Source organism: Hippopotamus amphibius, chromosome 8, assembly GCF_030028045.1.
Source record: "Hippopotamus amphibius kiboko isolate mHipAmp2 chromosome 8, mHipAmp2.hap2, whole genome shotgun sequence".
Taxonomy (NCBI): Eukaryota; Metazoa; Chordata; class Mammalia; order Artiodactyla; family Hippopotamidae; genus Hippopotamus; species Hippopotamus amphibius.
This window is the reverse complement of record NC_080193.1, coordinates 30774252-30842958: the sequence shown is the minus strand read 5'-3', so window position 1 is coordinate 30842958 and position 68707 is coordinate 30774252.

Below are 68707 nucleotides of genomic sequence, written 5' to 3'. Positions count from 1 at the left end.
AGGAGCTGCTGTCTCTCCAGCCACAAAGGCCTGCAGCCGAATCCATGACAGCCAGCTGCATGGAGGGCTTCTATGGGAGAGTGCCATACATCCCAGGCGGGTGCTCTTTGGCACGCCGCGTTCCATGGGGAAACACTGTGTGTGCCAAGTGTCTCCTGTGTGCAGAGAAGGTCGCCCCGGCGCCCGAGGTGCAGGGAATCCTCTTGGGACCCAGAGCAAAGTGCTAGGCAGGCCTCCCATGCTGGGAGAGCCTCCACTTCCCCAACTGTCCAACTGCCTCAGGAACACATTTCTAGGGAGTGTGGGCCTGACAGGCAGGGCGGCCCGAGTGAGGAACGTGGACTGCAGGGAAAAGCCACTGCACTGAGCATTGCCCCTGGAAGGCCTCGCTTGAAGGCTCTCAGCACCAGGCCCAGCCTGCAATGAGGCTGCAGCCTGGCCTCAAGTCCCAGGCTTGTCCTGGGCACGGCTAGCTCAGAGTCCACCCCAGGCTCAGCCAGGCCTCCCTAAGGCCTGTGCTGGCCTAGGCCACTGCCAGCCAGCAGGACCTCGATGGAGCACAGTTCATTCGAGAAGGCCCCAGGGAGGTACCTGTGTGTCTCTTGCACTGCTCGGAAGCTGCAGGTTCAGAGGCTGTGTGTGCAGGTTGCCTTTGGGGCCTGAGGTCCAAACAGTCATAAGCCAACTTTCAAGCGGGACTCCTGCTGCCTCGTAGCTGCCTGCCACACACCCTGGCTGCCTGTGCTGTCTGCACTGCCGGCAGGCCTCTGGGGGCACAGGCCAGTCGAGGCCAAGGAAACAAGGTGCTTGCTCTCCACTTGCCAGGACCTCCTCCTACAGCACTCTGGACCAGGGCACACACGCCCCTGGACCAGCAGCCTGCAAGGAAGCTGCAGCTTAGCCATCCACAAAGGCCTGCAGCCCTTGGCAGGGAGCCCTCTGCTAAGGACAGCTTTCCCACTCCAAAGCCTTGCAGGAGTTCCTGGAGGCTCAGGCCTGCAGCGTTTTCCATCACAGAGCACTGGGTGCCCAAAGCCTCCGCTGCGGCTTCCGAGCACCCTCCAACCCACAGGCCCTTGGCACCCACTCTGTTGCCAGAGGCAAGTCCTAGGCAGGACTCTCGAGCTTGTAGAGCCAGAGGGCCTCCAGCTTGGAAACCTGCTCAGGAACTCAGTGGCAGCCAGGCTTCTCCTTGCATGCTTGCCGGCCAGCAGATGGAGCCATAGCTCCACCGAAAAACTCTCTGCTTTGCCTTCAGCCAGGGATCGCCTAGCTCAGCTCTCTCTGCCTCAAGCAGAAACTCGAGTGTGCATCTAGCCTGCAGAAAGAAGAGTGCCTTTGCCTGAGCACTGCTATGCTGGGGCAGCTCCCTGAAGGCCTCCTGGGGCCTTCTCTCCCCTCACACAGTCGTGCCATTCTGCCCACCCGGGGAGCAAAGGTGCCCCTCGGCAGGGCTCAGGGGACAGCCTAGGTGTGTTTTCATGGCTGGGAAAGGGCAGATCCAGAAGCTGGGTGTGCACTTGGGAATGGGGCCTGATGGGCATAGCCGGCCTTCCCTGCTTGGGAAGCAGGAGATCTGGGGCCTCCGAGCTGCATGCCAATCCCCCTCCCTGGATGCCCCTCTTGCTTCTTCTCTGCTGCCAAGCCTCTCTCACCACACGTGCGTCTCATCGAAAGGAGCAGGCTGCTTGCCATTCTTTGCAAGGACCTCATCCCACAGGCCTCGTTTCCTTGATCGGGAGTGCAAATTGACCCAGAGCCTCCAGAGGAGCTGCTGTCTCTCCAGCCACAAGGTCCTGCAGCCGAATCCATGACAGCCAGCTGCATGGAGGGCTTCTATGGGAGAGTGCCATACATCCCAGGCGGGTGCTCTTTGGCATGCCGCGTTCCATGGGGAAACACTGTGTGTGCCAAGTGTCTCCTGTGTGCAGAGAAGGTCGCCCCGGCGCCCGAGGTGCAGGGAATCCTCTTGGGACCCAGAGCAAAGTGCTAGGCAGGCCTCCCATGCTGGGAGAGCCTCCACTTCCCCAACTGTCCAACTGCCTCAGGAACACATTTCTAGGGAGTGTGGGCCTGACAGGCAGGGTGGCCCGAGTGAGGAACGTGGACTGCAGGGAAAAGCCACTGCACTGAGCATTGCCCCTGGAAGGCCTCGCTTGAAGGCTCTCAGCACCAGGCCCAGCCTGCAATGAGGCTGCAGCCTGGCCTCAAGTCCCAGGCTTGTCCTGGGCACGGCTAGCTCGGAGCCCACCCCAGGCTCAGCCAGGCCTCCCTAAGGCCTGTGCTGGCCTAGGCCACTGCCAGCCAGCAGGACCTCGATGGAGCACAGTTCATTCGAGAAGGCCCCAGGGAGGTACCTGTGTGTCTCTTGCACTGCTCGGAAGCTGCAGGTTCAGAGGCTGTGTGTGCAGGTTGCCTTTGGGGCCTGAGGTCCAAACAGTCATAAGCCAACTTTCAAGCGGGACTCCTGCTGCCTCGTAGCTGCCTGCCACACACCCTGGCTGCCTGTGCTGTCTGCACTGCCGGCAGGCCTCTGGGGGCACAGGCCAGTCGAGGCCAAGGAAACAAGGTGCTTGCTCTCCACTTGCCAGGACCTCCTCCTACAGCACTCTGGACCAGGGCACACACGCCCCTGGACCAGCAGCCTGCAAGGAAGCTGCAGCTTAGCCATCCACAAAGGCCTGCAGCCCTTGGCAGGGAGCCCTCTGCTAAGGACAGCTTTCCCACTCCAAAGCCTTGCAGGAGTTCCTGGAGGCTCAGGCCTGCAGCGTTTTCCATCACAGAGCACTGGGTGCCCAAAGCCTCCGCTGCGGCTTCCGAGCACCCTCCAACCCACAGGCCCTTGGCACCCACTCTGTTGCCAGAGGCAAGTCCTAGGCAGGACTCTCGAGCTTGTAGAGCCAGAGGGCCTCCAGCTTGGAAACCTGCTCAGGAACTCAGTGGCAGCCAGGCTTCTCCTTGCATGCTTGCCGGCCAGCAGATGGAGCCATAGCTCCACCGAAAAACTCTCTGCTTTGCCTTCAGCCAGGGATCGCCTAGCTCAGCTCTCTCTGCCTCAAGCAGAAACTCGAGTGTGCATCTAGCCTGCAGAAAGAAGAGTGCCTTTGCCTGAGCACTGCTATGCTGGGGCAGCTCCCTGAAGGCCTCCTGGGGCCTTCTCTCCCCTCACACAGTCGTGCCATTCTGCCCACCCGGGGAGCAAAGGTGCCCCTCGGCAGGGCTCAGGGGACAGCCTAGGTGTGTTTTCATGGCTGGGAAAGGGCAGATCCAGAAGCTGGGTGTGCACTTGGGAATGGGGCCTGATGGGCATAGCCGGCCTTCCCTGGTTGGGAAGCAGGAGATCTGGGGCCTCCGAGCTGCATGCAAATCCCCTCCCTGGATGGCCCTCTTGCTTCTTCTCTGCTGCCAAGCCTCTCTCACCACACGTGCGTCTCATCGAAAGGAGCAGGCTGCTTGCCATTCTTTGCAAGGACCTCATCCCACAGGCCTCGTTTCCTCGAACGGGAGTGCACATTGACCCAGAGCCTCCAGAGGAGCTGCTGTCTCTCCAGCCACAAAGGCCTGCAGCCGAATCCATGACAGCCAGCTGCATGGAGGGCTTCTATGGGAGAGTGCCATACATCCCAGGCGGGTGCTCTTTGGCACGCCGCGTTCCATGGGGAAACACTGTGTGTGCCAAGTGTCTCCTGTGTGCAGAGAAGGTCGCCCCGGCGCCCGAGGTGCAGGGAATCCTCTTGGGACCCAGAGCAAAGTGCTAGGCAGGCCTCCCATGCTGGGAGAGCCTCCACTTCCCCAACTGTCCAACTGCCTCAGGAACACATTTCTAGGGAGTGTGGGCCTGACAGGCAGGGCGGCCCGAGTGAGGAACGTGGACTGCAGGGAAAAGCCACTGCACTGAGCATTGCCCCTGGAAGGCCTCGCTTGAAGGCTCTCAGCACCAGGCCCAGCCTGCAATGAGGCTGCAGCCTGGCCTCAAGTCCCAGGCTTGTCCTGGGCACGGCTAGCTCAGAGTCCACCCCAGGCTCAGCCAGGCCTCCCTAAGGCCTGTGCTGGCCTAGGCCACTGCCAGCCAGCAGGACCTCGATGGAGCACAGTTCATTCGAGAAGGCCCCAGGGAGGTACCTGTGTGTCTCTTGCACTGCTCGGAAGCTGCAGGTTCAGAGGCTGTGTGTGCAGGTTGCCTTTGGGGCCTGAGGTCCAAACAGTCATAAGCCAACTTTCAAGCGGGACTCCTGCTGCCTCGTAGCTGCCTGCCACACACCCTGGCTGCCTGTGCTGTCTGCACTGCCGGCAGGCCTCTGGGGGCACAGGCCAGTCGAGGCCAAGGAAACAAGGTGCTTGCTCTCCCCTTGCCAGGACCTCCTCCTACAGCACTCTGGACCAGGGCACACACGCCCCTGGACCAGCAGCCTGCAAGGAAGCTGCAGCTTAGCCATCCACAAAGGCCTGCAGCCCTTGGCAGGGAGCCCTCTGCTAAGGACAGCTTTCCCACTCCAAAGCCTTGCAGGAGTTCCTGGAGGCTCAGGCCTGCAGCGTTTTCCATCACAGAGCACTGGGTGCCCAAAGCCTCCGCTGCGGCTTCCGAGCACCCTCCAACCCACAGGCCCTTGGCACCCACTCTGTTGCCAGAGGCAAGTCCTAGGCAGGACTCTCGAGCTTGTAGAGCCAGAGGGCCTCCAGCTTGGAAACCTGCTCAGGAACTCAGTGGCAGCCAGGCTTCTCCTTGCATGCTTGCCGGCCAGCAGATGGAGCCATAGCTCCACCGAAAAACTCTCTGCTTTGCCTTCAGCCAGGGATCGCCTAGCTCAGCTCTCTCTGCCTCAAGCAGAAACTCGAGTGTGCATCTAGCCTGCAGAAAGAAGAGTGCCTTTGCCTGAGCACTGCTATGCTGGGGCAGCTCCCTGAAGGCCTACTGGGGCCTTCTCTCCCCTCACACAGTCGTGCCATTCTGCCCACCCGGGGAGCAAAGGTGCCCCTCGGCAGGGCTCAGGGGACAGCCTAGGTGTGTTTTCATGGCTGGGAAAGGGCAGATCCAGAAGCTGGGTGTGCACTTGGGAATGGGGCCTGATGGGCATAGCCGGCCTTCCCTGGTTGGGAAGCAGGAGATCTGGGGCCTCCGAGCTGCATGCAAATCCCCTCCCTGGATGGCCCTCTTGCTTCTTCTCTGCTGCCAAGCCTCTCTCACCACACGTGCGTCTCATCGAAAGGAGCAGGCTGCTTGCCATTCTTTGCAAGGACCTCATCCCACAGGCCTCGTTTCCTCGAATGGGAGTGCACATTGACCCAGAGCCTCCAGAGGAGCTGCTGTCTCTCCAGCCACAAAGGCCTGCAGCCGAATCCATGACAGCCAGCTGCATGGAGGGCTTCTATGGGAGAGTGCCATACATCCCAGGCGGGTGCTCTTTGGCACGCCGCGTTCCATGGGGAAACACTGTGTGTGCCAAGTGTCTCCTGTGTGCAGAGAAGGTCGCCCCGGCGCCCGAGGTGCAGGGAATCCTCTTGGGACCCAGAGCAAAGTGCTAGGCAGGCCTCCCATGCTGGGAGAGCCTCCACTTCCCCAACTGTCCAACTGCCTCAGGAACACATTTCTAGGGAGTGTGGGCCTGACAGGCAGGGCGGCCCGAGTGAGGAACGTGGACTGCAGGGAAAAGCCACTGCACTGAGCATTGCCCCTGGAAGGCCTCGCTTGAAGGCTCTCAGCACCAGGCCCAGCCTGCAATGAGGCTGCAGCCTGGCCTCAAGTCCCAGGCTTGTCCTGGGCACGGCTAGCTCAGAGTCCACCCCAGGCTCAGCCAGGCCTCCCTAAGGCCTGTGCTGGCCTAGGCCACTGCCAGCCAGCAGGACCTCGATGGAGCACAGTTCATTCGAGAAGGCCCCAGGGAGGTACCTGTGTGTCTCTTGCACTGCTCGGAAGCTGCAGGTTCAGAGGCTGTGTGTGCAGGTTGCCTTTGGGGCCTGAGGTCCAAACAGTCATAAGCCAACTTTCAAGCGGGACTCCTGCTGCCTCGTAGCTGCCTGCCACACACCCTGGCTGCCTGTGCTGTCTGCACTGCCGGCAGGCCTCTGGGGGCACAGGCCAGTCGAGGCCAAGGAAACAAGGTGCTTGCTCTCCACTTGCCAGGACCTCCTCCTACAGCACTCTGGACCAGGGCACACACGCCCCTGGACCAGCAGCCTGCAAGGAAGCTGCAGCTTAGCCATCCACAAAGGCCTGCAGCCCTTGGCAGGGAGCCCTCTGCTAAGGACAGCTTTCCCACTCCAAAGCCTTGCAGGAGTTCCTGGAGGCTCAGGCCTGCAGCGTTTTCCATCACAGAGCACTGGGTGCCCAAAGCCTCCGCTGCGGCTTCCGAGCACCCTCCAACCCACAGGCCCTTGGCACCCACTCTGTTGCCAGAGGCAAGTCCTAGGCAGGACTCTCGAGCTTGTAGAGCCAGAGGGCCTCCAGCTTGGAAACCTGCTCAGGAACTCAGTGGCAGCCAGGCTTCTCCTTGCATGCTTGCCGGCCAGCAGATGGAGCCATAGCTCCACCGAAAAACTCTCTGCTTTGCCTTCAGCCAGGGATCGCCTAGCTCAGCTCTCTCTGCCTCAAGCAGAAACTCGAGTGTGCATCTAGCCTGCAGAAAGAAGAGTGCCTTTGCCTGAGCACTGCTATGCTGGGGCAGCTCCCTGAAGGCCTCCTGGGGCCTTCTCTCCCCTCACACAGTCGTGCCATTCTGCCCACCCGGGGAGCAAAGGTGCCCCTCGGCAGGGCTCAGGGGACAGCCTAGGTGTGTTTTCATGGCTGGGAAAGGGCAGATCCAGAAGCTGGGTGTGCACTTGGGAATGGGGCCTGATGGGCATAGCCGGCCTTCCCTGCTTGGGAAGCAGGAGATCTGGGGCCTCCGAGCTGCATGCCAATCCCCCTCCCTGGATGCCCCTCTTGCTTCTTCTCTGCTGCCAAGCCTCTCTCACCACACGTGCGTCTCATCGAAAGGAGCAGGCTGCTTGCCATTCTTTGCAAGGACCTCATCCCACAGGCCTCGTTTCCTTGATCGGGAGTGCAAATTGACCCAGAGCCTCCAGAGGAGCTGCTGTCTCTCCAGCCACAAGGTCCTGCAGCCGAATCCATGACAGCCAGCTGCATGGAGGGCTTCTATGGGAGAGTGCCATACATCCCAGGCGGGTGCTCTTTGGCATGCCGCGTTCCATGGGGAAACACTGTGTGTGCCAAGTGTCTCCTGTGTGCAGAGAAGGTCGCCCCGGCGCCCGAGGTGCAGGGAATCCTCTTGGGACCCAGAGCAAAGTGCTAGGCAGGCCTCCCATGCTGGGAGAGCCTCCACTTCCCCAACTGTCCAACTGCCTCAGGAACACATTTCTAGGGAGTGTGGGCCTGACAGGCAGGGTGGCCCGAGTGAGGAACGTGGACTGCAGGGAAAAGCCACTGCACTGAGCATTGCCCCTGGAAGGCCTCGCTTGAAGGCTCTCAGCACCAGGCCCAGCCTGCAATGAGGCTGCAGCCTGGCCTCAAGTCCCAGGCTTGTCCTGGGCACGGCTAGCTCGGAGCCCACCCCAGGCTCAGCCAGGCCTCCCTAAGGCCTGTGCTGGCCTAGGCCACTGCCAGCCAGCAGGACCTCGATGGAGCACAGTTCATTCGAGAAGGCCCCAGGGAGGTACCTGTGTGTCTCTTGCACTGCTCGGAAGCTGCAGGTTCAGAGGCTGTGTGTGCAGGTTGCCTTTGGGGCCTGAGGTCCAAACAGTCATAAGCCAACTTTCAAGCGGGACTCCTGCTGCCTCGTAGCTGCCTGCCACACACCCTGGCTGCCTGTGCTGTCTGCACTGCCAACAGGCCTCTGGGGGCACAGGCCAGTCGAGGCCAAGGAAACAAGGTGCTTGCTCTCCCCTTGCCAGGACCTCCTCCTACAGCACTCTGGACCAGGGCACACACGCCCCTGGACCAGCAGCCTGCAAGGAAGCTGCAGCTTAGCCATCCACAAAGGCCTGCAGCCCTTGGCAGGGAGCCCTCTGCTAAGGACAGCTTTCCCACTCCAAAACCTTGCAGGAGTTCCTGGAGGCTCAGGCCTGCAGCATTTTCCATCACAGAGCACTGGGTGCCCAAAGCCTCCCCTGCGGCTTCCGAGCACCCTGCAACCCACAGGCCCTTGGCACCCACTCTGTTGCCAGAGGCAAGTCCTAGGCAGGACTCTCGAGCTTGTAGAGCCAGAGGGCCTCCAGCTTGGAAACCTGCTCAGGAACTCAGTGGCAGCCAGGCTTCTCCTTGCATGCTTGCCGGCCAGCAGATGGAGCCATCGCTCCACCGAAAAACTCTCTGCTTTGCCTTCAGCCAGGGATCGCCTAGCTCAGCTCTCTCTGCCTCAAGCAGAAACTCGAGTGTGCATCCAGCCTGCAGAAAGAAGAGTGCCTTTGCCTGAGCACTGCTATGCTGGGGCAGCTCCCTGAAGGCCTCCTGGGGCCTTCTCTCCCCTCACACAGTCGTGCCATTCTGCCCACCCGGGGAGCAAAGGTGCCCCTCGGCAGGGCTCAGGGGACGGCCTATGTGTGTTTTCATGGCTGGGAAAGGGCAGATCCAGAAGCTGGGTGTGCACTTGGGAATGGGGCCTGATGGGCATAGCCGGCCTTCCCTGGTTGGGAAGCAGGAGATCTGGGGCCTCCGAGCTGCATGCAAATCCCCTCCCTGGATGGCCCTCTTGCTTCTTCTCTGCTGCCAAGCCTCTCTCACCACACATGCGTCTCATCGAAAGGAGCAGGCTGCTTGCCATTCTTTGCAAGGACCTCATCCCACAGGCCTCGTTTCCTCGAACGGGAGTGCACATTGACCCAGAGCCTCCAGAGGAGCTGCTGTCTCTCCAGCCACAAAGGCCTGCAGCCGAATCCATGACAGCCTGCTGCATGGAGGGCTTCTATGGGAGAGTGCCATACATCCCAGGCGGGTGCTCTTTGGCACGCCGCGTTCCATGGGGAAACACTGTGTGTGCCAAGTGTCTCCTGTGTGCAGAGAAGGTCGCCCCGGCGCCCGAGGTGCAGGGAATCCTCTTGGGACCCAGAGCAAAGTGCTAGGCAGGCCTCCCATGCTGGGAGAGCCTCCACTTCCCCAACTGTCCAACTGCCTCAGGAACACATTTCTAGGGAGTGTGGGCCTGACAGGCAGGGCGGCCCGAGTGAGGAACGTGGACTGCAGGGAAAAGCCACTGCACTGAGCATTGCCCCTGGAAGGCCTCGCTTGAAGGCTCTCAGCACCAGGCCCAGCCTGCAATGAGGCTGCAGCCTGGCCTCAAGTCCCAGGCTTGTCCTGGGCACGGCTAGCTCGGAGCCCACCCCAGGCTCAGCCAGGCCTCCCTAAGGCCTGTGCTGGCCTAGGCCACTGCCAGCCAGCAGGACCTCGATGGAGCACAGTTCATTCGAGAAGGCCCCAGGGAGGTACCTGTGTGTCTCTTGCACTGCTCGGAAGCTGCATTTTCAGAGGCTGTGTGTGTAGGTTGCCTTTGGGGCCTGAGGTCCAAACAGTCATAAGCCAACTTTCAAGCGGGACACCTGCTGCCTCGTAGCTGCCTGCCACACACCCTGGCTGCCTGTGCTGTCTGCACTGCTGGCAGGCCTCTGGGGGCACAGGCCAGTCGAGGCCAAGGAAACAAGGTGCTTGCTCTCCCCTTGCCAGGACCTCCTCCTACAGCACTCTGGACCAGGGCACACACGCCCCTGGACCAGCAGCCTGCAAGGAAGCTGCAGCTTAGCCATCCACAAAGGCCTGCAGCCCTTGGCAGGGAGCCCTCTGCTAAGGACAGCTTTCCCACTCCAAAGCCTTGCAGGAGTTCCTGGAGGCTCAGGCCTGCAGCATTTTCCATCACAGAGCACTGGGTGCCCAAAGCCTCCCCTGCGGCTTCCGAGCACCCTGCAACCCACAGGCCCTTGGCACCCACTCTGTTGCCAGAGGCAAGTCCTAGGCAGGACTCTCGAGCTTGTAGAGCCAGAGGGCCTCCAGCTTGGAAACCTGCTCAGGAACTCAGTGGCAGCCAGGCTTCTCCTTGCATGCTTGCCGGCCAGCAGATGGAGCCATCGCTCCACCGAAAAACTCTCTGCTTTGCCTTCAGCCAGGGATCGCCTAGCTCAGCTCTCTCTGCCTCAAGCAGAAACTCGAGTGTGCATCCAGCCTGCAGAAAGAAGAGTGCCTTTGCCTGAGCACTGCTATGCTGGGGCAGCTCCCTGAAGGCCTCCTGGGGCCTTCTCTCCCCTCACACAGTCGTGCCATTCTGCCCACCCGGGGAGCAAAGGTGCCCCTCGGCAGGGCTCAGGGGACAGCCTAGGTGTGTTTTCATGGCTGGGAAAGGGCAGATCCAGAAGCTGGGTGTGCACTTGGGAATGGGGCCTGATGGGCATAGCCGGCCTTCCCTGCTTGGGAAGCAGGAGATCTGGGGCCTCCGAGCTGCATGCAAATCCCCTCCCTGGATGGCCCTCTTGCTTCTTCTCTGCTGCCAAGCCTCTCTCACCACACATGCGTCTCATCGAAAGGAGCAGGCTGCTTGCCATTCTTTGCAAGGACCTCATCACACAGGCCTCGTTTCCTCGAACGGGAGTGCACATTGACCCAGAGCCTCCAGAGGAGCTGCTGTCTCTCCAGCCACAAAGGCCTGCAGCCGAATCCATGACAGCCTGCTGCATGGAGGGCTTCTATGGGAGAGTGCCATACATCCCAGGCGGGTGCTCTTTGGCACGCCGCGTTCCATGGGGAAACACTGTGTGTGCCAAGTGTCTCCTGTGTGCAGAGAAGGTCGCCCCGGCGCCCGAGGTGCAGGGAATCCTCTTGGGACCCAGAGCAAAGTGCTAGGCAGGCCTCCCATGCTGGGAGAGCCTCCACTTCCCCAACTGTCCAACTGCCTCAGGAACACATTTCTAGGGAGTGTGGGCCTGACAGGCAGGGCGGCCCGAGTGAGGAACGTGGACTGCAGGGAAAAGCCACTGCACTGAGCATTGCCCCTGGAAGGCCTCGCTTGAAGGCTCTCAGCACCAGGCCCAGCCTGCAATGAGGCTGCAGCCTGGCCTCAAGTCCCAGGCTTGTCCTGGGCACGGCTAGCTCGGAGCCCACCCCAGGCTCAGCCAGGCCTCCCTAAGGCCTGTGCTGGCCTAGGCCACTGCCAGCCAGCAGGACCTCGATGGAGCACAGTTCATTCGAGAAGGCCCCAGGGAGGTACCTGTGTGTCTCTTGCACTGCTCGGAAGCTGCAGGTTCAGAGGCTGTGTGTGCAGGTTGCCTTTGGGGCCTGAGGTCCAAACAGTCATAAGGCAACTTTCAAGCGGGACTCCTGCTGCCTCGTAGCTGCCTGCCACACACCCTGGCTGCCTGTGCTGTCTGCACTGCCGGCAGGCCTCTGGGGGCACAGGCCAGTCGAGGCCAAGGAAACAAGGTGCTTGCTCTCCACTTGCCAGGACCTCCTCCTACAGCACTCTGGACCAGGGCACACACGCCCCTGGACCAGCAGCCTGCAAGGAAGCTGCAGCTTAGCCATCCACAAAGGCCTGCAGCCCTTGGCAGGGAGCCCTCTGCTAAGGACAGCTTTCCCACTCCAAAGCCTTGCAGGAGTTCCTGGAGGCTCAGGCCTGCAGCGTTTTCCATCACAGAGCACTGGGTGCCCAAAGCCTCCGCTGCGGCTTCCGAGCACCCTCCAACCCACAGGCCCTTGGCACCCACTCTGTTGCCAGAGGCAAGTCCTAGGCAGGACTCTCGAGCTTGTAGAGCCAGAGGGCCTCCAGCTTGGAAACCTGCTCAGGAACTCAGTGGCAGCCAGGCTTCTCCTTGCATGCTTGCCGGCCAGCAGATGGAGCCATAGCTCCACCGAAAAACTCTCTGCTTTGCCTTCAGCCAGGGATCGCCTAGCTCAGCTCTCTCTGCCTCAAGCAGAAACTCGAGTGTGCATCTAGCCTGCAGAAAGAAGAGTGCCTTTGCCTGAGCACTGCTATGCTGGGGCAGCTCCCTGAAGGCCTCCTGGGGCCTTCTCTCCCCTCACACAGTCGTGCCATTCTGCCCACCCGGGGAGCAAAGGTGCCCCTCGGCAGGGCTCAGGGGACAGCCTAGGTGTGTTTTCATGGCTGGGAAAGGGCAGATCCAGAAGCTGGGTGTGCACTTGGGAATGGGGCCTGATGGGCATAGCCGGCCTTCCCTGGTTGGGAAGCAGGAGATCTGGGGCCTCCGAGCTGCATGCAAATCCCCTCCCTGGATGGCCCTCTTGCTTCTTCTCTGCTGCCAAGCCTCTCTCACCACACGTGCGTCTCATCGAAAGGAGCAGGCTGCTTGCCATTCTTTGCAAGGACCTCATCCCACAGGCCTCGTTTCCTCGAACGGGAGTGCACATTGACCCAGAGCCTCCAGAGGAGCTGCTGTCTCTCCAGCCACAAAGGCCTGCAGCCGAATCCATGACAGCCAGCTGCATGGAGGGCTTCTATGGGAGAGTGCCATACATCCCAGGCGGGTGCTCTTTGGCACGCCGCGTTCCATGGGGAAACACTGTGTGTGCCAAGTGTCTCCTGTGTGCAGAGAAGGTCGCCCCGGCGCCCGAGGTGCAGGGAATCCTCTTGGGACCCAGAGCAAAGTGCTAGGCAGGCCTCCCATGCTGGGAGAGCCTCCACTTCCCCAACTGTCCAACTGCCTCAGGAACACATTTCTAGGGAGTGTGGGCCTGACAGGCAGGGCGGCCCGAGTGAGGAACGTGGACTGCAGGGAAAAGCCACTGCACTGAGCATTGCCCCTGGAAGGCCTCGCTTGAAGGCTCTCAGCACCAGGCCCAGCCTGCAATGAGGCTGCAGCCTGGCCTCAAGTCCCAGGCTTGTCCTGGGCACGGCTAGCTCAGAGTCCACCCCAGGCTCAGCCAGGCCTCCCTAAGGCCTGTGCTGGCCTAGGCCACTGCCAGCCAGCAGGACCTCGATGGAGCACAGTTCATTCGAGAAGGCCCCAGGGAGGTACCTGTGTGTCTCTTGCACTGCTCGGAAGCTGCAGGTTCAGAGGCTGTGTGTGCAGGTTGCCTTTGGGGCCTGAGGTCCAAACAGTCATAAGCCAACTTTCAAGCGGGACTCCTGCTGCCTCGTAGCTGCCTGCCACACACCCTGGCTGCCTGTGCTGTCTGCACTGCCGGCAGGCCTCTGGGGGCACAGGCCAGTCGAGGCCAAGGAAACAAGGGGCTTGCTCTCCCCTTGCCAGGACCTCCTCCTACAGCACTCTGGACCAGGGCACACACGCCCCTGGACCAGCAGCCTGCAAGGAAGCTGCAGCTTAGCCATCCACAAAGGCCTGCAGCCCTTGGCAGGGAGCCCTCTGCTAAGGACAGCTTTCCCACTCCAAAGCCTTGCAGGAGTTCCTGGAGGCTCAGGCCTGCAGCGTTTTCCATCACAGAGCACTGGGTGCCCAAAGCCTCCGCTGCGGCTTCCGAGCACCCTCCAACCCACAGGCCCTTGGCACCCACTCTGTTGCCAGAGGCAAGTCCTAGGCAGGACTCTCGAGCTTGTAGAGCCAGAGGGCCTCCAGCTTGGAAACCTGCTCAGGAACTCAGTGGCAGCCAGGCTTCTCCTTGCATGCTTGCCGGCCAGCAGATGGAGCCATAGCTCCACCGAAAAACTCTCTGCTTTGCCTTCAGCCAGGGATCGCCTAGCTCAGCTCTCTCTGCCTCAAGCAGAAACTCGAGTGTGCATCTAGCCTGCAGAAAGAAGAGTGCCTTTGCCTGAGCACTGCTATGCTGGGGCAGCTCCCTGAAGGCCTCCTGGGGCCTTCTCTCCCCTCACACAGTCGTGCCATTCTGCCCACCCGGGGAGCAAAGGTGCCCCTCGGCAGGGCTCAGGGGACAGCCTAGGTGTGTTTTCATGGCTGGGAAAGGGCAGATCCAGAAGCTGGGTGTGCACTTGGGAATGGGGCCTGATGGGCATAGCCGGCCTTCCCTGGTTGGGAAGCAGGAGATCTGGGGCCTCCGAGCTGCATGCAAATCCCCTCCCTGGATGGCCCTCTTGCTTCTTCTCTGCTGCCAAGCCTCTCTCACCACACGTGCGTCTCATCGAAAGGAGCAGGCTGCTTGCCATTCTTTGCAAGGACCTCATCCCACAGGCCTCGTTTCCTCGAATGGGAGTGCACATTGACCCAGAGCCTCCAGAGGAGCTGCTGTCTCTCCAGCCACAAAGGCCTGCAGCCGAATCCATGACAGCCAGCTGCATGGAGGGCTTCTATGGGAGAGTGCCATACATCCCAGGCGGGTGCTCTTTGGCACGCCGCGTTCCATGGGGAAACACTGTGTGTGCCAAGTGTCTCCTGTGTGCAGAGAAGGTCGCCCCGGCGCCCGAGGTGCAGGGAATCCTCTTGGGACCCAGAGCAAAGTGCTAGGCAGGCCTCCCATGCTGGGAGAGCCTCCACTTCCCCAACTGTCCAACTGCCTCAGGAACACATTTCTAGGGAGTGTGGGCCTGACAGGCAGGGCGGCCCGAGTGAGGAACGTGGACTGCAGGGAAAAGCCACTGCACTGAGCATTGCCCCTGGAAGGCCTCGCTTGAAGGCTCTCAGCACCAGGCCCAGCCTGCAATGAGGCTGCAGCCTGGCCTCAAGTCCCAGGCTTGTCCTGGGCACGGCTAGCTCAGAGTCCACCCCAGGCTCAGCCAGGCCTCCCTAAGGCCTGTGCTGGCCTAGGCCACTGCCAGCCAGCAGGACCTCGATGGAGCACAGTTCATTCGAGAAGGCCCCAGGGAGGTACCTGTGTGTCTCTTGCACTGCTCGGAAGCTGCAGGTTCAGAGGCTGTGTGTGCAGGTTGCCTTTGGGGCCTGAGGTCCAAACAGTCATAAGCCAACTTTCAAGCGGGACTCCTGCTGCCTCGTAGCTGCCTGCCACACACCCTGGCTGCCTGTGCTGTCTGCACTGCCAACAGGCCTCTGGGGGCACAGGCCAGTCGAGGCCAAGGAAACAAGGTGCTTGCTCTCCCCTTGCCAGGACCTCCTCCTACAGCACTCTGGACCAGGGCACACACGCCCCTGGACCAGCAGCCTGCAAGGAAGCTGCAGCTTAGCCATCCACAAAGGCCTGCAGCCCTTGGCAGGGAGCCCTCTGCTAAGGACAGCTTTCCCACTCCAAAACCTTGCAGGAGTTCCTGGAGGCTCAGGCCTGCAGCATTTTCCATCACAGAGCACTGGGTGCCCAAAGCCTCCCCTGCGGCTTCCGAGCACCCTGCAACCCACAGGCCCTTGGCACCCACTCTGTTGCCAGAGGCAAGTCCTAGGCAGGACTCTCGAGCTTGTAGAGCCAGAGGGCCTCCAGCTTGGAAACCTGCTCAGGAACTCAGTGGCAGCCAGGCTTCTCCTTGCATGCTTGCCGGCCAGCAGATGGAGCCATCGCTCCACCGAAAAACTCTCTGCTTTGCCTTCAGCCAGGGATCGCCTAGCTCAGCTCTCTCTGCCTCAAGCAGAAACTCGAGTGTGCATCCAGCCTGCAGAAAGAAGAGTGCCTTTGCCTGAGCACTGCTATGCTGGGGCAGCTCCCTGAAGGCCTCCTGGGGCCTTCTCTCCCCTCACACAGTCGTGCCATTCTGCCCACCCGGGGAGCAAAGGTGCCCCTCGGCAGGGCTCAGGGGACGGCCTATGTGTGTTTTCATGGCTGGGAAAGGGCAGATCCAGAAGCTGGGTGTGCACTTGGGAATGGGGCCTGATGGGCATAGCCGGCCTTCCCTGGTTGGGAAGCAGGAGATCTGGGGCCTCCGAGCTGCATGCAAATCCCCTCCCTGGATGGCCCTCTTGCTTCTTCTCTGCTGCCAAGCCTCTCTCACCACACATGCGTCTCATCGAAAGGAGCAGGCTGCTTGCCATTCTTTGCAAGGACCTCATCCCACAGGCCTCGTTTCCTCGAACGGGAGTGCACATTGACCCAGAGCCTCCAGAGGAGCTGCTGTCTCTCCAGCCACAAAGGCCTGCAGCCGAATCCATGACAGCCTGCTGCATGGAGGGCTTCTATGGGAGAGTGCCATACATCCCAGGCGGGTGCTCTTTGGCACGCCGCGTTCCATGGGGAAACACTGTGTGTGCCAAGTGTCTCCTGTGTGCAGAGAAGGTCGCCCCGGCGCCCGAGGTGCAGGGAATCCTCTTGGGACCCAGAGCAAAGTGCTAGGCAGGCCTCCCATGCTGGGAGAGCCTCCACTTCCCCAACTGTCCAACTGCCTCAGGAACACATTTCTAGGGAGTGTGGGCCTGACAGGCAGGGCGGCCCGAGTGAGGAACGTGGACTGCAGGGAAAAGCCACTGCACTGAGCATTGCCCCTGGAAGGCCTCGCTTGAAGGCTCTCAGCACCAGGCCCAGCCTGCAATGAGGCTGCAGCCTGGCCTCAAGTCCCAGGCTTGTCCTGGGCACGGCTAGCTCGGAGCCCACCCCAGGCTCAGCCAGGCCTCCCTAAGGCCTGTGCTGGCCTAGGCCACTGCCAGCCAGCAGGACCTCGATGGAGCACAGTTCATTCGAGAAGGCCCCAGGGAGGTACCTGTGTGTCTCTTGCACTGCTCGGAAGCTGCATTTTCAGAGGCTGTGTGTGTAGGTTGCCTTTGGGGCCTGAGGTCCAAACAGTCATAAGCCAACTTTCAAGCGGGACACCTGCTGCCTCGTAGCTGCCTGCCACACACCCTGGCTGCCTGTGCTGTCTGCACTGCTGGCAGGCCTCTGGGGGCACAGGCCAGTCGAGGCCAAGGAAACAAGGTGCTTGCTCTCCCCTTGCCAGGACCTCCTCCTACAGCACTCTGGACCAGGGCACACACGCCCCTGGACCAGCAGCCTGCAAGGAAGCTGCAGCTTAGCCATCCACAAAGGCCTGCAGCCCTTGGCAGGGAGCCCTCTGCTAAGGACAGCTTTCCCACTCCAAAGCCTTGCAGGAGTTCCTGGAGGCTCAGGCCTGCAGCATTTTCCATCACAGAGCACTGGGTGCCCAAAGCCTCCCCTGCGGCTTCCGAGCACCCTGCAACCCACAGGCCCTTGGCACCCACTCTGTTGCCAGAGGCAAGTCCTAGGCAGGACTCTCGAGCTTGTAGAGCCAGAGGGCCTCCAGCTTGGAAACCTGCTCAGGAACTCAGTGGCAGCCAGGCTTCTCCTTGCATGCTTGCCGGCCAGCAGATGGAGCCATCGCTCCACCGAAAAACTCTCTGCTTTGCCTTCAGCCAGGGATCGCCTAGCTCAGCTCTCTCTGCCTCAAGCAGAAACTCGAGTGTGCATCCAGCCTGCAGAAAGAAGAGTGCCTTTGCCTGAGCACTGCTATGCTGGGGCAGCTCCCTGAAGGCCTCCTGGGGCCTTCTCTCCCCTCACACAGTCGTGCCATTCTGCCCACCCGGGGAGCAAAGGTGCCCCTCGGCAGGGCTCAGGGGACAGCCTAGGTGTGTTTTCATGGCTGGGAAAGGGCAGATCCAGAAGCTGGGTGTGCACTTGGGAATGGGGCCTGATGGGCATAGCCGGCCTTCCCTGCTTGGGAAGCAGGAGATCTGGGGCCTCCGAGCTGCATGCAAATCCCCTCCCTGGATGGCCCTCTTGCTTCTTCTCTGCTGCCAAGCCTCTCTCACCACACATGCGTCTCATCGAAAGGAGCAGGCTGCTTGCCATTCTTTGCAAGGACCTCATCACACAGGCCTCGTTTCCTCGAACGGGAGTGCACATTGACCCAGAGCCTCCAGAGGAGCTGCTGTCTCTCCAGCCACAAAGGCCTGCAGCCGAATCCATGACAGCCTGCTGCATGGAGGGCTTCTATGGGAGAGTGCCATACATCCCAGGCGGGTGCTCTTTGGCACGCCGCGTTCCATGGGGAAACACTGTGTGTGCCAAGTGTCTCCTGTGTGCAGAGAAGGTCGCCCCGGCGCCCGAGGTGCAGGGAATCCTCTTGGGACCCAGAGCAAAGTGCTAGGCAGGCCTCCCATGCTGGGAGAGCCTCCACTTCCCCAACTGTCCAACTGCCTCAGGAACACATTTCTAGGGAGTGTGGGCCTGACAGGCAGGGCGGCCCGAGTGAGGAACGTGGACTGCAGGGAAAAGCCACTGCACTGAGCATTGCCCCTGGAAGGCCTCGCTTGAAGGCTCTCAGCACCAGGCCCAGCCTGCAATGAGGCTGCAGCCTGGCCTCAAGTCCCAGGCTTGTCCTGGGCACGGCTAGCTCGGAGCCCACCCCAGGCTCAGCCAGGCCTCCCTAAGGCCTGTGCTGGCCTAGGCCACTGCCAGCCAGCAGGACCTCGATGGAGCACAGTTCATTCGAGAAGGCCCCAGGGAGGTACCTGTGTGTCTCTTGCACTGCTCGGAAGCTGCAGGTTCAGAGGCTGTGTGTGCAGGTTGCCTTTGGGGCCTGAGGTCCAAACAGTCATAAGCCAACTTTCAAGCGGGACTCCTGCTGCCTCGTAGCTGCCTGCCACACACCCTGGCTGCCTGTGCTGTCTGCACTGCCGGCAGGCCTCTGGGGGCACAGGCCAGTCGAGGCCAAGGAAACAAGGTGCTTGCTCTCCACTTGCCAGGACCTCCTCCTACAGCACTCTGGACCAGGGCACACACGCCCCTGGACCAGCAGCCTGCAAGGAAGCTGCAGCTTAGCCATCCACAAAGGCCTGCAGCCCTTGGCAGGGAGCCCTCTGCTAAGGACAGCTTTCCCACTCCAAAGCCTTGCAGGAGTTCCTGGAGGCTCAGGCCTGCAGCGTTTTCCATCACAGAGCACTGGGTGCCCAAAGCCTCCGCTGCGGCTTCCGAGCACCCTCCAACCCACAGGCCCTTGGCACCCACTCTGTTGCCAGAGGCAAGTCCTAGGCAGGACTCTCGAGCTTGTAGAGCCAGAGGGCCTCCAGCTTGGAAACCTGCTCAGGAACTCAGTGGCAGCCAGGCTTCTCCTTGCATGCTTGCCGGCCAGCAGATGGAGCCATAGCTCCACCGAAAAACTCTCTGCTTTGCCTTCAGCCAGGGATCGCCTAGCTCAGCTCTCTCTGCCTCAAGCAGAAACTCGAGTGTGCATCTAGCCTGCAGAAAGAAGAGTGCCTTTGCCTGAGCACTGCTATGCTGGGGCAGCTCCCTGAAGGCCTCCTGGGGCCTTCTCTCCCCTCACACAGTCGTGCCATTCTGCCCACCCGGGGAGCAAAGGTGCCCCTCGGCAGGGCTCAGGGGACAGCCTAGGTGTGTTTTCATGGCTGGGAAAGGGCAGATCCAGAAGCTGGGTGTGCACTTGGGAATGGGGCCTGATGGGCATAGCCGGCCTTCCCTGGTTGGGAAGCAGGAGATCTGGGGCCTCCGAGCTGCATGCAAATCCCCTCCCTGGATGGCCCTCTTGCTTCTTCTCTGCTGCCAAGCCTCTCTCACCACACGTGCGTCTCATCGAAAGGAGCAGGCTGCTTGCCATTCTTTGCAAGGACCTCATCCCACAGGCCTCGTTTCCTCGAACGGGAGTGCACATTGACCCAGAGCCTCCAGAGGAGCTGCTGTCTCTCCAGCCACAAAGGCCTGCAGCCGAATCCATGACAGCCAGCTGCATGGAGGGCTTCTATGGGAGAGTGCCATACATCCCAGGCGGGTGCTCTTTGGCACGCCGCGTTCCATGGGGAAACACTGTGTGTGCCAAGTGTCTCCTGTGTGCAGAGAAGGTCGCCCCGGCGCCCGAGGTGCAGGGAATCCTCTTGGGACCCAGAGCAAAGTGCTAGGCAGGCCTCCCATGCTGGGAGAGCCTCCACTTCCCCAACTGTCCAACTGCCTCAGGAACACATTTCTAGGGAGTGTGGGCCTGACAGGCAGGGCGGCCCGAGTGAGGAACGTGGACTGCAGGGAAAAGCCACTGCACTGAGCATTGCCCCTGGAAGGCCTCGCTTGAAGGCTCTCAGCACCAGGCCCAGCCTGCAATGAGGCTGCAGCCTGGCCTCAAGTCCCAGGCTTGTCCTGGGCACGGCTAGCTCAGAGTCCACCCCAGGCTCAGCCAGGCCTCCCTAAGGCCTGTGCTGGCCTAGGCCACTGCCAGCCAGCAGGACCTCGATGGAGCACAGTTCATTCGAGAAGGCCCCAGGGAGGTACCTGTGTGTCTCTTGCACTGCTCGGAAGCTGCAGGTTCAGAGGCTGTGTGTGCAGGTTGCCTTTGGGGCCTGAGGTCCAAACAGTCATAAGCCAACTTTCAAGCGGGACTCCTGCTGCCTCGTAGCTGCCTGCCACACACCCTGGCTGCCTGTGCTGTCTGCACTGCCGGCAGGCCTCTGGGGGCACAGGCCAGTCGAGGCCAAGGAAACAAGGGGCTTGCTCTCCCCTTGCCAGGACCTCCTCCTACAGCACTCTGGACCAGGGCACACACGCCCCTGGACCAGCAGCCTGCAAGGAAGCTGCAGCTTAGCCATCCACAAAGGCCTGCAGCCCTTGGCAGGGAGCCCTCTGCTAAGGACAGCTTTCCCACTCCAAAGCCTTGCAGGAGTTCCTGGAGGCTCAGGCCTGCAGCGTTTTCCATCACAGAGCACTGGGTGCCCAGGGCCTCCGCTGCGGCTTCCGAGCACCCTCCAACCCACAGGCCCTTGGCACCCACTCTGTTGCCAGAGGCAAGTCCTAGGCAGGACTCTCGAGCTTGTAGAGCCAGAGGGCCTCCAGCTTGGAAACCTGCTCAGGAACTCAGTGGCAGCCAGGCTTCTCCTTGCATGCTTGCCGGCCAGCAGATGGAGCCATAGCTCCACCGAAAAACTCTCTGCTTTGCCTTCAGCCAGGGATCGCCTAGCTCAGCTCTCTCTGCCTCAAGCAGAAACTCGAGTGTGCATCTAGCCTGCAGAAAGAAGAGTGCCTTTGCCTGAGCACTGCTATGCTGGGGCAGCTCCCTGAAGGCCTCCTGGGGCCTTCTCTCCCCTCACACAGTCGTGCCATTCTGCCCACCCGGGGAGCAAAGGTGCCCCTCGGCAGGGCTCAGGGGACAGCCTAGGTGTGTTTTCATGGCTGGGAAAGGGCAGATCCAGAAGCTGGGTGTGCACTTGGGAATGGGGCCTGATGGGCATAGCCGGCCTTCCCTGGTTGGGAAGCAGGAGATCTGGGGCCTCCGAGCTGCATGCAAATCCCCTCCCTGGATGGCCCTCTTGCTTCTTCTCTGCTGCCAAGCCTCTCTCACCACACGTGCGTCTCATCGAAAGGAGCAGGCTGCTTGCCATTCTTTGCAAGGACCTCATCCCACAGGCCTCGTTTCCTCGAATGGGAGTGCACATTGACCCAGAGCCTCCAGAGGAGCTGCTGTCTCTCCAGCCACAAAGGCCTGCAGCCGAATCCATGACAGCCAGCTGCATGGAGGGCTTCTATGGGAGAGTGCCATACATCCCAGGCGGGTGCTCTTTGGCACGCCGCGTTCCATGGGGAAACACTGTGTGTGCCAAGTGTCTCCTGTGTGCAGAGAAGGTCGCCCCGGCGCCCGAGGTGCAGGGAATCCTCTTGGGACCCAGAGCAAAGTGCTAGGCAGGCCTCCCATGCTGGGAGAGCCTCCACTTCCCCAACTGTCCAACTGCCTCAGGAACACATTTCTAGGGAGTGTGGGCCTGACAGGCAGGGCGGCCCGAGTGAGGAACGTGGACTGCAGGGAAAAGCCACTGCACTGAGCATTGCCCCTGGAAGGCCTCGCTTGAAGGCTCTCAGCACCAGGCCCAGCCTGCAATGAGGCTGCAGCCTGGCCTCAAGTCCCAGGCTTGTCCTGGGCACGGCTAGCTCAGAGTCCACCCCAGGCTCAGCCAGGCCTCCCTAAGGCCTGTGCTGGCCTAGGCCACTGCCAGCCAGCAGGACCTCGATGGAGCACAGTTCATTCGAGAAGGCCCCAGGGAGGTACCTGTGTGTCTCTTGCACTGCTCGGAAGCTGCAGGTTCAGAGGCTGTGTGTGCAGGTTGCCTTTGGGGCCTGAGGTCCAAACAGTCATAAGCCAACTTTCAAGCGGGACTCCTGCTGCCTCGTAGCTGCCTGCCACACACCCTGGCTGCCTGTGCTGTCTGCACTGCCGGCAGGCCTCTGGGGGCACAGGCCAGTCGAGGCCAAGGAAACAAGGTGCTTGCTCTCCACTTGCCAGGACCTCCTCCTACAGCACTCTGGACCAGGGCACACACGCCCCTGGACCAGCAGCCTGCAAGGAAGCTGCAGCTTAGCCATCCACAAAGGCCTGCAGCCCTTGGCAGGGAGCCCTCTGCTAAGGACAGCTTTCCCACTCCAAAGCCTTGCAGGAGTTCCTGGAGGCTCAGGCCTGCAGCGTTTTCCATCACAGAGCACTGGGTGCCCAAAGCCTCCGCTGCGGCTTCCGAGCACCCTCCAACCCACAGGCCCTTGGCACCCACTCTGTTGCCAGAGGCAAGTCCTAGGCAGGACTCTCGAGCTTGTAGAGCCAGAGGGCCTCCAGCTTGGAAACCTGCTCAGGAACTCAGTGGCAGCCAGGCTTCTCCTTGCATGCTTGCCGGCCAGCAGATGGAGCCATAGCTCCACCGAAAAACTCTCTGCTTTGCCTTCAGCCAGGGATCGCCTAGCTCAGCTCTCTCTGCCTCAAGCAGAAACTCGAGTGTGCATCTAGCCTGCAGAAAGAAGAGTGCCTTTGCCTGAGCACTGCTATGCTGGGGCAGCTCCCTGAAGGCCTCCTGGGGCCTTCTCTCCCCTCACACAGTCGTGCCATTCTGCCCACCCGGGGAGCAAAGGTGCCCCTCGGCAGGGCTCAGGGGACAGCCTAGGTGTGTTTTCATGGCTGGGAAAGGGCAGATCCAGAAGCTGGGTGTGCACTTGGGAATGGGGCCTGATGGGCATAGCCGGCCTTCCCTGCTTGGGAAGCAGGAGATCTGGGGCCTCCGAGCTGCATGCCAATCCCCCTCCCTGGATGCCCCTCTTGCTTCTTCTCTGCTGCCAAGCCTCTCTCACCACACGTGCGTCTCATCGAAAGGAGCAGGCTGCTTGCCATTCTTTGCAAGGACCTCATCCCACAGGCCTCGTTTCCTTGATCGGGAGTGCAAATTGACCCAGAGCCTCCAGAGGAGCTGCTGTCTCTCCAGCCACAAGGTCCTGCAGCCGAATCCATGACAGCCAGCTGCATGGAGGGCTTCTATGGGAGAGTGCCATACATCCCAGGCGGGTGCTCTTTGGCATGCCGCGTTCCATGGGGAAACACTGTGTGTGCCAAGTGTCTCCTGTGTGCAGAGAAGGTCGCCCCGGCGCCCGAGGTGCAGGGAATCCTCTTGGGACCCAGAGCAAAGTGCTAGGCAGGCCTCCCATGCTGGGAGAGCCTCCACTTCCCCAACTGTCCAACTGCCTCAGGAACACATTTCTAGGGAGTGTGGGCCTGACAGGCAGGGTGGCCCGAGTGAGGAACGTGGACTGCAGGGAAAAGCCACTGCACTGAGCATTGCCCCTGGAAGGCCTCGCTTGAAGGCTCTCAGCACCAGGCCCAGCCTGCAATGAGGCTGCAGCCTGGCCTCAAGTCCCAGGCTTGTCCTGGGCACGGCTAGCTCGGAGCCCACCCCAGGCTCAGCCAGGCCTCCCTAAGGCCTGTGCTGGCCTAGGCCACTGCCAGCCAGCAGGACCTCGATGGAGCACAGTTCATTCGAGAAGGCCCCAGGGAGGTACCTGTGTGTCTCTTGCACTGCTCGGAAGCTGCAGGTTCAGAGGCTGTGTGTGCAGGTTGCCTTTGGGGCCTGAGGTCCAAACAGTCATAAGCCAACTTTCAAGCGGGACTCCTGCTGCCTCGTAGCTGCCTGCCACACACCCTGGCTGCCTGTGCTGTCTGCACTGCCAACAGGCCTCTGGGGGCACAGGCCAGTCGAGGCCAAGGAAACAAGGTGCTTGCTCTCCCCTTGCCAGGACCTCCTCCTACAGCACTCTGGACCAGGGCACACACGCCCCTGGACCAGCAGCCTGCAAGGAAGCTGCAGCTTAGCCATCCACAAAGGCCTGCAGCCCTTGGCAGGGAGCCCTCTGCTAAGGACAGCTTTCCCACTCCAAAACCTTGCAGGAGTTCCTGGAGGCTCAGGCCTGCAGCATTTTCCATCACAGAGCACTGGGTGCCCAAAGCCTCCCCTGCGGCTTCCGAGCACCCTGCAACCCACAGGCCCTTGGCACCCACTCTGTTGCCAGAGGCAAGTCCTAGGCAGGACTCTCGAGCTTGTAGAGCCAGAGGGCCTCCAGCTTGGAAACCTGCTCAGGAACTCAGTGGCAGCCAGGCTTCTCCTTGCATGCTTGCCGGCCAGCAGATGGAGCCATCGCTCCACCGAAAAACTCTCTGCTTTGCCTTCAGCCAGGGATCGCCTAGCTCAGCTCTCTCTGCCTCAAGCAGAAACTCGAGTGTGCATCCAGCCTGCAGAAAGAAGAGTGCCTTTGCCTGAGCACTGCTATGCTGGGGCAGCTCCCTGAAGGCCTCCTGGGGCCTTCTCTCCCCTCACACAGTCGTGCCATTCTGCCCACCCGGGGAGCAAAGGTGCCCCTCGGCAGGGCTCAGGGGACGGCCTATGTGTGTTTTCATGGCTGGGAAAGGGCAGATCCAGAAGCTGGGTGTGCACTTGGGAATGGGGCCTGATGGGCATAGCCGGCCTTCCCTGGTTGGGAAGCAGGAGATCTGGGGCCTCCGAGCTGCATGCAAATCCCCTCCCTGGATGGCCCTCTTGCTTCTTCTCTGCTGCCAAGCCTCTCTCACCACACATGCGTCTCATCGAAAGGAGCAGGCTGCTTGCCATTCTTTGCAAGGACCTCATCCCACAGGCCTCGTTTCCTCGAACGGGAGTGCACATTGACCCAGAGCCTCCAGAGGAGCTGCTGTCTCTCCAGCCACAAAGGCCTGCAGCCGAATCCATGACAGCCTGCTGCATGGAGGGCTTCTATGGGAGAGTGCCATACATCCCAGGCGGGTGCTCTTTGGCACGCCGCGTTCCATGGGGAAACACTGTGTGTGCCAAGTGTCTCCTGTGTGCAGAGAAGGTCGCCCCGGCGCCCGAGGTGCAGGGAATCCTCTTGGGACCCAGAGCAAAGTGCTAGGCAGGCCTCCCATGCTGGGAGAGCCTCCACTTCCCCAACTGTCCAACTGCCTCAGGAACACATTTCTAGGGAGTGTGGGCCTGACAGGCAGGGCGGCCCGAGTGAGGAACGTGGACTGCAGGGAAAAGCCACTGCACTGAGCATTGCCCCTGGAAGGCCTCGCTTGAAGGCTCTCAGCACCAGGCCCAGCCTGCAATGAGGCTGCAGCCTGGCCTCAAGTCCCAGGCTTGTCCTGGGCACGGCTAGCTCGGAGCCCACCCCAGGCTCAGCCAGGCCTCCCTAAGGCCTGTGCTGGCCTAGGCCACTGCCAGCCAGCAGGACCTCGATGGAGCACAGTTCATTCGAGAAGGCCCCAGGGAGGTACCTGTGTGTCTCTTGCACTGCTCGGAAGCTGCATTTTCAGAGGCTGTGTGTGTAGGTTGCCTTTGGGGCCTGAGGTCCAAACAGTCATAAGCCAACTTTCAAGCGGGACACCTGCTGCCTCGTAGCTGCCTGCCACACACCCTGGCTGCCTGTGCTGTCTGCACTGCTGGCAGGCCTCTGGGGGCACAGGCCAGTCGAGGCCAAGGAAACAAGGTGCTTGCTCTCCCCTTGCCAGGACCTCCTCCTACAGCACTCTGGACCAGGGCACACACGCCCCTGGACCAGCAGCCTGCAAGGAAGCTGCAGCTTAGCCATCCACAAAGGCCTGCAGCCCTTGGCAGGGAGCCCTCTGCTAAGGACAGCTTTCCCACTCCAAAGCCTTGCAGGAGTTCCTGGAGGCTCAGGCCTGCAGCATTTTCCATCACAGAGCACTGGGTGCCCAAAGCCTCCCCTGCGGCTTCCGAGCACCCTGCAACCCACAGGCCCTTGGCACCCACTCTGTTGCCAGAGGCAAGTCCTAGGCAGGACTCTCGAGCTTGTAGAGCCAGAGGGCCTCCAGCTTGGAAACCTGCTCAGGAACTCAGTGGCAGCCAGGCTTCTCCTTGCATGCTTGCCGGCCAGCAGATGGAGCCATCGCTCCACCGAAAAACTCTCTGCTTTGCCTTCAGCCAGGGATCGCCTAGCTCAGCTCTCTCTGCCTCAAGCAGAAACTCGAGTGTGCATCCAGCCTGCAGAAAGAAGAGTGCCTTTGCCTGAGCACTGCTATGCTGGGGCAGCTCCCTGAAGGCCTCCTGGGGCCTTCTCTCCCCTCACACAGTCGTGCCATTCTGCCCACCCGGGGAGCAAAGGTGCCCCTCGGCAGGGCTCAGGGGACAGCCTAGGTGTGTTTTCATGGCTGGGAAAGGGCAGATCCAGAAGCTGGGTGTGCACTTGGGAATGGGGCCTGATGGGCATAGCCGGCCTTCCCTGCTTGGGAAGCAGGAGATCTGGGGCCTCCGAGCTGCATGCAAATCCCCTCCCTGGATGGCCCTCTTGCTTCTTCTCTGCTGCCAAGCCTCTCTCACCACACATGCGTCTCATCGAAAGGAGCAGGCTGCTTGCCATTCTTTGCAAGGACCTCATCACACAGGCCTCGTTTCCTCGAACGGGAGTGCACATTGACCCAGAGCCTCCAGAGGAGCTGCTGTCTCTCCAGCCACAAAGGCCTGCAGCCGAATCCATGACAGCCTGCTGCATGGAGGGCTTCTATGGGAGAGTGCCATACATCCCAGGCGGGTGCTCTTTGGCACGCCGCGTTCCATGGGGAAACACTGTGTGTGCCAAGTGTCTCCTGTGTGCAGAGAAGGTCGCCCCGGCGCCCGAGGTGCAGGGAATCCTCTTGGGACCCAGAGCAAAGTGCTAGGCAGGCCTCCCATGCTGGGAGAGCCTCCACTTCCCCAACTGTCCAACTGCCTCAGGAACACATTTCTAGGGAGTGTGGGCCTGACAGGCAGGGCGGCCCGAGTGAGGAACGTGGACTGCAGGGAAAAGCCACTGCACTGAGCATTGCCCCTGGAAGGCCTCGCTTGAAGGCTCTCAGCACCAGGCCCAGCCTGCAATGAGGCTGCAGCCTGGCCTCAAGTCCCAGGCTTGTCCTGGGCACGGCTAGCTCGGAGCCCACCCCAGGCTCAGCCAGGCCTCCCTAAGGCCTGTGCTGGCCTAGGCCACTGCCAGCCAGCAGGACCTCGATGGAGCACAGTTCATTCGAGAATGCCCCAGGGAGGTACCTGTGTGTCTCTTGCACTGCTCGGAAGCTGCAGGTTCAGAGGCTGTGTGTGCAGGTTGCCTTTGGGGCCTGAGGTCCAAACAGTCATAAGCCAACTTTCAAGCGGGACTCCTGCTGCCTCGTAGCTGCCTGCCACACACCCTGGCTGCCTGTGCTGTCTGCACTGCCGGCAGGCCTCTGGGGGCACAGGCCAGTCGAGGCCAAGAAACAAGGTGCTTGCTCTCCCCTTGCCAGGACCTCCTCCTACAGCACTCTGGACCAGGGCACACACGCCCCTGGACCAGCAGCCTGCAAGGAAGCTGCAGCTTAGCCATCCACAAAGGCCTGCAGCCCTTGGCAGGGAGCCCTCTGCTAAGGACAGCTTTCCCACTCCAAAGCCTTGCAGGAGTTCCTGGAGGCTCAGGCCTGCAGCGTTTTCCATCACAGAGCACTGGGTGCCCAAAGCCTCCCCTGCGGCTTCCGAGCACCCTGCAACCCACAGGCCCTTGGCACCCACTCTGTTGCCAGAGGCAAGTCCTAGGCAGGACTCTCGAGCTTGTAGAGCCAGAGGGCCTCCAGCTTGGAAACCTGCTCAGGAACTCAGTGGCAGCCAGGCTTCTCCTTGCATGCTTGCCGGCCAGCAGATGGAGCCATCGCTCCACCGAAAAACTCTCTGCTTTGCCTTCAGCCAGGGATCGCCTAGCTCAGCTCTCTCTGCCTCAAGCAGAAACTCGAGTGTGCATCCAGCCTGCAGAAAGAAGAGTCCCTTTGCCTGAGCACTGCTATGCTGTGGCAGCTCCCTGAAGGCCTCCTGGGGCCTTCTCTCCCCTCACACAGTCGTGCCATTCTGCCCACCTGGGGAGCAAAGTTCCCCCTCGGCAGGGCTCAGGGGACAGCCTATGTGTGTTTTCATGGCTGGGAAAGGGCAGATCCAGAAGCTGGGTGTGCACTTGGGAATGGGGCCTGATGGGCATAGCCGGCCTTCCCTGGTTGGGAAGCAGGAGATCTGGGGCCTCCGAGCTGCATGCAAATCCCCTCCCTGGATGGCCCTCTTGCTTCTTCTCTGCTGCCAAGCCTCTCTCACCACACGTGCATCTCATCGAAAGGAGCAGGCTGCTTGCCATTCTTTGCAAGGACCTCATCCCACAGGCCTCGTTTCCTCGAACGGGAGTGCACATTGACCCAGAGCCTCCAGAGGAGCTGCTGTCTCTCCAGCCACAAAGGCCTGCAGCCGAATCCATGACAGCCAGCTGCATGGAGGGCTTCTATGGGAGAGTGCCATACATCCCAGGCGGGTGCTCTTTGGCACGCCGCGTTCCATGGGGAAACACTGTGTGTGCCAAGTGTCTCCTGTGTGCAGAGAAGGTCGCCCCGGCGCCCGAGGTGCAGGGAATCCTCTTGGGACCCAGAGCAAAGTGCTAGGCAGGCCTCCCATGCTGGGAGAGCCTCCACTTCCCCAACTGTCCAACTGCCTCAGGAACACATTTCTAGGGAGTGTGGGCCTGACAGGCAGGGCGGCCCGAGTGAGGAACGTGGACTGCAGGGAAAAGCCACTGCACTGAGCATTGCCCCTGGAAGGCCTCGCTTGAAGGCTCTCAGCACCAGGCCCAGCCTGCAATGAGGCTGCAGCCTGGCCTCAAGTCCCAGGCTTGTCCTGGGCACGGCTAGCTCAGAGTCCACCCCAGGCTCAGCCAGGCCTCCCTAAGGCCTGTGCTGGCCTAGGCCACTGCCAGCCAGCAGGACCTCGATGGAGCACAGCTCATTCGAGAATGCCCCAGGGAGGTACCTGTGTGTCTCTTGCACTGCTCGGAAGCTGCAGGTTCAGAGGCTGTGTGTGCAGGTTGCCTTTGGGGCCTGAGGTCCAAACAGTCATAAGCCAACTTTCAAGCGGGACTCCTGCTGCCTCGTAGCTGCCTGCCACACACCCTGGCTGCCTGTGCTGTCTGCACTGCCGGCAGGCCTCTGGGGGCACAGGCCAGTCGAGGCCAAGGAAACAAGGTGCTTGCTCTCCACTTGCCAGGACCTCCTCCTACAGCACTCTGGACCAGGGCACACACGCCCCTGGACCAGCAGCCTGCAAGGAAGCTGCAGCTTAGCCATCCACAAAGGCCTGCAGCCCTTGGCAGGGAGCCCTCTGCTAAGGACAGCTTTCCCACTCCAAAGCCTTGCAGGAGTTCCTGGAGGCTCAGGCCTGCAGCGTTTTCCATCACAGAGCACTGGGTGCCCAAAGCCTCCGCTGCGGCTTCCGAGCACCCTCCAACCCACAGGCCCTTGGCACCCACTCTGTTGCCAGAGGCAAGTCCTAGGCAGGACTCTCGAGCTTGTAGAGCCAGAGGGCCTCCAGCTTGGAAACCTGCTCAGGAACTCAGTGGCAGCCAGGCTTCTCCTTGCATGCTTGCCGGCCAGCAGATGGAGCCATCGCTCCACCGAAAAACTCTCTGCTTTGCCTTCAGCCAGGGATCGCCTAGCTCAGCTCTCTCTGCCTCAAGCAGAAACTCGAGGGTGCATCTAGCCTGCAGAAAGAAGAGTGCCTTTGCCTGAGCACTGCTATGCTGGGGCAGCTCCCTGAAGGCCTCCTGGGGCCTTCTCTCCCCTCACACAGTCGTGCCATTCTGCCCACCCGGGGAGCAAAGGTGCCCCTCGGCAGGGCTCAGGGGACAGCCTAGGTGTGTTTTCATGGCTGGGAAAGGGCAGATCCAGAAGCTGGGTGTGCACTTGGGAATGGGGCCTGATGGGCATAGCCGGCCTTCCCTGCTTGGGAAGCAGGAGATCTGGGGCCTCCGAGCTGCATGCAAATCCCCTCCCTGGATGGCCCTCTTGCTTCTTCTCTGCTGCCAAGCCTCTCTCACCACACATGCGTCTCATCGAAAGGAGCAGGCTGCTTGCCATTCTTTGCAAGGACCTCATCCCACAGGCCTCGTTTCCTCGAACGGGAGTGCACATTGACCCAGAGCCTCCAGAGGAGCTGCTGTCTCTCCAGCCACAAAGGCCTGCAGCCGAATCCATGACAGCCTGCTGCATGGAGGGCTTCTATGGGAGAGTGCCATACATCCCAGGCGGGTGCTCTTTGGCACGCCGCGTTCCATGGGGAAACACTGTGTGTGCCAAGTGTCTCCTGTGTGCAGAGAAGGTCGCCCCAGCGCCCGAGGTGCAGGGAATCCTCTTGGGACCCAGAGCAAAGTGCTAGGCAGGCCTCCCATGCTGGGAGAGCCTCCACTTCCCCAACTGTCCAACTGCCTCAGGAACACATTTCTAGGGAGTGTGGGCCTGACAGGCAGGGCGGCCCGAGTGAGGAACGTGGACTGCAGGGAAAAGCCACTGCACTGAGCATTGCCCCTGGAAGGCCTCGCTTGAAGGCTCTCAGCACCAGGCCCAGCCTGCAATGAGGCTGCAGCCTGGCCTCAAGTCCCAGGCTTGTCCTGGGCACGGCTAGCTCGGAGCCCACCCCAGGCTCAGCCAGGCCTCCCTAAGGCCTGTGCTGGCCTAGGCCACTGCCAGCCAGCAGGACCTCGATGGAGCACAGTTCATTCGAGAAGGCCCCAGGGAGGTACCTGTGTGTCTCTTGCACTGCTCGGAAGCTGCAGGTTCAGAGGCTGTGTGTGCAGGTTGCCTTTGGGGCCTGAGGTCCAAACAGTCATAAGCCAACTTTCAAGCGGGACTCCTGCTGCCTCGTAGCTGCCTGCCACACACCCTGGCTGCCTGTGCTGTCTGCACTGCCGGCAGGCCTCTGGGGGCACAGGCCAGTCGAGGCCAAGAAACAAGGTGCTTGCTCTCCCCTTGCCAGGACCTCCTCCTACAGCACTCTGGACCAGGGCACACACGCCCCTGGACCAGCAGCCTGCAAGGAAGCTGCAGCTTAGCCATCCACAAAGGCCTGCAGCCCTTGGCAGGGAGCCCTCTGCTAAGGACAGCTTTCCCACTCCAAAGTCTTGCAGGAGTTCCTGGAGGCTCAGGCCTGCAGCGTTTTCCATCACAGAGCACTGGGTGCCCAAAGCCTCCCCTGCGGCTTCCGAGCACCCTCCAACCCACAGGCCCTTGGCACCCACTCTGTTGCCAGAGGCAAGTCCTAGGCAGGACTCTCGAGCTTGTAGAGCCAGAGGGCCTCCAGCTTGGAAACCTGCTCAGGAACTCAGTGGCAGCCAGGCTTCTCCTTGCATGCTTGCCGGCCAGCAGATGGAGCCATCGCTCCACCGAAAAACTCTCTGCTTTGCCTTCAGCCAGGGATCGCCTAGCTCAGCTCTCTCTGCCTCAAGCAGAAACTCGAGTGTGCATCCAGCCTGCAGAAAGAAGAGTCCCTTTGCCTGAGCACTGCTATGCTGTGGCAGCTCCCTGAAGGCCTCCTGGGGCCTTCTCTCCCCTCACACAGTCGTGCCATTCTGCCCACCTGGGGAGCAAAGTTCCCCCTCGGCAGGGCTCAGGGGACAGCCTATGTGTGTTTTCATGGCTGGGAAAGGGCAGATCCAGAAGCTGGGTGTGCACTTGGGAATGGGGCCTGATGGGCATAGCCGGCCTTCCCTGGTTGGGAAGCAGGAGATCTGGGGCCTCCGAGCTGCATGCAAATCCCCTCCCTGGATGGCCCTCTTGCTTCTTCTCTGCTGCCAAGCCTCTCTCACCACACGTGCATCTCATCGAAAGGAGCAGGCTGCTTGCCATTCTTTGCAAGGACCTCATCCCACAGGCCTCGTTTCCTCGAACGGGAGTGCACATTGACCCAGAGCCTCCAGAGGAGCTGCTGTCTCTCCAGCCACAAAGGCCTGCAGCCGAATCCATGACAGCCAGCTGCATGGAGGGCTTCTATGGGAGAGTGCCATACATCCCAGGCGGGTGCTCTTTGGCACGCCGCGTTCCATGGGGAAACACTGTGTGTGCCAAGTGTCTCCTGTGTGCAGAGAAGGTCGCCCCGGCGCCCGAGGTGCAGGGAATCCTCTTGGGACCCAGAGCAAAGTGCTAGGCAGGCCTCCCATGCTGGGAGAGCCTCCACTTCCCCAACTGTCCAACTGCCTCAGGAACACATTTCTAGGGAGTGTGGGCCTGACAGGCAGGGCGGCCCGAGTGAGGAACGTGGACTGCAGGGAAAAGCCACTGCACTGAGCATTGCCCCTGGAAGGCCTCGCTTGAAGGCTCTCAGCACCAGGCCCAGCCTGCAATGAGGCTGCAGCCTGGCCTCAAGTCCCAGGCTTGTCCTGGGCACGGCTAGCTCAGAGTCCACCCCAGGCTCAGCCAGGCCTCCCTAAGGCCTGTGCTGGCCTAGGCCACTGCCAGCCAGCAGGACCTCGATGGAGCACAGTTCATTCGAGAATGCCCCAGGGAGGTACCTGTGTGTCTCTTGCACTGCTCGGAAGCTGCAGGTTCAGAGGCTGTGTGTGCAGGTTGCCTTTGGGGCCTGAGGTCCAAACAGTCATAAGCCAACTTTCAAGCGGGACTCCTGCTGCCTCGTAGCTGCCTGCCACACACCCTGGCTGCCTGTGCTGTCTGCACTGCCGGCAGGCCTCTGGGGGCACAGGCCAGTCGAGGCCAAGGAAACAAGGTGCTTGCTCTCCACTTGCCAGGACCTCCTCCTACAGCACTCTGGACCAGGGCACACACGCCCCTGGACCAGCAGCCTGCAAGGAAGCTGCAGCTTAGCCATCCACAAAGGCCTGCAGCCCTTGGCAGGGAGCCCTCTGCTAAGGACAGCTTTCCCACTCCAAAGCCTTGCAGGAGTTCCTGGAGGCTCAGGCCTGCAGCGTTTTCCATCACAGAGCACTGGGTGCCCAAAGCCTCCGCTGCGGCTTCCGAGCACCCTCCAACCCACAGGCCCTTGGCACCCACTCTGTTGCCAGAGGCAAGTCCTAGGCAGGACTCTCGAGCTTGTAGAGCCAGAGGGCCTCCAGCTTGGAAACCTGCTCAGGAACTCAGTGGCAGCCAGGCTTCTCCTTGCATGCTTGCCGGCCAGCAGATGGAGCCATAGCTCCACCGAAAAACTCTCTGCTTTGCCTTCAGCCAGGGATCGCCTAGCTCAGCTCTCTCTGCCTCAAGCAGAAACTCGAGTGTGCATCTAGCCTGCAGAAAGAAGAGTGCCTTTGCCTGAGCACTGCTATGCTGGGGCAGCTCCCTGAAGGCCTCCTGGGGCCTTCTCTCCCCTCACACAGTCGTGCCATTCTGCCCACCCGGGGAGCAAAGGTGCCCCTCGGCAGGGCTCAGGGGACAGCCTAGGTGTGTTTTCATGGCTGGGCAAGGGCAGATCCAGAAGCTGGGTGTGCACTTGGGAATGGGGCCTGATGGGCATAGCCGGCCTGCCCTGCTTGGGAAGCAGGAGATCTGGGGCCTCCGAGCTGCATGCAAATCCCCTCCCTGGATGGCCCTCTTGCTTCTTCTCTGCTGCCAAGCCTCTCTCACCACACGTGCGTCTCATCGAAAGGAGCAGGCTGCTTGCCATTCTTTGCAAGGACCTCATCCCACAGGCCTCGTTTCCTCGAACGGGAGTGCACATTGACCCAGAGCCTCCAGAGGAGCTGCTGTCTCTCCAGCCACAAAGGCCTGCAGCCGAATCCATGACAGCCAGCTGCATGGAGGGCTTCTATGGGAGAGTGCCATACATCCCAGGCGGGTGCTCTTTGGCACGCCGCGTTCCATGGGGAAACACTGTGTGTGCCAAGTGTCTCCTGTGTGCAGAGAAGGTCGCCCCGGCGCCCGAGGTGCAGGGAATCCTCTTGGGACCCAGAGCAAAGTGCTAGGCAGGCCTCCCATGCTGGGAGAGCCTCCACTTCCCCAACTGTCCAACTGCCTCAGGAACACATTTCTAGGGAGTGTGGGCCTGACAGGCAGGGCGGCCCGAGTGAGGAACGTGGACTGCAGGGAAAAGCCACTGCACTGAGCATTGCCCCTGGAAGGCCTCGCTTGAAGGCTCTCAGCACCAGGCCCAGCCTGCAATGAGGCTGCAGCCTGGCCTCAAGTCCCAGGCTTGTCCTGGGCACGGCTAGCTCAGAGTCCACCCCAGGCTCAGCCAGGCCTCCCTAAGGCCTGTGCTGGCCTAGGCCACTGCCAGCCAGCAGGACCTCGATGGAGCACAGTTCATTCGAGAAGGCCCCAGGGAGGTACCTGTGTGTCTCTTGCACTGCTCGGAAGCTGCAGGTTCAGAGGCTGTGTGTGCAGGTTGCCTTTGGGGCCTGAGGTCCAAACAGTCATAAGGCAACTTTCAAGCGGGACTCCTGCTGCCTCGTAGCTGCCTGCCACACACCCTGGCTGCCTGTGCTGTCTGCACTGCCGGCAGGCCTCTGGGGGCACAGGCCAGTCGAGGCCAAGGAAACAAGGTGCTTGCTCTCCACTTGCCAGGACATCCTCCTACAGCACTCTGGACCAGGGCACACACGCCCCTGGACCAGCAGCCTGCAAGGAAGCTGCAGCTTAGCCATCCACAAAGGCCTGCAGCCCTTGGCAGGGAGCCCTCTGCTAAGGACAGCTTTCCCACTCCAAAGCCTTGCAGGAGTTCCTGGAGGCTCAGGCCTGCAGCGTTTTCCATCACAGAGCACTGGGTGCCCAAAGCCTCCGCTGTGGCTTCCGAGCACCCTCCAACCCACAGGCCCTTGGCACCCACTCTGTTGCCAGAGGCAAGTCCTAGGCAGGACTCTCGAGCTTGTAGAGCCAGAGGGCCTCCAGCTTGGAAACCTGCTCAGGAACTCAGTGGCAGCCAGGCTTCTCCTTGCATGCTTGCCGGCCAGCAGATGGAGCCATCGCTCCACCGAAAAACTCTCTGCTTTGCCTTCAGCCAGGGATCGCCTAGCTCAGCTCTCTCTGCCTCAAGCAGAAACTCGAGTGTGCATCCAGCCTGCAGAAAGAAGAGTGCCTTTGCCTGAGCACTGCTCTGCTGGGGCAGCTCCCTGAAGGCCTCCTGGGGCCTTCTCTCCCCTCACACAGTCGTGCCATTCTGCCCACCCGGGGAGCAAAGGTGCCCCTCGGCAGGGCTCAGGGGACGGCCTATGTGTGGTTTCATGGCTGGGAAAGGGCAGATCCAGAAGCTGGGTGTGCACTTGGGAATGGGGCCTGATGGGCATAGCCGGCCTTCCCTGCTTGGGAAGCAGGAGATCTGGGGCCTCCGAGCTGCATGCAAATCCCCTCCCTGGATGGCCCTCTTGCTTCTTCTCTGCTGCCAAGCCTCTCTCACCACACGTGCGTCTCATCGAAAGGAGCAGGCTGCTTGCCATTCTTTGCAAGGACCTCATCCCACAGGCCTCGTTTCCTCGAACGGGAGTGCACATTGACCCAGAGCCTCCAGAGGAGCTGCTGTCTCTCCAGCCACAAAGGCCTGCAGCCGAATCCATGACAGCCTGCTGCATGGAGGGCTTCTATGGGAGAGTGCCATACATCCCAGGCGGGTGCTCTTTGGCACGCCGCGTTCCATGGGGAAACACTGTGTGTGCCAAGTGTCTCCTGTGTGCAGAGAAAGTTGCCCCGGCGCCCGAGGTGCAGGGAATCCTCTTGGGACTCAGAGCAAAGTGCTAGGCAGGCCTCCCATGCTGGGAGAGCCTCCACTTCCCCAACTGTCCAACTGCCTCAGGAACACATTTCTAGGGAGTGTGGGCCTGACAGGCAGGGTGGTCCGAGTGAGGAACGTGGACTGCAGGGAAAAGCCACTGCACTGAGCTTTGCCCCTGGAAGGCCTCGCTTGAAGTCTCTCAGCACCAGGCCCAGCCTGCAATGAGGCTGCAGCCTGGTCTCAAGTCCCAGGCTTGTCCTGGGCACGGCTAGCTCGGAGCCCACCCCAGGCTCAGCCAGGCCTCCCTAAGGCCTATGCTGGCCTAGGCCACTGCCAGCCAGCAGGACCTCGATGGAGCACAGTTCATTCGAGAAGGCCCCAGGGAGGTACCTGTGTGTCTCTTGCACTGCTCGGAAGCTGCAGGTTCAGAGGCTGTGTGTGCAGGTTGCCTTTGGGGCCTGAGGTCCAAACAGTCATAAGCCAACTTTCAAGCGGCACTCCTGCTGCCTCGTAGCTGCCTGCCACACATCCTGGCTGCCTGTGCTGTCTGCACTGCCGGCAGGCCTCTGGGGGCACAGGCCAGTCGAGGCCAAGGAAACAAGGTGCTTGCTCTCCCCTTGCCAGGACCTCCTCCTACAGCACTCTGGACCAGGGCACACACGCCCCTGGACCAGCAGCCTGCAAGGAAGCTGCAGCTTAGCCATCCACAAAGGCCTGCAGCCCTTGGCAGGGAGCCTTCTGCTAAGGACAGCTTTCCCACTCCAAAGCCTTGCAGGAGTTCCTGGAGGCTCAGGCCTGCAGCGTTTTCCATCACAGAGCACTGGGTGCCCAAAGCCTCCCCTGCGGCTTCCGAGCACCCTGCAACCCACAGGCCCTTGGCACCCACTCTGTTGCCAGAGGCAAGTCCTAGGCAGGACTCTCGAGCTTGTAGAGCCAGAGGGCCTCCAGCTTGGAAACCTGCTCAGGAACTCAGTGGCAGCCAGGCTTCTCCTTGCATGCTTGCCGGCCAGCAGATGGAGCCATCGCTCCACCGAAAAACTCTCTGCTTTGCCTTCAGCCAGGGATCGCCTAGCTCAGCTCTCTCTGCCTCAAGCAGAAACTCGAGTGTGCATCCAGCCTGCAGAAAGAAGAGTGCCTTTGCCTGAGCACTGCTATGCTGTGGCAGCTCCCTGAAGGCCTCCTGGGGCCTTCTCTCCCCTCACACAGTCGTGCCATTCTGCCCACCCGGGGAGCAAAGGTGCCCCTCGGCAGGGCTCAGGGGACGGCCTATGTGTGTTTTCATGGCTGGGAAAGGGCAGATCCAGAAGCTGGGTGTGCACTTGGGAATGGGGCCTGATGGGCATAGCCGGCCTTCCCTGGTTGGGAAGCAGGAGATCTGGGGCCTCCGAGCTGCATGCAAATCCCCTCCCTGGATGGCCCTCTTGCTTCTTCTCTGCTGCCAAGCCTCTCTCACCACACGTGCGTCTCATCGAAAGGAGCAGGCTGCTTGCCATTCTTTGCAAGGACCTCATCCCACAGGCCTCGTTTCCTCGAACGGGAGTGCACATTGACCCAGAGCCTCCAGAGGAGCTGCTGTCTCTCCAGCCACAAAGGCCTGCAGCCGAATCCATGACAGCCTGCTGCATGGAGGGCTTCTATGGGAGAGTGCCATACATCCCAGGCGGGTGCTCTTTGGCACGCCGCGTTCCATGGGGAAACACTGTGTGTGCCAAGTGTCTCCTGTGTGCAGAGAAGGTCGCCCCGGCACCCGAGGTGCAGGGAATCCTCTTGGGACCCAGAGCAAAGTGCTAGGCAGGCCTCCCATGCTGGGAGAGCCTCCACTTCCCCAACTGTCCAACTGCCTCAGGAACACATTTCTAGGGAGTGTGGGCCTGACAGGCAGGGCGGCCCGAGTGAGGAACGTGGCCTGCAGGGAAAAGCCACTGCACTGAGCATTGCCCCTGGAAGGCCTCGCTTGAAGGCTCTCAGCACCAGGCCCAGCCTGCAATGAGGCTGCAGCCTGGCCTCAAGTCCCAGGCTTGTCCTGGGCACGGCTAGCTCGGAGCCCACCCCAGGCTCAGCCAGGCCTCCCTAAGGCCTGTGCTGGCCTAGGCCACTGCCAGCCAGCAGGACCTCGATGGAGCACAGTTCATTCGAGAAGGCCCCAGGGAGGTACCTGTGTGTCTCTTGCACTGCTCGGAAGCTGCAGGTTCAGAGGCTGTGTGTGCAGGTTGCCTTTGGGGCCTGAGGTCCAAACAGTCATAAGCCAACTTTCAAGCGGGACTCCTGCTGCCTCGTAGCTGCCTGCCACACACCCTGGCTGCCTGTGCTGTCTGCACTGCCGGCAGGCCTCTGGGGGCACAGGCCAGTCGAGGCCAAGGAAACAAGGTGCTTGCTCTCCCCTTGCCAGGACCTCCTCCTACAGCACTCTGGACCAGGGCACACACGCCCCTGGACCAGCAGCCTGCAAGGAAGCTGCAGCTTAGCCATCCACAAAGGCCTGCAGCCCTTGGCAGGGAGCCCTCTGCTAAGGACAGCTTTCCCACTCCAAAGCCTTGCAGGAGTTCCTGGAGGCTCAGGCCTGCAGCGTTTTCCATCACAGAGCACTGGGTGCCCAAAGCCTCCCCTGCGGCTTCCGAGCACCCTGCAACCCACAGGCCCTTGGCACCCACTCTGTTGCCAGAGGCAAGTCCTAGGCAGGACTCTCGAGCTTGTAGAGCCAGAGGGCCTCCAGCTTGGAAACCTGCTCAGGAACTCAGTGGCAGCCAGGCTTCTCCTTGCATGCTTGCCGGCCAGCAGATGGAGCCATCGCTCCACCGAAAAACTCTCTGCTTTGCCTTCAGCCAGGGATCGCCTAGCTCAGCTCTCTCTGCCTCAAGCAGAAACTCGAGTGTGCATCCAGCCTGCAGAAAGAAGAGTGCCTTTGCCTGAGCACTGCTATGCTGTGGCAGCTCCCTGAAGGCCTCCTGGGGCCTTCTCTCCCCTCACACAGTCGTGCCATTCTGCCCACCCGGGGAGCAAAGGTGCCCCTCGGCAGGGCTCAGGGGACGGCCTATGTGTGTTTTCATGGCTGGGAAAGGGCAGATCCAGAAGCTGGGTGTGCACTTGGGAATGGGGCCTGATGGGCATAGCCGGCCTTCCCTGCTTGGGAAGCAGGAGATCTGGGGCCTCCGAGCTGCATGCAAATCCCCTCCCTGGATGGCCCTCTTGCTTCTTCTCTGCTGCCAAGCCTCTCTCACCACACGTGCGTCTCATCGAAAGGAGCAGGCTGCTTGCCATTCTTTGCAAGGACCTCATCCCACAGGCCTCGTTTCCTCGAACGGGAGTGCACATTGACCCAGAGCCTCCAGAGGAGCTGCTGTCTCTCCAGCCACAAAGGCCTGCAGCCGAATCCATGACAGCCTGCTGCATGGAGGGCTTCTATGGGAGAGTGCCATACATCCCAGGCGGGTGCTCTTTGGCACGCCGCGTTCCATGGGGAAACACTGTGTGTGCCAAGTGTCTCCTGTGTGCAGAGAAGGTCGCCCCGGCACCCGAGGTGCAGGGAATCCTCTTGGGACCCAGAGCAAAGTGCTAGGCAGGCCTCCCATGCTGGGAGAGCCTCCACTTCCCCAACTGTCCAACTGCCTCAGGAACACATTTCTAGGGAGTGTGGGCCTGACAGGCAGGGTGGCCCGAGTGAGGAACGTGGACTGCAGGGAAAAGCCACTGCACTGAGCATTGCCCCTGGAAGGCCTCGCTTGAAGGCTCTCAGCACCAGGCCCAGCCTGCAATGAGGCTGCAGCCTGGCCTCAAGTCCCAGGCTTGTCCTGGGCACGGCTAGCTCGGAGCCCACCCCAGGCTCAGCCAGACCTCCCAAAGGCCTATGCTGGCCTAGGCCACTGCCAGCCAGCAGGACCTCGATGGAGCACAGTTCATTCGAGAAGGCCCCAGGGAGGTACCTGTGTGTCTCTTGCACTGCTCGGAAGCTGCAGGTTCAGAGGCTGTGTGTGCAGGTTGCCTTTGGGGCCTGAGGTCCAAACAGTCATAAGGCAACTTTCAAGCGGGACTCCTGCTGCCTCGTAGCTGCCTGCCACACACCCTGGCTGCCTGTGCTGTCTGCACTGCCGGCAGGCCTCTGGGGGCACAGGCCAGTCGAGGCCAAGGAAACAAGGGGCTTGCTCTCCCCTTGCCAGGACCTCCTCCTACAGCACTCTGGACCAGGGCACACACGCCCCTGGACCAGCAGCCTGCAAGGAAGCTGCAGCTTAGCCATCCACAAAGGCCTGCAGCCCTTGGCAGGGAGCCCTCTGCTAAGGACAGCTTTCCCACTCCAAAGCCTTGCAGGAGTTCCTGGAGGCTCAGGCCTGCAGCGTTTTCCATCACAGAGCACTGGGTGCCCAAAGCCTCCCCTGCGGCTTCCGAGCACCCTCCAACCCACAGGCCCTTGGCACCCACTCTGTTGCCAGAGGCAAGTCCTAGGCAGGACTCTCGAGCTTGTAGAGCCAGAGGGCCTCCAGCTTGGAAACCTGCTCAGGAACTCAGTGGCAGCCAGGCTTCTCCTTGCATGCTTGCCGGCCAGCAGATGGAGCCATCGCTCCACCGAAAAACTCTCTGCTTTGCCTTCAGCCAGGGATCGCCTAGCTCAGCTCTCTCTGCCTCAAGCAGAAACTCGAGTGTGCATCCAGCCTGCAGAAAGAAGAGTGCCTTTGCCTGAGCACTGCTATGCTGGGGCAGCTCCCTGAAGGCCTCCTGGGGCCTTCTCTCCCCTCACACAGTCGTGCCATTCTGCCCACCCAGGGAGCAAAGGTGCCCCTCGGCAGGGCTCAGGGGACGGCCTATGTGTGTTTTCATGGCTGGGAAAGGGCAGATCCAGAAGCTGGGTGTGCACTTGGGAATGGGGCCTGATGGGCATAGCCGGCCTTCCCTGGTTGGGAAGCAGGAGATCTGGGGCCTCCGAGCTGCATGCAAATCCCCTCCCTGGATGGCCCTCTTGCTTCTTCTCTGCTGCCAAGCCTCTCTCACCACACGTGCGTCTCATCGAAAGGAGCAGGCTGCTTGCCATTCTTTGCAAGGACCTCATCCCACAGGCCTCGTTTCCTCGAACGGGAGTGCACATTGACCCAGAGCTTCCAGAGGAGCTGCTGTCTCTCCAGCCACAAAGGCCTGCAGCCGAATCCATGACAGCCTGCTGCATGGAGGGCTTCTATGGGAGAGTGCCATACATCCCAGGCGGGTGCTCTTTGGCACGCCGCGTTCCATGGGGAAACACTGTGTGTGCCAAGTGTCTCCTGTGTGCAGAGAAGGTCGCCCCGGCGCCCGAGGTGCAGGGAATCCTCTTGGGACCCAGAGCAAAGTGCTAGGCAGGCCTCCCATGCTGGGAGAGCCTCCACTTCCCCAACTGTCCAACTGCCTCAGGAACACATTTCTAGGGAGTGTGGGCCTGACAGGCAGGGCGGCCCGAGTGAGGAACGTGGACTGCAGGGAAAAGCCACTGCACTGAGCTTTGCCCCTGGAAGGCCTCGCTTGAAGTCTCTCAGCACCAGGCCCAGCCTGCAATGAGGCTGCAGCCTGGTCTCAAGTCCCAGGCTTGTCCTGGGCACGGCTAGCTCGGAGCCCACCCCAGGCTCAGCCAGGCCTCCCTAAGGCCTGTGCTGGCCTAGGCCACTGCCAGCCAGCAGGACCTCGATGGAGCACAGTTCATTCGAGAAGGCCCCAGGGAGGTACCTGTGTGTCTCTTGCACTGCTCGGAAGCTGCAGGTTCAGAGGCTGTGTGTGCAGGTTGCCTTTGGGGCCTGAGGTCCAAACAGTCATAAGCCAACTTTCAAGCGGGACTCCTGCTGCCTCGTAGCTGCCTGCCACACACCCTGGCTGCCTGTGCTGTCTGCACTGCCGGCAGGCCTCTGGGGGCACAGGCCAGTCGAGGCCAAGGAAACAAGGTGCTTTCTCTCCCCTTGCCAGGACCTCCTCCTACAGCACTCTGGACCAGGGCACACACGCCCCTGGACCAGCAGCCTGCAAGGAAGCTGCAGCTTAGCCATCCACAAAGGCCTGCAGCCCTTGGCAGGGAGCCCTCTGCTAAGGACAGCTTTCCCACTCCAAAGCATTGCAGGAGTTCCTGGAGGCTCAGGCCTGCAGCGTTTTCCATCACAGAGCACTGGGTGCCCAAAGCCTCCCCTGCGGCTTCCGAGCACCCTGCAACCCACAGGCCCTTGGCACCCACTCTGTTGCCAGAGGCAAGTCCTAGGCAGGACTCTCGAGCTTGTAGAGCCAGAGGGCCTCCAGCTTGGAAACCTGCTCAGGAACTCAGTGGCAGCCAGGCTTCTCCTTGCATGCTTGCCGGCCAGCAGATGGAGCCATCGCTCCACCGAAAAACTCTCTGCTTTGCCTTCAGCCAGGGATCGCCTAGCTCAGCTCTTTCTGCCTCAAGCAGAAACTCGAGTGTGCATCCAGCCTGCAGAAAGAAGAGTGCCTTTGCCTGAGCACTGCTATGCTGTGGCAGCTCCCTGAAGGCCTCCTGGGGCCTTCTCTCCCCTCACACAGTCGTGCAATTCTGCCCACCCGGGGAGCAAAGGTGCCCCTCGGCAGGGCTCAGGGGACGGCCTATGTGTGTTTTCATGGCTGGGAAAGGGCAGATCCAGAAGCTGGGTGTGCACTTGGGAATGGGGCCTGATGGGCATAGCCGGCCTTCCCTGGTTGGGAAGCAGGAGATCTGGGGCCTCCGAGCTGCATGCAAATCCCCTCCCTGGATGGCCCTCTTGCTTCTTCTCTGCTGCCAAGCCTCTCTCACCACACGTGCGTCTCATCGAAAGGAGCAGGCTGCTTGCCATTCTTTGCAAGGACCTCATCCCACAGGCCTCGTTTCCTCGAACGGGAGTGCACATTGACCCAGAGCCTCCAGAGGAGCTGCTGTCTCTCCAGCCACAAAGGCCTGCAGCCGAATCCATGACAGCCTGCTGCATGGAGGGCTTCTATGGGAGAGTGCCATACATCCCAGGCGGGTGCTCTTTGGCACGCCGCGTTCCATGGGGAAACACTGTGTGTGCCAAGTGTCTCCTGTGTGCAGAGAAGGTCGCCCCGGCACCCGAGGTGCAGGGAATCCTCTTGGGACCCAGAGCAAAGTGCTAGGCAGGCCTCCCATGCTGGGAGAGCCTCCACTTCCCCAACTGTCCCACTGCCTCAGGAACACATTTCTAGGGAGTGTGGGCCTGACAGGCAGGGCGGCCCGAGTGAGGAACGTGGCCTGCAGGGAAAAGCCACTGCACTGAGCATTGCCCCTGGAAGGCCTCGCTTGAAGGCTCTCAGCACCAGGCCCAGCCTGCAATGAGGCTGCAGCCTGGCCTCAAGTCCCAGGCTTGTCCTGGGCACGGCTAGCTCGGAGCCCACCCCAGGCTCAGCCAGGCCTCCCTAAGGCCTGTGCTGGCCTAGGCCACTGCCAGCCAGCAGGACCTCGATGGAGCACAGTTCATTCGAGAAGGCCCCAGGGAGGTACCTGTGTGTCTCTTGCACTGCTCGGAAGCTGCAGGTTCAGAGGCTGTGTGTGCAGGTTGCCTTTGGGGCCTGAGGTCCAAACAGTCATAAGCCAACTTTCAAGCGGGACTCCTGCTGCCTCGTAGCTGCCTGCCACACACCCTGGCTGCCTGTGCTGTCTGCACTGCCGGCAGGCCTCTGGGGGCACAGGCCAGTCGAGGCCAAGGAAACAAGGGGCTTGCTCTCCCCTTGCCAGGACCTCCTCCTACAGCACTCTGGACCAGGGCACACACGCCCCTGGACCAGCAGCCTGCAAGGAAGCTGCAGCTTAGCCATCCACAAAGGCCTGCAGCCCTTGGCAGGGAGCCCTCTGCTAAGGACAGCTTTCCCACTCCAAAGCCTTGCAGGAGTTCCTGGAGGCTCAGGCCTGCAGCGTTTTCCATCACAGAGCACTGGGTGCCCAAAGCCTCCCCTGCGGCTTCCGAGCACCCTGCAACCCACAGGCCCTTGGCACCCACTCTGTTGCCAGAGGCAAGTCCTAGGCAGGACTCTCGAGCTTGTAGAGCCAGAGGGCCTCCAGCTTGGAAACCTGCTCAGGAACTCAGTGGCAGCCAGGCTTCTCCTTGCATGCTTGCCGGCCAGCAGATGGAGCCATCGCTCCACCGAAAAACTCTCTGCTTTGCCTTCAGCCAGGGATCGCCTAGCTCAGCTCTCTCTGCCTCAAGCAGAAACTCGAGTGTGCATCCAGCCTGCAGAAAGAAGAGTGCCTTTGCCTGAGCACTGCTATGCTGGGGCAGCTCCCTGAAGGCCTCCTGGGGCCTTCTCTCCCCTCACACAGTCGTGCCATTCTGCCCACCCGGGGAGCAAAGGTGCCCCTCGGCAGGGCTCAGGGGACGGCCTATGTGTGTTTTCATGGCTGGGAAAGGGCAGATCCAGAAGCTGGGTGTGCACTTGGGAATGGGGCCTGATGGGCATAGCCGGCCTTCCCTGGTTGGGAAGCAGGAGATCTGGGGCCTCCGAGCTGCATGCAAATCCCCTCCCTGGATGGCCCTCTTGCTTCTTCTCTGCTGCCAAGCCTCTCTCACCACACGTGCGTCTCATCGAAAGGAGCAGGCTGCTTGCCATTCTTTGCAAGGACCTCATCCCACAGGCCTCGTTTCCTCGAACGGGAGTGCACATTGACCCAGAGCCTCCAGAGGAGCTGCTGTCTCTCCAGCCACAAAGGCCTGCAGCCGAATCCATGACAGCCTGCTGCATGGAGGGCTTCTATGGGAGAGTGCCATACATCCCAGGCGGGTGCTCTTTGGCACGCCGCGTTCCATGGGGAAACACTGTGTGTGCCAAGTGTCTCCTGTGTGCAGAGAAGGTCGCCCCGGCGCCCGAGGTGCAGGGAATCCTCTTGGGACCCAGAGCAAAGTGCTAGGCAGGCCTCCCATGCTGGGAGAGCCTCCACTTCCCCAACTGTCCAACTGCCTCAGGAACACATTTCTAGGGAGTGTGGGCCTGACAGGCAGGGTGGCCCGAGTGAGGAACGTGGACTGCAGGGAAAAGCCACTGCACTGAGCATTGCCCCTGGAAGGCCTCGCTTGAAGGCTCTCAGCACCAGGCCCAGCCTGCAATGAGGCTGCAGCCTGGCCTCAAGTCCCAGGCTTGTCCTGGGCACGGCTAGCTCGGAGCCCACCCCAGGCTCAGCCAGACCTCCCAAAGGCCTATGCTGGCCTAGGCCACTGCCAGCCAGCAGGACCTCGATGGAGCACAGTTCATTCGAGAAGGCCCCAGGGAGGTACCTGTGTGTCTCTTGCACTGCTCGGAAGCTGCAGGTTCAGAGGCTGTGTGTGCAGGTTGCCTTTGGGGCCTGAGGTCCAAACAGTCATAAGCCAACTTTCAAGCGGGACTCCTGCTGCCTCGTAGCTGCCTGCCACACACCCTGGCTGCCTGTGCTGTCTGCACTGCCGGCAGGCCTCTGGGGGCACAGGCCAGTCGAGGCCAAGGAAACAAGGTGCTTGCTCTCCCCTTGCCAGGACCTCCTCCTACAGCACTCTGGACCAGGGCACACACGCCCCTGGACCAGCAGCCTGCAAGGAAGCTGCAGCTTAGCCATCCACAAAGGCCTGCAGCCCTTGGCAGGGAGCCCTCTGCTAAGGACAGCTTTCCCACTCCAAAGCCTTGCAGGAGTTCCTGGAGGCTCAGGCCTGCAGCGTTTTCCATCACAGAGCACTGGGTGCCCAAAGCCTCCCCTGCGGCTTCCGAGCACCCTGCAACCCACAGGCCCTTGGCACCCACTCTGTTGCCAGAGGCAAGTCCTAGGCAGGACTCTCGAGCTTGTAGAGCCAGAGGGCCTCCAGCTTGGAAACCTGCTCAGGAACTCAGTGGCAGCCAGGCTTCTCCTTGCATGCTTGCCGGCCAGCAGATGGAGCCATCGCTCCACCGAAAAACTCTCTGCTTTGCCTTCAGCCAGGGATCGCCTAGCTCAGCTCTCTCTGCCTCAAGCAGAAACTCGAGTGTGCATCCAGCCTGCAGAAAGAAGAGTGCCTTTGCCTGAGCACTGCTATGCTGGGGCAGCTCCCTGAAGGCCTCCTGGGGCCTTCTCTCCCCTCACACAGTCGTGCCATTCTGCCCACCCGGGGAGCAAAGGTGCCCCTCGGCAGGGCTCAGGGGACGGCCTATGTGTGTTTTCATGGCTGGGAAAGGGCAGATCCAGAAGCTGGGTGTGCACTTGGGAATGGGGCCTGATGGGCATAGCCGGCCTTCCCTGGTTGGGAAGCAGGAGATCTGGGGCCTCCGAGCTGCATGCAAATCCCCTCCCTGGATGGCCCTCTTGCTTCTTCTCTGCTGCCAAGCCTCTCTCACCACACGTGCGTCTCATCGAAAGGAGCAGGCTGCTTGCCATTCTTTGCAAGGACCTCATCCCACAGGCCTCGTTTCCTCGAACGGGAGTGCACATTGACCCAGAGCCTCCAGAGGAGCTGCTGTCTCTCCAGCCACAAAGGCCTGCAGCCGAATCCATGACAGCCTGCTGCATGGAGGGCTTCTATGGGAGAGTGCCATACATCCCAGGCGGGTGCTCTTTGGCACGCCGCGTTCCATGGGGAAACACTGTGTGTGCCAAGTGTCTCCTGTGTGCAGGGAAGGTCGCCCCGGCACCCGAGGTGTAGGGAATCCTCTTGGGACCCAGAGCAAAGTGCTAGGCAGGCCTCCCATGCTGGGAGAGCCTCCACTTCCCCAACTGTCCAACTGCCTCAGGAACACATTTCTAGGGAGTGTGGGCCTGACAGGCAGGGCGGCCCGAGTGAGGAACGTGGACTGCAGGGAAAAGCCACTGCACTGAGCTTTGACCCTGGAAGGCCTCGCTTGAAGGCTCTCAGCACCAGGCCCAGCCTGCAATGAGGCTGCAGCCTGGCCTCAAGTCCCAGGCTTGTCCTGGGCACGGCTAGCTCGGAGCCCACCCCAGGCTCAGCCAGGCCTCCCTAAGGCCTGTGCTGGCCTAGGCCACTGCCAGCCAGCAGGACCTCGATGGAGCACAGTTCATTCGAGAAGGCCCCAGGGAGGTACCTGTGTGTCTCTTGCACTGCTCGGAAGCTGCAGGTTCAGAGGCTGTGTGTGCAGGTTGCCTTTGGGGCCTGAGGTCCAAACAGTCATAAGCCAACTTTCAAGCGGGACTCCTGCTGCCTCGTAGCTGCCTGCCACACACCCTGGCTGCCTGTGCTGTCTGCACTGCCGGCAGGCCTCTGGGGGCACAGGCCAGTCGAGGCCAAGAAACAAGGTGCTTGCTCTCCCCTTGCCAGGACCTCCTCCTACAGCACTCTGGACCAGGGCACACACGCCCCTGGACCAGCAGCCTGCAAGGAAGCTGCAGCTTAGCCATCCACAAAGGCCTGCAGTCCTTGGCAGGGAGCCCTCTGCTAAGGACAGCTTTCCCACTCCAAAGCCTTGCAGGAGTTCCTGGAGGCTCAGGCCTGCAGCGTTTTCCATCACAGAGCACTGGGTGCCCAAAGCCTCCCCTGCGGCTTCCGAGCACCCTGCAACCCACAGGCCCTTGGCACCCACTCTGTTGCCAGAGGCAAGTCCTAGGCAGGACTCTCGAGCTTGTAGAGCCAGAGGGCCTCCAGCTTGGAAACCTGCTCAGGAACTCAGTGGCAGCCAGGCTTCTCCTTGCATGCTTGCCGGCCAGCAGATGGAGCCATCGCTCCACCGAAAAACTCTCTGCTTTGCCTTCAGCCAGGGATCGCCTAGCTCAGCTCTCTCTGCCTCAAGCAGAAACTCGAGTGTGCATCCAGCCTGCAGAAAGAAGAGTGCCTTTGCCTGAGCACTGCTATGCTGTGGCAGCTCCCTGAAGGCCTCCTGGGGCCTTCTCTCCCCTCACACAGTCGTGCCATTCTGCCCACCCGGGGAGCAAATGTGCCCCTTGGCATGGCTCAGGCGACGGCCTATGTGTGTTTTCATGGCTGGGAAAGGGCAGATCCAGAAGCTGGGTGTGCACTTGGGAATGGGGCCTGATGGGCATAGCCGGCCTTCCCTGGTTGGGAAGCAGGAGATCTGGGGCCTCCGAGCTGCATGCAAATCCCCTCCCTGGATGGCCCTCTTGCTTCTTCTCTGCTGCCAAGCCTCTCTCACCACACGTGCGTCTCATCGAAAGGAGCAGGCTGCTTGCCATTCTTTGCAAGGACCTCATCCCACAGGCCTCGTTTCCTCGAACGGGAGTGCACATTGACCCAGAGCCTCCAGAGGAGCTGCTGTCTCTCCAGCCACAAAGGCCTGCAGCCGAATCCATGACAGCCTGCCGCATGGAGGGCTTCTATGGGAGAGTGCCATACATCCCAGGCGGGTGCTCTTTGGCACGCCGCGTTCCATGGGGAAACACTGTGTGTGCCAAGTGTCTCCTGTGTTCAGAGAAGGTCGCCCCGGCGCCCGAGGTGCAGGGAATCCTCTTGGGACCCAGAGCAAAGTGCTAGGCAGGCCTCCCATGCTGGGAGAGCCTCCACTTCCCCAACTGTCCAACTGCCTCAGGAACACATTTCTAGGGAGTGTGGGCCTGACAGGCAGGGCGGCTCGAGTGAGGAACGTGGACTGCAGGGAAAAGCCACTGCACTGAGCATTGCCCCTGGAAGGCCTCGCTTGAAGGCTCTCAGCACCAGGCCCAGCCTGCCATCAGGCTGCAGCCTGGCCTCAAGTCCCAGGCTTGTCCTGGGCACGGCTAGCTCAGAGCCCACCCCAGGCTCAGCCAGGCCTCCCTAAGGCCTGTGCTGGCCTAGGCCAGTGCCAGCCAGCAGGACCTCGATGGAGCACAGTTCATTCGAGAAGGCCCCAGGGAGGTACCTGTGTGTCTCTTGCACTGCTCGGAAGCTGCAGGTTCAGAGGCTGTGTGTGCAGGTTGCCTTTGGGGCCTGAGGTCCAAACAGTCATAAGCCAACTTTCAAGCGGGACTCCTGCTGCCTCGTAGCTGCCTGCCACACACCCTGGCTGCCTGTGCTGTCTGCACTGCCGGCAGGCCTCTGGGGGCACAGGCCAGTCGAGGCCAAGAAACAAGGTGCTTGCTCTCCCCTTGCCAGGACCTCCTCCTACAGCACTCTGGACCAGGGCACACACGCCCCTGGACCAGCAGCCTGCAAGGAAGCTGCAGCTTAGCCATCCACAAAGGCCTGCAGCCCTTGGCAGGGAGCCCTCTGCTAAGGACAGCTTTCCCACTCCAAAGCCTTGCAGGAGTTCCTGGAGGCTCAGGCCTGCAGCGTTTTCCATCACAGAGCACTGGGTGCCCAAAGCCTCCCCTGCGGCTTCCGAGCACCCTGCAACCCACAGGCCCTTGGCACCCACTCTGTTGCCAGAGGCAAGTCCTAGGCAGGACTCTCGAGCTTGTAGAGCCAGAGGGCCTCCAGCTTGGAAACCTGCTCAGGAACTCAGTGGCAGCCAGGCTTCTCCTTGCATGCTTGCCGGCCAGCAGATGGAGCCATCGCTCCACCGAAAAACTCTCTGCTTTGCCTTCAGCCAGGGATCGCCTAGCTCAGCTCTCTCTGCCTCAAGCAGAAACTCGAGTGTGCATCCAGCCTGCAGAAAGAAGAGTGCCTTTGCCTGAGCACTGCTATGCTGTGGCAGCTCCCTGAAGGCCTCCTGGGGCCTTCTCTCCCCTCACACAGTCGTGCCATTCTGCCCACCCGGGGAGCAAAGGTGCCCCTCGGCAGGGCTCAGGGGACGGCCTATGTGTGTTTTCATGGCTGGGAAAGGGCAGATCCAGAAGCTGGGTGTGCACTTGGGAATGGGGCCTGATGGGCATAGCCGGCCTTCCCTGGTTGGGAAGCAGGAGATCTGGGGCCTCCGAGCTGCATGCAAATCCCCTCCCTGGATGGCCCTCTTGCTTCTTCTCTGCTGCCAAGCCTCTCTCACCACACGTGCGTCTCATCGAAAGGAGCAGGCTGCTTGCCATTCTTTGCAAGGACCTCATCCCACAGGCCTCGTTTCCTCGAACGGGAGTGCACATTGACCCAGAGCCTCCAGAGGAGCTGCTGTCTCTCCAGCCACAAAGGCCTGCAGCCGAATCCATGACAGCCTGCTGCATGGAGGGCTTCTATGGGAGAGTGCCATACATCCCAGGCGGGTGCTCTTTGGCACGCCGCGTTCCATGGGGAAACACTGTGTGTGCCAAGTGTCTCCTGTGTGCAGAGAAGGTCGCCCCGGCGCCCGAGGTGCAGGGAATCCTCTTGGGACCCAGAGCAAAGTGCTAGGCAGGCCTCCCATGCTGGGAGAGCCTCCACTTCCCCAACTGTCCAACTGCCTCAGGAACACATTTCTAGGGAGTGTGGGCCTGACAGGCAGGGTGGCCCGAGTGAGGAACGTGGACTGCAGGGAAAAGCCACTGCACTGAGCATTGCCCCTGGAAGGCCTCGCTTGAAGGCTCTCAGCACCAGGCCCAGCCTGCAATGAGGCTGCAGCCTGGCCTCAAGTCCCAGGCTTGTCCTGGGCACGGCTAGCTCGGAGCCCACCCCAGGCTCAGCCAGACCTCCCTAAGGCCTATGCTGGCCTAGGCCACTGCCAGCCAGCAGGACCTCGATGGAGCACAGTTCATTCGAGAAGGCCCCAGGGAGGTACCTGTGTGTCTCTTGCACTGCTCGGAAGCTGCAGGTTCAGAGGCTGTGTGTGCAGGTTGCCTTTGGGGCCTGAGGTCCAAACAGTCATAAGCCAACTTTCAAGCGGCACTCCTGCTGCCTCGTAGCTGCCTGCCACACACCCTGGCTGCCTGTGCTGTCTGCACTGCCGGCAGGCCTCTGGGGGCACAGGCCAGTCGAGGCCAAGGAAACAAGGTGCTTGCTCTCCCCTTGCCAGGACCTCCTCCTACAGCACTCTGGACCAGGGCACACACGCCCCTGGACCAGCAGCCTGCAAGGAAGCTGCAGCTTAGCCATCCACAAAGGCCTGCAGCCCTTGGCAGGGAGCCCTCTGCTAAGGACAGCTTTCCCACTCCAAAGCCTTGCAGGAGTTCCTGGAGGCTCAGGCCTGCAGCGTTTTCCATCACAGAGCACTGGGTGCCCAAAGCCTCCCCTGCGGCTTCCGAGCACCCTGCAACCCACAGGCCCTTGGCACCCACTCTGTTGCCAGAGGCAAGTCCTAGGCAGGACTCTCGAGCTTGTAGAGCCAGAGGGCCTCCAGCTTGGAAACCTGCTCAGGAACTCAGTGGCAGCCAGGCTTCTCCTTGCATGCTTGCCGGCCAGCAGATGGAGCCATCGCTCCACCGAAAAACTCTCTGCTTTGCCTTCAGCCAGGGATCGCCTAGCTCAGCTCTCTCTGCCTCAAGCAGAAACTCGAGTGTGCATCCAGCCTGCAGAAAGAAGAGTGCCTTTGCCTGAGCACTGCTCTGCTGGGGCAGCTCCCTGAAGGCCTCCTGGGGCCTTCTCTCCCCTCACACAGTCGTGCCATTCTGCCCAAGCAGGGAGCAAAGGTGCCCCTCGGCAGGGCTCAGGGGACGGCCTATGTGTGTTTTCATGGCTGGGAAAGGGCAGATCCAGAAGCTGGGTGTGCACTTGGGAATGGGGCCTGATGGGCATAGCCGGCCTTCCCTGGTTGGGAAGCAGGACATCTGGGGCCTCCGAGCTGCATGCAAATCCCCTCCCTGGATGGCCCTCTTGCTTCTTCTCTGCTGCCAAGCCTCTCTCACCACACGTGCGTCTCATCGAAAGGAGCAGGCTGCTTGCCATTCTTTGCAAGGACCTCATCCCACAGGCCTCGTTTCCTCGAACGGGAGTGCACATTGACCCAGAGCCTCCAGAGGAGCTGCTGTCTCTCCAGCCACAAAGGCCTGCAGCCGAATCCATGACAGCCTGCTGCATGGAGGGCTTCTATGGGAGAGTGCCATACATCCCAGGCGGGTGCTCTTTGGCACGCCGCGTTCCATGGGGAAACACTGTGTGTGCCAAGTGTCTGCTGTGTGCAGAGAAGGTCGCCCCGGCGCCCGAGGTACAGGGAATCCTCTTGGGACCCAGAGCAAAGTGCTAGGCAGGCCTCCCATGCTGGGAGAGCCTCCACTTCCCCAACTGTCCAACTGCCTCAGGAACACATTTCTAGGGAGTGTGGGCCTGACAGGCAGGGCGGCCCGAGTGAGGAACGTGGACTGCAGGGAAAAGCCACTGCACTGAGCATTGCCCCTGGAAGGCCTCGCTTGAAGGCTCTCAGCACCAGGACCAGCCTGCAGTGAGGCTGCAGCCTGGCCTCAAGTCCCAGGCTTGTCCTGGGCACGGCTAGCTCGGAGCCCACCCCAGGCTCAGCCAGGCCTCCCTAAGGCCTGTGCTGGCCTAGGCCACTGCCAGCCAGCAGGACCTCGATGGAGCACAGTTCATTCGAGAAGGCCCCAGGGACTTACCTGTGTGTCTCTTGCACTGCTCGGAAGCTGCAGGTTCAGAGGCTGTGTGTGCAGGTTGCCTTTGGGGCCTGAGGTCCAAACAGTCATAAGCCAACTTTCAAGCAGGACTCCTGCTGCCTCGTAGCTGCCTGCCACACACCCTGGCTGCCTGTGCTGTCTGCACTGCCGGCAGGCCTCTGGGGGCACAGGCCAGTCGAGGCCAAGGAAACAAGGTGCTTGCTCTCCCCTTGCCAGGACCTCCTCCTACAGCACTCTGGACCAGGGCACACACGCCCCTGGACCAGCAGCCTGCAAGGAAGCTGCAGCTTAGCCATCCACAAAGGCCTGCAGCCCTTGGCAGGGAGCCCTCTGCTAAGGACAGCTTTCCCACTCCAAAGCCTTGCAGGAGTTCCTGGAGGCTCAGGCCTGCAGCGTTTTCCATCACAGAGCACTGGGTGCCCAAAGCCTCCCCTGCGGCTTCCGAGCACCCTGCAACCCACAGGCCCTTGGCACCCACTCTGTTGCCAGAGGCAAGTCCTAGGCAGGACTCTCGAGCTTGTAGAGCCAGAGGGCCTCCAGCTTGGAAACCTGCTCAGGAACTCAGTGGCAGCCAGGCTTCTCCTTGCATGCTTGCCGGCCAGCAGATGGAGCCATCGCTCCACCGAAAAACTCTCTGCTTTGCCTTCAGCCAGGGATCGCCTAGCTCAGCTCTCTCTGCCTCAAGCAGAAACTCGAGTGTGCATCCAGCCTGCAGAAAGAAGAGTGCCTTTGCCTGAGCACTGCTATGCTGTGGCAGCTCCCTGAAGGCCTCCTGGGGCCTTCTCTCCCCTCACACAGTCGTGCAATTCTGCCCACCCGGGGAGCAAAGGTGCCCCTCGGCAGGGCTCAGGGGACGGCCTATGTGTGTTTTCATGGCTGGGAAAGGGCAGATCCAGAAGCTGGGTGTGCACTTGGGAATGGGGCCTGATGGGCATAGCCGGCCTTCCCTGGTTGGGAAGCAGGAGATCTGGGGCCTCCGAGCTGCATGCAAATCCCCTCCCTGGATGGCCCTCTTGCTTCTTCTCTGCTGCCAAGCCTCTCTCACCACACGTGCGTCTCATCGAAAGGAGCAGGCTGCTTGCCATTCTTTGCAAGGACCTCATCCCACAGGCCTCGTTTCCTCGAACGGGAGTGCACATTGACCCAGAGCCTCCAGAGGAGCTGCTGTCTCTCCAGCCACAAAGGCCTGCAGCCGAATCCATGACAGCCTGCTGCATGGAGGGCTTCTATGGGAGAGTGCCATACATCCCAGGCGGGTGCTCTTTGGCACGCCGCGTTCCATGGGGAAACACTGTGTGTGCCAAGTGTCTCCTGTGTGCAGAGAAGGTCGCCCCGGCGCCCGAGGTGCAGGGAATCCTCTTGGGACCCAGAGCAAAGTGCTAGGCAGGCCTCCCATGCTGGGAGAGCCTCCACTTCCCCAACTGTCCAACTGCCTCAGGAACACATTTCTAGGGAGTGTGGGCCTGACAGGCAGGGTGGCCCGAGTGAGGAACGTGGACTGCAGGGAAAAGCCACTGCACTGAGCATTGCCCCTGGAAGGCCTCGCTTGAAGGCTCTCAGCACCAGGCCCAGCCTGCAATGAGGCTGCAGCCTGGCCTCAAGTCCCAGGCTTGTCCTGGGCACGGCTAGCTCGGAGCCCACCCCAGGCTCAGCCAGACCTCCCAAAGGCCTATGCTGGCCTAGGCCACTGCCAGCCAGCAGGACCTCGATGGAGCACAGTTCATTCGAGAAGGCCCCAGGGAGGTACCTGTGTGTCTCTTGCACTGCTCGGAAGCTGCAGGTTCAGAGGCTGTGTGTGCAGGTTGCCTTTGGGGCCTGAGGTCCAAACAGTCATAAGCCAACTTTCAAGCGGGACTCCTGCTGCCTCGTAGCTGCCTGCCACACACCCTGGCTGCCTGTGCTGTCTGCACTGCCGGCAGGCCTCTGGGGGCACAGGCCAGTCGAGGCCAAGGAAACAAGGTGCTTGCTCTCCCCTTGCCAGGACCTCCTCCTACAGCACTCTGGACCAGGGCACACACGCCCCTGGACCAGCAGCCTGCAAGGAAGCTGCAGCTTAGCCATCCACAAAGGCCTGCAGCCCTTGGCAGGGAGCCCTCTGCTAAGGACAGCTTTCCCACTCCAAAGCCTTGCAGGAGTTCCTGGAGGCTCAGGCCTGCAGCGTTTTCCATCACAGAGCACTGGGTGCCCAAAGCCTCCCCTGCGGCTTCCGAGCACCCTGCAACCCACAGGCCCTTGGCACCCACTCTGTTGCCAGAGGCAAGTCCTAGGCAGGACTCTCGAGCTTGTAGAGCCAGAGGGCCTCCAGCTTGGAAACCTGCTCAGGAACTCAGTGGCAGCCAGGCTTCTCCTTGCATGCTTGCCGGCCAGCAGATGGAGCCATCGCTCCACCGAAAAACTCTCTGCTTTGCCTTCAGCCAGGGATCGCCTAGCTCAGCTCTCTCTGCCTCAAGCAGAAACTCGAGTGTGCATCCAGCCTGCAGAAAGAAGAGTGCCTTTGCCTGAGCACTGCTATGCTGTGGCAGCTCCCTGAAGGCCTCCTGGGGCCTTCTCTCCCCTCACACAGTCGTGCCATTCTGCCCACCCGGGGAGCAAAGGTGCCCCTCGGCAGGGCTCAGGGGACGGCCTATGTGTGTTTTCATGGCTGGGAAAGGGCAGATCCAGAAGCTGGGTGTGCACTTGGGAATGGGGCCTGATGGGCATAGCCGGCCTTCCCTGGTTGGGAAGCAGGAGATCTGGGGCCTCCGAGCTGCATGCAAATCCCCTCCCTGGATGGCCCTCTTGCTTCTTCTCTGCTGCCAAGCCTCTCTCACCACACGTGCGTCTCATCGAAAGGAGCAGGCTGCTTGCCATTCTTTGCAAGGACCTCATCCCACAGGCCTCGTTTCCTCGAACGGGAGTGCACATTGACCCAGAGCCTCCAGAGGAGCTGCTGTCTCTCCAGCCACAAAGGCCTGCAGCCGAATCCATGACAGCCTGCTGCATGGAGGGCTTCTATGGGAGAGTGCCATACATCCCAGGCGGGTGCTCTTTGGCACGCCGCGTTCCATGGGGAAACACTGTGTGTGCCAAGTGTCTCCTGTGTGCAGGGAAGGTCGCCCCGGGGCCCGAGGTGTAGGGAATCCTCTTGGGACCCAGAGCAAAGTGCTAGGCAGGCCTCCCATGCTGGGAGAGCCTCCACTTCCCCAACTGTCCAACTGCCTCAGGAACACATTTCTAGGGAGTGTGGGCCTGACAGGCAGGGCGGCCCGAGTGAGGAACGTGGACTGCAGGGAAAAGCCACTGCACTGAGCTTTGACCCTGGAAGGCCTCGCTTGAAGGCTCTCAGCACCAGGCCCAGCCTGCAATGAGGCTGCAGCCTGGCCTCAAGTCCCAGGCTTGTCCTGGGCACGGCTAGCTCGGAGCCCACCCCAGGCTCAGCCAGGCCTCCCTAAGGCCTGTGCTGGCCTAGGCCACTGCCAGCCAGCAGGACCTCGATGGAGCACAGTTCATTCGAGAATGCCCCAGGGAGGTACCTGTGTGTCTCTTGCACTGCTCGGAAGCTGCAGGTTCAGAGGCTGTGTGTGCAGGTTGCCTTTGGGGCCTGAGGTCCAAACAGTCATAAGCCAACTTTCAAGCGGGACTCCTGCTGCCTCGTAGCTGCCTGCCACACACCCTGGCTGCCTGTGCTGTCTGCACTGCCGGCAGGCCTCTGGGGGCACAGGCCAGTCGAGGCCAAGGAAACAAGGGGCTTGCTCTCCCCTTGTCAGGACCTCCTCCTACAGCACTCTGGACCAGGGCACACACGCCCCTGGACCAGCAGCCTGCAAGGAAGCTGCAGCTTAGCCATCCACAAAGGCCTGCAGTCCTTGGCAGGGAGACCTCTGCTAAGGACAGTTTTCCCACTCCAAAGCATAGCAGGAGTTCCTGGAGGCTCAGGCCTGCAGCGTTTTCCATCACAGAGCACTGGGTGCCCAAAGCCTCCCCTGCGGCTTCCGAGCACCCTCCAACCCACAGGCCCTTGGCACCCACTCTGTTGCCAGAGGCAAGTCCTAGGCAGGACTCTCGAGCTTGTAGAGCCAGAGGGCCTCCAGCTTGGAAACCTGCTCAGGAACTCAGTGGCAGCCAGGCTTCTCCTTGCATGCTTGCCGGCCAGCAGATGGAGCCATCGCTCCACCGAAAAACTCTCTGCTTTGCCTTCAGCCAGGGATCGCCTAGCTCAGCTCTCTCTGCCTCAAGCAGAAACTCGAGTGTGCATCCAGCCTGCAGAAAGAAGAGTGCCTTTGCCTGAGGACTGCTATGCTGGGGCAGCTCCCTGAAGGCCTCCTGGGGCCTTCTCTCCCCTCACACAGTCCTGCCATTCTGCCCACCCGGGGAGCAAAGGTGCCCCTCGGCAGGGCTCAGGGGACGGCCTATGTGTGTTTTCATGGCTGGGAAAGGGCAGATCCAGAAGCTGGGTGTGCACTTGGGAATGGGGCCTGATGGGCATAGCCGGCCTTCCCTGCTTGGGAAGCAGGAGATCTGGGGCCTCCGAGCTGCATGCAAATCCCCTCCCTGGATGGCCCTCTTGCTTCTTCTCTGCTGCCAAGCCTCTCTCACCACACGTGCGTCTCATCGAAAGGAGCAGGCTGCTTGCCATTCTTTGCAAGGACCTCATCCCACAGGCCTCGTTTCCTCGAACGGGAGTGCACATTGACCCAGAGCCTCCAGAGGAGCTGCTGTCTCTCCAGCCACAAAGGCCTGCAGCCGAATCCATGACAGCCTGCTGCATGGAGGGCTTCTATGGGAGAGTGCCATACATCCCAGGCGGGTGCTCTTTGGCACGCCGCGTTCCATGGGGAAACACTGTGTGTGCCAAGTGTCTCCTGTGTTCAGAGAAGGTCGCCCCGGCGCCCGAGGTGCAGGGAATCCTCTTGGGACCCAGAGCAAAGTGCTAGGCAGGCCTCCCATGCTGGGAGAGCCTCCACTTCCCCAACTGTGCAACTGCCTCAGGAACACATTTCTAGGGAGTGTGGGCCTGACAGGCAGGGCGGCTCGAGTGAGGAACGTGGACTGCAGGGAAAAGCCACTGCACTGAGCATTGCCCCTGGAAGGCCTCGCTTGAAGGCTCTCAGCACCAGGCCCAGCCTGCCATCAGGCTGCAGCCTGGCCTCAAGTCCCAGGCTTGTCCTGGGCACGGCTAGCTCAGAGCCCACCCCAGGCTCAGCCAGGCCTCCCTAAGGCCTGTGCTGGCCTAGGCCAGTGCCAGCCAGCAGGACCTCGATGGAGCACAGTTCATTCGAGAAGGCCCCAGGGAGGTACCTGTGTGTCTCTTGCACTGCTCGGAAGCTGCAGGTTCAGAGGCTGTGTGTGCAGGTTGCCTTTGGGGCCTGAGGTCCAAACAGTCATAAGCCAACTTTCAAGCGGGACTCCTGCTGCCTCGTAGCTGCCTGCCACACACCCTGGCTGCCTGTGCTGTCTGCACTGCCGGCAGGCCTCTGGGGGCACAGGCCAGTCGAGGCCAAGAAACAAGGTGCTTGCTCTCCCCTTGCCAGGACCTCCTCCTACAGCACTCTGGACCAGGGCACACACGCCCCTGGACCAGCAGCCTGCAAGGAAGCTGCAGCTTAGCCATCCACAAAGGCCTGCAGTCCTTGGCAGGGAGCCCTCTGCTAAGGACAGCTTTCCCACTCCAAAGCCTTGCAGGAGTTCCTGGAGGCTCAGGCCTGCAGCGTTTTCCATCACAGAGCACTGGGTGCCCAAAGCCTCCCCTGCGGCTTCCGAGCACCCTGCAACCCACAGGCCCTTGGCACCCACTCTGTTGCCAGAGGCAAGTCCTAGGCAGGACTCTCGAGCTTGTAGAGCCAGAGGGCCTCCAGCTTGGAAACCTGCTCAGGAACTCAGTGGCAGCCAGGCTTCTCCTTGCATGCTTGCCGGCCAGCAGATGGAGCCATCGCTCCACCGAAAAACTCTCTGCTTTGCCTTCAGCCAGGGATCGCCTAGCTCAGCTCTCTCTGCCTCAAGCAGAAACTCGAGTGTGCATCCAGCCTGCAGAAAGAAGAGTGCCTTTGCCTGAGCACTGCTATGCTGTGGCAGCTCCCTGAAGGCCTCCTGGGGCCTTCTCTCCCCTCACACAGTCGTGCCATTCTGCCCACCCGGGGAGCAAATGTGCCCCTTGGCATGGCTCAGGCGACGGCCTATGTGTGTTTTCATGGCTGGGAAAGGGCAGATCCAGAAGCTGGGTGTGCACTTGGGAATGGGGCCTGATGGGCATAGCCGGCCTTCCCTGGTTGGGAAGCAGGAGATCTGGGGCCTCCGAGCTGCATGCAAATCCCCTCCCTGGATGGCCCTCTTGCTTCTTCTCTGCTGCCAAGCCTCTCTCACCACACGTGCGTCTCATCGAAAGGAGCAGGCTGCTTGCCATTCTTTGCAAGGACCTCATCCCACAGGCCTCGTTTCCTCGAACGGGAGTGCACATTGACCCAGAGCCTCCAGAGGAGCTGCTGTCTCTCCAGCCACAAAGGCCTGCAGCCGAATCCATGACAGCCTGCCGCATGGAGGGCTTCTATGGGAGAGTGCCATACATCCCAGGCGGGTGCTCTTTGGCACGCCGCGTTCCATGGGGAAACACTGTGTGTGCCAAGTGTCTCCTGTGTTCAGAGAAGGTCGCCCCGGCGCCCGAGGTGCAGGGAATCCTCTTGGGACCCAGAGCAAAGTGCTAGGCAGGCCTCCCATGCTGGGAGAGCCTCCACTTCCCCAACTGTCCAACTGCCTCAGGAACACATTTCTAGGGAGTGTGGGCCTGACAGGCAGGGCGGCCCGAGTGAGGAACGTGGACTGCAGGGAAAAGCCACTGCACTGAGCATTGCCCCTGGAAGGCCTCGCTTGAAGGCTCTCAGCACCAGGCCCAGCCTGCAATGAGGCTGCAGCCTGGCCTCAAGTCCCAGGCTTGTCCTGGGCACGGCTAGCTCGGAGCCCACCCCAGGCTCAGCCAGGCCTCCCTAAGGCCTGTGCTGGCCTAGGCCACTGCCAGCCAGCAGGACCTCGATGGAGCACAGTTCATTCGAGAAGGCCCCAGGGAGGTACCTGTGTGTCTCTTGCACTGCTCGGAAGCTGCAGGTTCAGAGGCTGTGTGTGCAGGTTGCCTTTGGGGCCTGAGGTCCAAACAGTCATAAGCCAACTTTCAAGCGGCACTCCTGCTGCCTCGTAGCTGCCTGCCACACACCCTGGCTGCCTGTGCTGTCTGCACTGCCGGCAGGCCTCTGGGGGCACAGGCCAGTCGAGGCCAAGGAAACAAGGTGCTTGCTCTCCCCTTGCCAGGACCTCCTCCTACAGCACTCTGGACCAGGGCACACACGCCCCTGGACCAGCAGCCTGCAAGGAAGCTGCAGCTTAGCCATCCACAAAGGCCTGCAGCCCTTGGCAGGGAGCCCTCTGCTAAGGACAGCTTTCCCACTCCAAAGCCTTGCAGGAGTTCCTGGAGGCTCAGGCCTGCAGCGTTTTCCATCACAGAGCACTGGGTGCCCAAAGCCTCCCCTGCGGCTTCCGAGCACCCTGCAACCCACAGGCCCTTGGCACCCACTCTGTTGCCAGAGGCAAGTCCTAGGCAGGACTCTCGAGCTTGTAGAGCCAGAGGGCCTCCAGCTTGGAAACCTGCTCAGGAACTCAGTGGCAGCCAGGCTTCTCCTTGCATGCTTGCCGGCCAGCAGATGGAGCCATCGCTCCACCGAAAAACTCTCTGCTTTGCCTTCAGCCAGGGATCGCCTAGCTCAGCTCTCTCTGCCTCAAGCAGAAACTCGAGTGTGCATCCAGCCTGCAGAAAGAAGAGTGCCTTTGCCTGAGCACTGCTCTGCTGGGGCAGCTCCCTGAAGGCCTCCTGGGGCCTTCTCTCCCCTCACACAGTCGTGCCATTCTGCCCAACCAGGGAGCAAAGGTGCCCCTCGGCAGGGCTCAGGGGACGGCCTATGTGTGTTTTCATGGCTGGGAAAGGGCAGATCCAGAAGCTGGGTGTGCACTTGGGAATGGGGCCTGATGGGCATAGCCGGCCTTCCCTGGTTGGGAAGCAGGACATCTGGGGCCTCCGAGCTGCATGCAAATCCCCTCCCTGGATGGCCCTCTTGCTTCTTCTCTGCTGCCAAGCCTCTCTCACCACACGTGCGTCTCATCGAAAGGAGCAGGCTGCTTGCCATTCTTTGCAAGGACCTCATCCCACAGGCCTCGTTTCCTCGAACGGGAGTGCACATTGACCCAGAGCCTCCAGAGGAGCTGCTGTCTCTCCAGCCACAAAGGCCTGCAGCCGAATCCATGACAGCCTGCTGCATGGAGGGCTTCTATGGGAGAGTGCCATACATCCCAGGCGGGTGCTCTTTGGCACGCCGCGTTCCATGGGGAAACACTGTGTGTGCCAAGTGTCTGCTGTGTGCAGAGAAGGTCGCCCCGGCGCCCGAGGTACAGGGAATCCTCTTGGGACCCAGAGCAAAGTGCTAGGCAGGCCTCCCATGCTGGGAGAGCCTCCACTTCCCCAACTGTCCAACTGCCTCAGGAACACATTTCTAGGGAGTGTGGGCCTGACAGGCAGGGCGGCCCGAGTGAGGAACGTGGACTGCAGGGAAAAGCCACTGCACTGAGCATTGCCCCTGGAAGGCCTCGCTTGAAGGCTCTCAGCACCAGGCCCAGCCTGCAGTGAGGCTGCAGCCTGGCCTCAAGTCCCAGGCTTGTCCTGGGCACGGCTAGCTCGGAGCCCACCCCAGGCTCAGCCAGGCCTCCCTAAGGCCTGTGCTGGCCTAGGCCACTGCCAGCCAGCAGGACCTCGATGGAGCACAGTTCATTCGAGAAGGCCCCAGGGAGGTACCTGTGTGTCTCTTGCACTGCTCGGAAGCTGCAGGTTCAGAGGCTGTGTGTGCAGGTTGCCTTTGGGGCCTGAGGTCCAAACAGTCATAAGCCAACTTTCAAGCAGGACTCCTGCTGCCTCGTAGCTGCCTGCCACACACCCTGGCTGCCTGTGCTGTCTGCACTGCCGGCAGGCCTCTGGGGGCACAGGCCAGTCGAGGCCAAGGAAACAAGGTGCTTGCTCTCCCCTTGCCAGGACCTCCTCCTACAGCACTCTGGACCAGGGCACACACGCCCCTGGACCAGCAGCCTGCAAGGAAGCTGCAGCTTAGCCATCCACAAAGGCCTGCAGCCCTTGGCAGGGAGCCCTCTGCTAAGGACAGCTTTCCCACTCCAAAGCCTTGCAGGAGTTCCTGGAGGCTCAGGCCTGCAGCGTTTTCCATCACAGAGCACTGGGTGCCCAAAGCCTCCCCTGCGGCTTCCGAGCACCCTGCAACCCACAGGCCCTTGGCACCCACTCTGTTGCCAGAGGCAAGTCCTAGGCAGGACTCTCGAGCTTGTAGAGCCAGAGGGCCTCCAGCTTGGAAACCTGCTCAGGAACTCAGTGGCAGCCAGGCTTCTCCTTGCATGCTTGCCGGCCAGCAGATGGAGCCATCGCTCCACCGAAAAACTCTCTGCTTTGCCTTCAGCCAGGGATCGCCTAGCTCAGCTCTCTCTGCCTCAAGCAGAAACTCGAGTGTGCATCCAGCCTGCAGAAAGAAGAGTGCCTTTGCCTGAGCACTGCTATGCTGGGGCAGCTCCCTGAAGGCCTCCTGGGGCCTTCTCTCCCCTCACACAGTCGTGCAATTCTGCCCACCCGGGGAGCAAAGGTGCCCCTCGGCAGGGCTCAGGGGACGGCCTATGTGTGTTTTCATGGCTGGGAAAGGGCAGATCCAGAAGCTGGGTGTGCACTTGGGAATGGGGCCTGATGGGCATAGCCGGCCTTCCCTGGTTGGGAAGCAGGAGATCTGGGGCCTCCGAGCTGCATGCAAATCCCCTCCCTGGATGGCCCTCTTGCTTCTTCTCTGCTGCCAAGCCTCTCTCACCACACGTGCGTCTCATCGAAAGGAGCAGGCTGCTTGCCATTCTTTGCAAGGACCTCATCACACAGGCCTCGTTTCCTCGAACGGGAGTGCACATTGACCCAGACCCTCCAGAGGAGCTGCTGTCTCTCCAGCCACAAAGGCCTGCAGCCGAATCCATGACAGCCGGCTGCATGGAGGGCTTCTATGGGAGAGTGCCATACATCCCAGGCGGGTGCTCTTTGGCACGCCGCGTTCCATGGGGAAACACTGTGTGTGCCAAGTGTCTCCTGTGTGCAGAGAAGGTCGCCCCGGCGCCCGAGGTGCAGGGAATCCTCTTGGGACCCAGAGCAAAGTGCTAGGCAGGCCTCCCATGCTGGGAGAGCCTCCACTTCCCCAACTGTCCAACTGCCTCAGGAACACATTTCTAGGGAGTGTGGGCCTGACAGGCAGGGTGGCCCGAGTGAGGAACGTGGACTGCAGGGAAAAGCCACTGCACTGAGCATTGCCCCTGGAAGGCCTCGCTTGAAGGCTCTCAGCACCAGGCCCAGCCTGCAATGAGGCTGCAGCCTGGCCTCAAGTCCCAGGCTTGTCCTGGGCACGGCTAGCTCGGAGCCCACCCCAGGCTCAGCCAGACCTCCCTAAGGCCTGTGCTGGCCTAGGCCACTGCCAGCCAGCAGGACCTCGATGGAGCACAGTTCATTCGAGAAGGCCCCAGGGAGGTACCTGTGTGTCTCTTGCACTGCTCGGAAGCTGCAGGTTCAGAGGCTGTGTGTGCAGGTTGCCTTTGGGGCCTGAGGTCCAAACAGTCATAAGGCAACTTTCAAGCGGGACTCCTGCTGCCTCGTAGCTGCCTGCCACACACCCTGGCTGCCTGTGCTGTCTGCACTGCCGGCAGGCCTCTGGGGGCACAGGCCAGTCGAGGCCAAGGAAACAAGGTGCTTGCTCTCCCCTTGCCAGGACCTCCTCCTACAGCACTCTGGACCAGGGCACACACGCCCCTGGACCAGCAGCCTGCAAGGAAGCTGCAGCTTAGCCATCCACAAAGGCCTGCAGCCCTTGGCAGGGAGCCCTCTGCTAAGGACAGCTTTCCCACTCCAAAGCCTTGCAGGAGTTCCTGGAGGCTCAGGCCTGCAGCATTTTCCATCACAGAGCACTGGGTGCCCAAAGCCTCCCCTGCGGCTTCCGAGCACCCTGCAACCCACAGGCCCTTGGCACCCACTCTGTTGCCAGAGGCAAGTCCTAGGCAGGACTCTCGAGCTTGTAGAGCCAGAGGGCCTCCAGCTTGGAAACCTGCTCAGGAACTCAGTGGCAGCCAGGCTTCTCCTTGCATGCTTGCCGGCCAGCAGATGGAGCCATCGCTCCACCGAAAAACTCTCTGCTTTGCCTTCAGCCAGGGATCGCCTAGCTCAGCTCTCTCTGCCTCAAGCAGAAACTCGAGTGTGCATCCAGCCTGCAGAAAGAAGAGTGCCTTTGCCTGAGCACTGCTATGCTGGGGCAGCTCCCTGAAGGCCTCCTGGGGCCTTCTCTCCCCTCACACAGTCGTGCAATTCTGCCCACCCGGGGAGCAAAGGTGCCCCTCGGCAGGGCTCAGGGGACGGCCTATGTGTGTTTTCATGGCTGGGAAAGGGCAGATCCAGAAGCTGGGTGTGCACTTGGGAATGGGGCCTGATGGGCATAGCCGGCCTTCCCTGGTTGGGAAGCAGGAGATCTGGGGCCTCCGAGCTGCATGCAAATCCCCTCCCTGGATGGCCCTCTTGCTTCTTCTCTGCTGCCAAGCCTCTCTCACCACACGTGCGTCTCATCGAAAGGAGCAGGCTGCTTGCCATTCTTTGCAAGGACCTCATCACACAGGCCTCGTTTCCTCGAACGGGAGTGCACATTGACCCAGACCCTCCAGAGGAGCTGCTGTCTCTCCAGCCACAAAGGCCTGCAGCCGAATCCATGACAGCCGGCTGCATGGAGGGCTTCTATGGGAGAGTGCCATACATCCCAGGCGGGTGCTCTTTGGCACGCCGCGTTCCATGGGGAAACACTGTGTGTGCCAAGTGTCTCCTGTGTGCAGAGAAGGTCGCCCCGGCGCCCGAGGTGCAGGGAATCCTCTTGGGACCCAGAGCAAAGTGCTAGGCAGGCCTCCCATGCTGGGAGAGCCTCCACTTCCCCAACTGTCCAACTGCCTCAGGAACACATTTCTAGGGAGTGTGGGCCTGACAGGCAGGGTGGCCCCAGTGAGGAACGTGGACTGCAGGGAAAAGCCACTGCACTGAGCATTGCCCCTGGAAGGCCTCGCTTGAAGGCTCTCAGCACCAGGCCCAGCCTGCAATGAGGCTGCAGCCTGGCCTCAAGTCCCAGGCTTGTCCTGGGCACGGCTAGCTCGGAGCCCACCCCAGGCTCAGCCAGACCTCCCTAAGGCCTGTGCTGGCCTAGGCCACTGCCAGCCAGCAGGACCTCGATGGAGCACAGTTCATTCGAGAAGGCCCCAGGGAGGTACCTGTGTGTCTCTTGCACTGCTCGGAAGCTGCAGGTTCAGAGGCTGTGTGTGCAGGTTGCCTTTGGGGCCTGAGGTCCAAACAGTCATAAGGCAACTTTCAAGCGGGACTCCTGCTGCCTCGTAGCTGCCTGCCACACACCCTGGCTGCCTGTGCTGTCTGCACTGCCGGCAGGCCTCTGGGGGCACAGGCCAGTCGAGGCCAAGGAAACAAGGTGCTTGCTCTCCCCTTGCCAGGACCTCCTCCTACAGCACTCTGGACCAGGGCACACACGCCCCTGGACCAGCAGCCTGCAAGGAAGCTGCAGCTTAGCCATCCACAAAGGCCTGCAGCCCTTGGCAGGGAGCCCTCTGCTAAGGACAGCTTTCCCACTCCAAAGCCTTGCAGGAGTTCCTGGAGGCTCAGGCCTGCAGCATTTTCCATCACAGAGCACTGGGTGCCCAAAGCCTCCCCTGCGGCTTCCGAGCACCCTGCAACCCACAGGCCCTTGGCACCCACTCTGTTGCCAGAGGCAAGTCCTAGGCAGGACTCTCGAGCTTGTAGAGCCAGAGGGCCTCCAGCTTGGAAACCTGCTCAGGAACTCAGTGGCAGCCAGGCTTCTCCTTGCATGCTTGCCGGCCAGCAGATGGAGCCATCGCTCCACCGAAAAACTCTCTGCTTTGCCTTCAGCCAGGGATCGCCTAGCTCAGCTCTCTCTGCCTCAAGCAGAAACTCGAGTGTGCATCCAGCCTGCAGAAAGAAGAGTGCCTTTGCCTGAGCACTGCTATGCTGGGGCAGCTCCCTGAAGGCCTCCTGGGGCCTTCTCTCCCCTCACACAGTCGTGCCATTCTGCCCAACCAGGGAGCAAAGGTACCCCTCGGCAGGGCTCAGGGGACGGCCTATGTGTGTTTTCATGGCTGGGAAAGGGCAGATCCAGAAGCTGGGTGTGCACTTGGGAATGGGGCCTGATGGGCATAGCCGGCCTTCCCTGGTTGGGAAGCAGGAGATCTGGGGCCTCCGAGCTGCATGCAAATCCCCTCCCTGGATGGCCCTCTTGCTTCTTCTCTGCTGCCAAGCCTCTCTCACCACACGTGCGTCTCATCGAAAGGAGCAGGCTGCTTGCCATTCTTTGCAAGGACCTCATCCCACAGGCCTCGTTTCCTCGAACGGGAGTGCACATTGACCCAGAGCCTCCAGAGGAGCTGCTGTCTCTCCAGCCACAAAGGCCTGCAGCCGAATCCATGACAGCCGGCTGCATGGAGGGCTTCTATGGGAGAGTGCCATACATCCCAGGCGGGTGCTCTTTGGCACGCCGCGTTCCATGGGGAAACACTGTGTGTGCCAAGTGTCTCCTGTGTGCAGAGAAGGTCGCCCCGGCGCCCGAGGTGCAGGGAATCCTCTTGGGACCCAGAGCAAAGTGCTAGGCAGGCCTCCCATGCTGGGAGAGCCTCCACTTCCCCAACTGTCCAACTGCCTCAGGAACACATTTCTAGGGAGTGTGGGCCTGACAGGCAGGGCGGCCCGAGTGAGGAACGTGGACTGCAGGGAAAAGCCACTGCACTGAGCATTGCCCCTGGAAGGCCTCGCTTGAAGGCTCTCAGCACCAGGCCCAGCCTGCAATGAGGCTGCAGCCTGGCCTCAAGTCCCAGGCTTGTCCTGGGCACGGCTAGCTCGGAGCCCACCCCAGGCTCAGCCAGGCCTCCCTAAGGCCTGTGCTGGCCTAGGCCACTGCCAGCCAGCAGGACCTCGATGGAGCACAGTTCATTCGAGAAGGCCCCAGGGAGGTACCTGTGTGTCTCTTGCACTGCTCGGAAGCTGCAGGTTCAGAGGCTGTGTGTGCAGGTTGCCTTTGGGGCCTGAGGTCCAAACAGTCATAAGCCAACTTTCAAGCGGGACTCCTGCTGCCTCGTAGCTGCCTGCCACACACCCTGGCTGCCTGTGCTGTCTGCACTGCCGGCAGGCCTCTGGGGGCACAGGCCAGTCGAGGCCAAGGAAACAAGGTGCTTGCTCTCCCCTTGCCAGGACCTCCTCCTACAGCACTCTGGACCAGGGCACACACGCCCCTGGACCAGCAGCCTGCAAGGAAGCTGCAGCTTAGCCATCCACAAAGGCCTGCAGCCCTTGGCAGGGAGCCCTCTGCTAAGGACAGCTTTCCCACTCCAAAGCCTTGCAGGAGTTCCTGGAGGCTCAGGCCTGCAGCGTTTTCCATCACAGAGCACTGGGTGCCCAAAGCCTCCCCTGCGGCTTCCGAGCACCCTGCAACCCACAGGCCCTTGGCACCCACTCTGTTGCCAGAGGCAAGTCCTAGGCAGGACTCTCGAGCTTGTAGAGCCAGAGGGCCTCCAGCTTGGAAACCTGCTCAGGAACTCAGTGGCAGCCAGGCTTCTCCTTGCATGCTTGCCGGCCAGCAGATGGAGCCATCGCTCCACCGAAAAACTCTCTGCTTTGCCTTCAGCCAGGGATCGCCTAGCTCAGCTCTCTCTGCCTCAAGCAGAAACTCGAGTGTGCATCCAGCCTGCAGAAAGAAGAGTGCCTTTGCCTGAGCACTGCTATGCTGGGGCAGCTCCCTGAAGGCCTCCTGGGGCCTTCTCTCCCCTCACACAGTCGTGCCATTCTGCCCAACCAGGGAGCAAAGGTGCCCCTCGGCAGGGCTCAGGGGACGGCCTATGTGTGTTTTCATGGCTGGGAAAGGGCAGATCCAGAAGCTGGGTGTGCACTTGGGAATGGGGCCTGATGGGCATAGCCGGCCTTCCCTGGTTGGGAAGCAGGAGATCTGGGGCCTCCGAGCTGCATGCAAATCCCCTCCCTGGATGGCCCTCTTGCTTCTTCTCTGCTGCCAAGCCTCTCTCACCACACGTGCGTCTCATCGAAAGGAGCAGGCTGCTTGCCATTCTTTGCAAGGACCTCATCCCACAGGCCTCGTTTCCTCGAACGGGAGTGCACATTGACCCAGAGCCTCCAGAGGAGCTGCTGTCTCTCCAGCCACAAAGGCCTGCAGCCGAATCCATGACAGCCTGCTGCATGGAGGGCTTCTATGGGAGAGTGCCATACATCCCAGGCGGGTGCTCTTTGGCACGCCGCGTTCCATGGGGAAACACTGTGTGTGCCAAGTGTCTCCTGTGTGCAGAGAAGGTCGCCCCGGCGCCCGAGGTGCAGGGAATCCTCTTGGGACCCAGAGCAAAGTGCTAGGCAGGCCTCCCATGCTGGGAGAGCCTCCACTTCCCCAACTGTCCAACTGCCTCAGGAACACATTTCTAGGGAGTGTGGGCCTGACAGGCAGGGCGGCCCGAGTGAGGAACGTGGACTGCAGGGAAAAGCCACTGCACTGAGCATTGCCCCTGGAAGGCCTCGCTTGAAGGCTCTCAGCACCAGGCCCAGCCTGCAGTGAGGCTGCAGCCTGGCCTCAAGTCCCAGGCTTGTCCTGGGCACGGCTAGCTCGGAGCCCACCCCAGGCTCAGCCAGGCCTCCCTAAGGCCTGTGCTGGCCTAGGCCACTGCCAGCCAGCAGGACCTCGATGGAGCACAGTTCATTCGAGAAGGCCCCAGGGAGGTACCTGTGTGTCTCTTGCACTGCTCGGAAGCTGCAGGTTCAGAGGCTGTGTGTGCAGGTTGCCTTTGGGGCCTGAGGTCCAAACAGTCATAAGCCAACTTTCAAGCGGGACTCCTGCTGCCTCGTAGCTGCCTGCCACACACCCTGGCTGCCTGTGCTGTCTGCACTGCCGGCAGGCCTCTGGGGGCACAGGCCAGTCGAGGCCAAGGAAACAAGGTGCTTGCTCTCCCCTTGCCAGGACCTCCTCCTACAGCACTCTGGACCAGGGCACACACGCCCCTGGACCAGCAGCCTGCAAGGAAGCTGCAGCTTAGCCATCCACAAAGGCCTGCAGCCCTTGGCAGGGAGCCCTCTGCTAAGGACAGCTTTCCCACTCCAAAGCCTTGCAGGAGTTCCTGGAGGCTCAGGCCTGCAGCGTTTTCCATCACAGAGCACTGGGTGCCCAAAGCCTCCCCTGCGGCTTCCGAGCACCCTGCAACCCACAGGCCCTTGGCACCCACTCTGTTGCCAGAGGCAAGTCCTAGGCAGGACTCTCGAGCTTGTAGAGCCAGAGGGCCTCCAGCTTGGAAACCTGCTCAGGAACTCAGTGGCAGCCAGGCTTCTCCTTGCATGCTTGCCGGCCAGCAGATGGAGCCATCGCTCCACCGAAAAACTCTCTGCTTTGCCTTCAGCCAGGGATCGCCTAGCTCAGCTCTCTCTGCCTCAAGCAGAAACTCGAGTGTGCATCCAGCCTGCAGAAAGAAGAGTGCCTTTGCCTGAGCACTGCTATGCTGTGGCAGCTCCCTGAAGGCCTCCTGGGGCCTTCTCTCCCCTCACACAGTCGTGCAATTCTGCCCACCCGGGGAGCAAAGGTGCCCCTCGGCAGGGCTCAGGGGACGGCCTATGTGTGTTTTCATGGCTGGGAAAGGGCAGATCCAGAAGCTGGGTGTGCACTTGGGAATGGGGCCTGATGGGCATAGCCGGCCTTCCCTGGTTGGGAAGCAGGAGATCTGGGGCCTCCGAGCTGCATGCAAATCCCCTCCCTGGATGGCCCTCTTGCTTCTTCTCTGCTG